Genomic DNA, 72,089 nt, shown 5'->3' with positions numbered 1-72,089 from the left:
AGACCCCTAATCCTGAATTTTTAGACAAATAGAACTAAACATGCATCTTGTGTTGGAACTAGATGGTGCTGACTTTTCATGTAAAGTCATCAGTGACGTTTCAAGGGTTTCATGCACCCTCGTTCACTACCAGTTGTAGGTGGTCAGTCACTTATTCTAATTTCATATGCACAGGAGAGGTGGAGGAAGGTCCGGGCAATTGCCCATACAGGCCCAACAAAAGTGTTTGTTTTCTGGTTTCGTCCTTGGGCACCAACCACTTGCATTGCACAAGATCATGCTTGTGAACACCTTAGATGTGGGGCTGCACAAAATGTCAAACACGCTCGTGCTCGACTTGAACTAGTTTGTCAAAGCTTGACTTGTTTACAAATGAGTTGAGGTCGAGTTCAAATGTATACTCGAAATGTTAGTAGAGTCGAGTTCGAGTTATAAGAACTGGACTTGACTACATAATAAATGTTGAATTAGAAGAAAATAGTTAAAGGAGTAGCAACCAAACGAGTTAATCAAGTTAAAAATGAGTTAAAATAAATGAGATATATTTAACAATACATATAAATGACTTTAATGAGTTAAACGAATTGAGTTCGAGCTCGAGCTCACTCGAAATGGCTCAGCTCTATTCTAACTCGATTCGTTTGCAGCCCTACTTAGACGAGGGAATGGTATTGGGAACAAAAGTCCCTTGCTCAAGGGACTCTCAAAAGGGAATGACATTGGGGATGCAATTATTTATAAAGCCATTTTGACCTATTCCAAATAGGTCTGGGCACTGGAACAGGCCACCGCCAGGTACCCAGAACGCAGCCCGACCTGGGCCCAGGTACTGTGCGAGTTAGAGAGTTGAAACCGGCAACCTCACTGTCAGCCGACGTCGCCGACTCACCGTTTGCTGTTTAACATCCACTGTTGAATCCAAACGGTGCATACTCTGCTGCTGCGAACCACCATGGTCCGCCATCATTTGCCACGCCTGAGTCATCCGCACTGTGCTTGCCTCCCTACCTCATGAACCCATCTCCAGTCTACAGTTCCTCCCATCAAGGACCGAGGTATCACTCTATGAATTTATTGCAATTTCCTTCACATTGACTATTCTCTTTGCTATGATCGTTGCCTTTTTTTCGATTTTGTTGTTTCGATTGTCTTTGCAATTTTTTTTGTTTCTTGATCTCTGTTCTGCAATTTGACAACTGATCTGTATTTGAATTTGTTTCTTTCAATGTACCTGATATGTATTTGATTTTGGTTATTTGAAAATGAGAAAATATAATTAAAACTTAGGGTGAATCAAATTTAATTAGCTTCTTAGTTACTGAATGATTTCATATACATAAAGTCATATGAATCTTGTTAGTCTTTTCTTCTGCTCAATAATTGAATGCCTATATTCATGCATCTGAATCATTTCATATGTTTGGGTTTCATTCAAATAGTAAGTTATGTCTTTTAGCGTTGGGAATGAAGAATATGGATGTCGCTTGACTACAGATATGAAGGAAAATGAATCTTTTTGATTTATTGAAAAAGAAGTTGAATCTAACAAACGGCCGTAACCCGAAAATCATGAACTCATGCCCGACTAATTTTGTTCATTTCTTTAAATTTGAAAATCTTAAAAATCCCTAAAAAAAAGACAAAAATGGCTAGGCCCGTTCTTTACCGCACCCGACTCGCGTCGTGTCAATAAATGGCATTTTTAGTCGAGTGCATCGGGTGCGGCTTCAAATTAGCCGCACAATGATATCATAGAGTATATCAAAAAGAATTCTTAATGATTATCGATACTCAAGCAATCCGGAAAATGTTAAATCATTAATATGCACATAGAGCTGGATTTGTGATGAACACAATTCATGTGAAATAGTTCAATCTAATTTATTTTACATATTAACGTTGTTCCCCTGCGTCTAGAGTCTGTACAGTCCTTTGCTTTTGCTGTATTTGCTTTGTTCATGTTGAGTCTTGGTGTAAGCTAGTTTATTCACCTATGTCGGAGTACCCTCCCAAAACGGCTCCCTAAGTGTGATATTGGGATTCCTTGTTTTGGATGGTCGGCATGGGAATTCTGTAAGTAGCTTCGGCTATCCTTGTAAGTAAAGTGTGATAGCTTACTTGCTTTCCCTCGTGATGTACTCTTCTCTCTGAAGTGAAATATATTGCGAGTTTTCTTTCCACACTCTTTGTGTAAATTTGTGTCCTTTGTTTTCGAGAAAGCGTTCAAGTGATCTGCGCCCACTTGAATGAGGCGAAGGCTTGCGGCTTACTGGCGAGAGTTTGCCGCGCCGCGCGGTCCGAAGGAGTCGGCCCGTGACAACTGGTATCAGAGCTTAGGCTCTATTCAAACTAGGGAAGCGATCGGAGAGTCGGTGTAGAGCGTCGTGCCGACTTGCTGCTGTTGAGGAGAACGCCATGGCATCACAGTACAATCTGCAAGGTGTCAAAGGCAAGGAACCGGCCCACCCAAAGGAGGCGAGCCCGGCCCATGACCAGGGAAACCTGGAAGAGATGGTGAATAGGCTGGTCGCAGATGTGGCCACCCATGAGGAAGCCCTCGGCTTTGCTGCCGAGACCTTTGAGGGATTCAAGGAGAAGATGAAGTTGATGCGGGAACAGATGGTCGAGTCAGTGGCCATGAACCGATCGCTCTCCGACTTGGTAAAGATCCTACAGGATGAAGTTGCTGGACTTCGGGCTTCAAATCAGAGATTACTACGCACGAACTCAGCTAGTAGTAGCCAAGAGAGGACCAGTAGGGTCGACGTTCAACGTCCGGCAAAGTATAGTGTTAGCCGGGATGCGAGGGCGATCGACAACTTTCTGTTCCAAGTGGACTACTACCTGGACCTGCAGAACATCGTAGAAGATCTGAAGATCAAGACCGTAGCAATGTTGTTAGAGGGGAATGCTGTGGCTTGGTGGAGGCGAAAAATGCTAGACATTGAGAATGGTGATTGCACGATTACTACCTTCGATGACTTCCGCAAACAATTGAAGGGGTACTTTATGCCCGTCGATGCCGAAAGGCATGCTTATAGGTTGGTTGCAAACCTAAAGCAAACTGGCGCCTTGAGGGATTACATCTGGGCTTATCAAAAGGTCATGTTGGATGTGCCTATGATGCCAGAAAAATACAAACTTCACTGGTTCATCATAGGGCTTCAATCTTGGGCCCAGACCGACGTGGAGAGATCGAACCCAGAGACCTTGGAGCAAGCATATGTGGCAGCCGAACGCTTAGCAGATACCCAACGCAAAAGCTACACTGATACGTTCAAGGCTGTGAAGAAGTCCGACCACGGCGGTAAGAGAGATGACCGACGAGACCATAACAAAAATGAATCGGTCTTCCAGAAACCAACCGAGAGAAAAACCTTCTTTCGCAAGGACTACACTGGGCCACCAGGGAAGTGACTTGCTGGGTCTGCGGAGGTAAGCACCAAGCGCACGTCTGTCCGAAGAGGGTGAGTCCTACCAGGCAGGCCAATGCCGCAAGGGCCACTGAAGACGAGACCGAGGAAGGGCAGACAGGAATGGGTGCCGCTCAGACGATCAATGTTGTACAAAGCCGCGCAGCGTCTAGCAGTTTGGTGAACAAGGAGCTGATGTACCTAGACGTCACTCTGAATGGAACGTCTACTGTTGCGATGGTAGACTCCGGGGCTACACATAACTTCGTCTCGAAAGAGAAGGCGGAGCGAGTGGGATTGAAGTCTGTGCCGCAGTAGAGGACCCTTAAAACGGTGAACTCTGAAGCCAGGCCCATCCTGGGAGAAGCGAAGAGTGTAACGGTTCAGATTCAAGGCTGGATGGGAGTCACTAACTTTTCCGTAGTACCTCTGGATGATTTCAAAGTGATTTTGGGAATTGAGTTCCTTCGAGGCCAGAATGCAATGATGTTGCCAAAAACCAACACATTGACGTTGATGGGTGCGGATCAGTCCCACACAGTGCACTGTCACTCCATCAGAAACAAGTCTCAGCCGATGTTGTCGGCCATGCAACTGAAGAAGGGCGTGCGTCATGGTGAACAAACATTCCTCGTGGCCGTGCATCTAGAAGAAGATGACCCTCAGCCGAGAGTCATTCCGCCAGGACTCCTCAGTCCTCAAGCAATTCGAGGGAGTGATGCCCCCCGAGCTGCCCAAGCGCCTACCCCCGAGGCGTGAAGTTGATCATGACATTGACTTGGTTCCCAGAGCCAAGCCACCAACTATGGTTCCCTACAGAATGGGACCGGCCGAATTGAAGGAGCTGCGAAGGCAGCTTGATGACATGCTTGAGTTAGGGATCATCCGCCCCTCTAAGGCACCATTCGGGGCTCCTGTATTGTTCCAAACGAAACATGATGGCTCTAAGCGACTCTGTGTGTATTACCGCGCCTTGAACAAGGTGACGGTGAAGAACAAGTATCTCTTGCCTCTCATTGCGGACTTGTTCGATCAGTTGGGCAAGGCGAGGATCTTCTCTAAGTTAGACCTTCGTTCTGGCTACTGGCAGGTCAGGATTGTGGAAGGTGATGAACCAAAGACCACTTGCGTCACCCGCTATAGAGCGTATGAGTTCCTAGTCATGTCATTCGGGTTGACGAATGCCCCTGCAACTTTCTCGACTCTAATGAACAAGATATTATACCTTTACCTTGACAAGTTTGTGGTGGTCTACCTTGATGACATTGTGGTCTTTAGCAGCGACCTTGAGGAGCACGTCAGTCATTTGAAGACGGTGTTCCAAGCACTCAAAGAAAATTATCTCTTCGTGAAGAAGGAGAAGTGTCACTTTGGACAGCGGGAGATCAGTTTTCTCGGCCACATTGTAGGGAATGGCCAGCTGCGAATGGATCCAGAGAAAGTGAAGGTTGTTCAAGAATGGAAGCCACCCTCAAATGTGCCTGAATTGCGGACCTTTCTTGGGTTAGCTAACTACTATCGGCGGTTCATCACGGGATACTCATTGATAGCGGCGCCCCTCACTGACCTACTTAAGAAGAATAGATTCTGGATTTGGACTCAGTCCGCCCAGGATGCCTTTGAAGGCCTGAAGCGTGCCCTTGTACAAGAGCTCGTCCTCAGGTTGCCAGATCACTCCAAGCCCTTTGAAGTACACACAGACGCCTCAGACTTTGCCATTGGTGGGGTATTAATGCAAGACGGTCATCCGATTGCCTATGAGAGTCAGAAGTTGAAGGACCCTAAAAAGAGGTACACAGTGCATGAACGGGAGATGACCGCCATTGTGCATTGCTTGCGCATATGGAGGCACTACCTACTGGGGGTAGAGTTCGTCGTTAAGACAGACAATGTGGCCACGAGTTACTTCAAGACTCAGAAGAAGTTAACTCCGAAGCAGGCTCGTTGGCAGGAATTCTTGGCAGAGTTTGATTTCGCTCTGGAGTACAAGGTTGGAAAGACCAACGTGGTAGCGGATGCATTGAGTAGAAAGGCAGAACTTGCAGCCTCTCGGGCGGGGACCTCCGAAGCACAGTTGGAGGGTGCGCTCCTCGAGCGGGTTCGTGAAGGGATGCGGCAAGACTCAGCGGCCCAACACTTGGTTGCCTTGGCTGAAGCGGGAAAGACTCGGAGATTTTGGCTGCGAGATGGATTGCTCCTCACCAAGGGCGGACGAGTTTTCGTGCTGAAGTGGGGCAATCTCCGAAGGGAGCTAACAAAGGAGTGCCATGATACGCTTTGGGCTGGCCATTCAGGCCAGGAGCGGACTCTGACCCTTCTTGAACGTAGCTACTATTGGCCTCAGATGCGTGATGATGTGGAGGCATATGTAAAGACTTGCCTCGTCTGCCAGCAGGACAAAGGGACTAATCAGAAGCCTGCCGGCCTGCTCGAGCCTATTCCTATTCCAGAACGTCCGTGGGAAAGCATCTCCATGGACTTCATTGTGAGTTTACCCCGAGTTGATGGCTACAGCTCTATCTTTGTTGTTGTGGATAGGTTTTCTAAGTATGCCACGTTCATCCCAACCACAAAGGAGAGTCCAACAGAGAAGATGGCGGAGATGTTTGTGAATAACATTGTTAAGCACTGGGGTGTGCCGAAGAGTATTTTGAGTGATCGCGATGCTCGCTTCACGGGCAAGTTTTGGCGTGAAGTGTTTCGGTTGCTAGGCTCAGACTTACTGTTTTCCACAAGCTTCCACCCTCAGACTGATGGCCAGACCGAACGCATCAATGTTTTGTTGGAACAGTACCTGCGTCACTTTGTCAGCGCCAACCAGAAGAACTGGGTAAAGCTGCTCGATGTGGCCCAATTTTGTTACAACTTGCAGAAGAGCGAGTCTTTAGGCCACAGCCCCTTCGAAGTAACCACCGGGCAGCAGCCGTTTATGCCTCACACAGTTGCAGCCCAAGAGAAGGGAAGACCCAGCTTCACCTACCAGTTTGTCAGAGACTGACAGGAACAGACGGAGATAGATAAGGCGTTCTTGCACAAGGCCGCCAAGAAGATGAAGAAGTGGGCTGACAAGAATCGGAGACCTGCTGAGTTTCGAGTGGGAGACCAAGTTCTTGTCAAGCTTTACCCAGACCGCTCGGGCATCTTCCATGGGAGACACCGAGCGTTGATCAGAAAGTATGAAGGGTCATTCACTGTGGTCAAAAGAATTGGGAAGCTGGCATACAAATTAGATCTGCCGCCAGACTTCAAGGTGCATTCAGTGTTTCACGTCTGCAACCTCAAGCCCTTCTATGCCGATACTGAAGACCCGGAGAGAAGCCAGCCCTGGAGAAAACCGATTTTGCAGCGTGCTCCCTCTACCCGGCCTGCCAGTGACCGTCAGTTGGACCAAATCCTTCGACACAAAGTGAACTATCTTGGTGAACCGAAGCGATACTTGGTCAAGTGGGTAGATGATGATCAGCCAACATGGGAGTATGCCTTCCGCTTCAAGCGAAGTCATCCAGAAGAAGTCCAGACATACCATGAAGCTGTTAGCGCCGAGGCCGGCGCTTGATTTGAAGGGGGGAGCCTGTTCCCCTACGTCTAGAGTTTGTACAGTCCTTTGCTTTTGCTGTATTTGCTTTGCTTATGTTGAGTCTTGGTGTAAGCTAGTTTGTTCACCTATGTCGGAGTACCCTCCCAAAACGGCTCCCTAAGTGTGATATTGGGATTCCTTGTTTTGTATGGTCGGCATGAGAATTCTGTAAGTGGCTTCAGCCATCCTTGTAAGTAAAGTGTGATAGCTTACTTGCTTTCCCTCGTGATGTACTCTTCTCTCTGAAGTGAAATATATTGTGAGTTTTCTTTCCACACTCTTTGTGCAAATTTGTGTCCTTTGTTTTCGAGAAAGCGTTCAAGTGATCTGCGCCCACTTGAACGAGGCGAAGGCTTGCGGCTTACTGGCAAGAGTTTGCCGTGCTGCGCAGTCCGAAGGAGTCGGCCCGTGACAAACATAGTCATGTGCTTAAATTAATATGTGTTACAGTTCTCATGATGTGAAGCAAAATTTGATAAAGAATGTTGATCCAATGCATGATTATCATGGTTTTTTTTTTTTTCAATATGTAGTGTTTAGCATTCTATTTATGTAATTTGTGAACTAACTATTGAAACTTTTTGCAGGTAATATCGTGGTGCAGAGTCGCAAATAAACTTATGATAACATGGAATGTTGATGCAAAACTCTTGAAATATAAACTTTTGGATATTAAATTTGTGGTTCTAAATCAGGGAAATGATTTGGTTTGTACATTTAGCTCTAACTCTACCTATGAATTGTGATGCCCATTATAACTTTCTTCTCTTCTGCTTTTGGGCTTCATATTGTTGCACTATTTTCTTCTCCTCCAACTCCTTTGTGCAGTCCTTATACATCAATAACAAAAAATTACTGAATTAGAAGTCATTTCTTCCATTCATGGTAGTCTGTGACTCTATTCTCCTTTATGGTCTTGTTTATGTCTATGCACTCCTTATACCTCAATAACAAAAAATTATTGAATTAAAAGTCATTTCTTCCATTAATGGTAGTTTGTGACTCTCTTCTCCTTTATGGTCTTGTTTATGTTATTATTTGTAACCAAGTGAAAGATGTTCAGAGTGTGTGATAATATTTAAGAGTATTGGTTGTAATTAAGAATATTGGTTTTAAATCTTCCTGTGTAAAGAAAAATGTTGTAGGCTTGTGATGGTCAAATTTAAAATTTGAATTGGTCATCATTTGGATTTGTTAATTGTTTGTCATTGAACTGATATGGTGTGGTGAGTCAGCTTAACTCATAGTTAGCTACTTAAATGTGATATGGTGAGAGTTGACAAACCATGTGATTATGTTGGAACCAGGCCAAGGGACGAGGGGCCAAATCCTAACCCGACCCGGCACAGCCCGGCCCTACCCAGTCCGTGTAACGGTTAAAAATGGGTTGGGCTGGGCCTCAAACATGGTTTACCTAGCCCAGCCCGGCCTGTTAATAGTCGGGCCGGCCCGGTCCAAGGTTGGGTTGTTAAAGGAGACCAAAATGGTGGGCCTGCCCAGTTCATCCTGATGCCCAGGCCTAGTTCCATTGGTAAAAAAGTTTCAGACTCTGCTGCATGTGTAAATGGTATAACTTTATGAGACTGAAAATCATCGGAAAGTGTTTAAAAACCTAAATGAGTTATCTAAGTAGAATTCCTTGCCTTGCATCACTTATCATCCACGATAAGTTATCCCTGAAGTAACCGTGCACCTGTATTTAAGTGAAAGGAACATTTGAGCAAAATTTTTCTTCCTTTTTTTTAAGGCTTACATAATTCAGATGCATATGTAGAGTTGGAAGTGACCAAAAACCTGATTTTACATGAAATGAATAAACACAACTAGGGGCCAGTGTTTGGAATCTCGTTAGTTGCTGTTATGCTCACGTGCATTACTTCTTTAGCCTGGAAATGGTACATCATAGGCCCTACTATATACTTAGACGAAAATGTTACTGATCACATTTTGTATATAACGCAGTCTCAATTCATTTCGTACAGCGATGCACATCCAAAGAGCATGTTACAATTGGTTGATGGATTCAATCTTTTTATGAGATAACCAAAAACTGCATTTGACACTTGCAAAACGCAATCAGTACTAAGGCCATTCATATATATATATATATGGTGACTGAATCCTCACTGTAAGTTTCAGTTAACATTTTGAGATGTCAAATGAACTGGCCTAAGCACATGGGGGAAGGTGGATCATCCTCCCTATGACAGAAGGTGGGAGAATGTGAGAGGGGGCGCTGCCGTCCGATGGCACAGAAGGGAATCCTCCTTCCCCCATCCTCCCCACCTTCTGTCGTGGGAGGAAGGGAATGGGGAAAATCCTCTCCACCCACACCCCCCTGACGGCGGAGAAGGGTAAGGAAGGCGGTGGGGAGAAACGTTTCGATAAAATAAAAATATAAGAAAAACTGCTTAAATGGAGACCATCCATCAAAAACATGGTTGACCTTCAATTGATGTTCCAAGATGTCAACTGAAAACTCATGGGAGTTGGTAAAAACCAAACTACTTGGGTAAAGAGAAAAAAATGAGGACTATTCAAATTAATTATTAAAGTGTTTTTTCTGCAATCTAACCTTTTATATATAATCTCTAAAGTCATTTGGTGAGAAGTATATATTAAGTTAGTCTTTTTTTTTATTTTAATAATGTTTTTTACATATCTTTTAATTCACTCATCCATCCAAACAAAAATGTCGATCTGATGAAGCACATGGATGGCCTTGTTTTATATATATATATATATATATATATATACCTGTGAAAGACTTTTGAATCAAGATAAAATCTGATTTCCAACAAGAAAAAACTATCGGACCATGTTTCACATGCATTATTTGCTATTTCTGTTTAATCGTTGGAAAAGAGAAGAAGACTAGGACTATCCCATTATGGGGTTAGTCCTCGTATTCTGTTTCTTCAGAGTCTTCATTTGTTTCTGGATATGGCCACCGATCCTCTTCTGCGTTTTCACGGTCTTCTTCAGTCTCTTCACTGTCTTCTTCATAAACATCTTTGGTTGCCCACTGTTGCTTCACTCTTCTGCTCGAGTTCATAGGTGTGGTGGATATTGGGACGGTTGGTGGCGTGGATGACGCCGATCTTTTTCTTTGGTTCATCTTAGCAGGTGGCATCCTTGAAGTTAGATTAGGCTTACTCCGCTTCACATCCTTCATGCTGCCACTCTTTGATGCATAAGCATCCTGATCACTGGCTTCATCCATCTCATTGTCCATGTCATGTGCTGCATGCTTCCCATTTTCTTCTGCATTATGTCCAGGATGTTCTCTTCTAAGATGCAGATTCAATTTGTACTCATGGATATAGGATTTCCCACAGCCTTCATAAGGGCATGCATAAGGACGGTCTGATGAAGCAGAACCATACACTGCAGCGGGAGGTTTTGGGGTACAATGTAGCTTTTCCATCTGCACGCTGTGTTTTGCTTCTGCTGTCATATTCTGAAGAACAGTGAGGAGATTCAGAATAGCAAGCAGATTCAGACAGGAAGCCCCCATCTTAGTGTCCTCTAGAAGGTGCTATTAGTGTAATTACTCTACTTGAACAGGTTATTGAAGCTAGCACAGTACATATTTTCAACCATGAAGCCACAAATAATAGGCATTCAATCAGAAAACTTTGTGTGTGCATCAGTCTGTTCGTGTGTGTGTCTAGGTGTACATGCCTGTGCTACCGTGCTTGCTTTTACAGCTTCCAGTAATTAATAGTTATACCTCCTTAACATACATAAAATAGACCTGCTGCATGGATCACACACCATTCTAGAGGTCCCTCTCTACAAAATGCATGTTGAATTTTTTATTTCAGGTATGACTTTCTAGCGTGTGTGCCTATGTCTCGTGTCAATTCATAGTTCAATAAATAAAAAATGACGGTTTGCAGTCACTTGGTTTGTCTAAACAGATGATAGCAGAATAACTTTTGCCACATGCATTTCTTTGAAATTAAAACTACTCAAAAACAAAAAAAGCCACTTTTCCTCTCTCGCCTAGACATTACCAAAAACATCAATACATGTTAAGATGATCCAATGGGAAATCCACTAACTTTACCTCAAGTCAACACCAGAAACCTGTGAAATTTTTTTCCAACTTAGATTGCTAAACAAACCAAGTTTCCTCAAGAAGCCTAGGCGCTGCTTATTAAGGCTGTGGCTCTCTTGATCCAATAAGCCAAGCACAACTATGGCCAATTCAGAATGACAAGCTTATGTTGGACCATTCGTAATCTTTCTGAAAAAGTTTGAATCCACTTTGCAGAATACACTAAGGATCTCGTATCATTTTAGGGAGGGGATGCTTCAAGTCCCTCGACCACATCCATTATGAAGGTTGAAAAAAGTATTTTACAGTATAAATATTAATGAAATTAAACGTTCTATACCAATTTTCTTACAGATACGCTGATAAGAATAGCTTTTAAAATTTTAAAATAAACAAATAAATGGAGATATATACTGAAGATACATAAAAGAAGGTGAAGTGGGGGAATATGTGGAGATTATCACGAGAAATACATTTCTGATGATATTTTCCATTTAAAAACAGCTTACGCTCTTTTGGCAATTAAAAAACTAAAAAATTCAAGTCATCTATATTTGTGAATCTGTGACAAGCCTATAGTAACTCTCCATAGACACGCATATACAGGCATCCCAAGTAAAATTCGTAACTATACATAGTGTGCCCCAGTTACCAGCAATAATGCACATCAGAAATTCATTTCCAAACAAGTACCAGAAACAGACTGCAAGGCTTTGGTAACTAACGTCCATACTGCTTAGCAAGTCTAACCTACAGACTATTATTTAACTTGTAACGAAACCTAGTGGGAAAGAATTTGAGTATTATCCACAAGCACCAGGATTGACACCAATAGAAAATAAATTAGTAACAATGTAAAACTATGTCAAACAACTAACAAGATATTAATAAGTTTATAGCACATGTTGTTGAACCTAACACCATGCTTACCTTCTCATGGTGTGATTTGATATGTGCTTTTAGTTTATACTCATGAGCATATCTCTTCCCACATTCTTTGTAGGGGCAGACATGATAGTTCTCATGTGAATGTGTCTTCATATGTGCCCTCAAGTTGAAATCCAAGGAGAAAGCCTGCACCATAGGCAAAATCATTAACCAATCAAGAAATAGAAGATTATGTTAGATAATACCACAAATAGAACCTAATTATTTAATTTTTTTCTCCCTCTACCCATATATGAAGGAATGAGAAATATTGAATGCACAAGTACATGAGAATTTCACTCAAGATTTTAAAATGATTTCATTTACAGACATATTTATTAGAACTTCGACCAATTTTTTGATAGTATAATCAATCAAAAACTAGAAGATTCCATTAAATAATACCATAAACATAGACAACAGATATATTTACTAGACTTTTGACCAACTTTTTTTACAAGATAAGCATAATCTTGCCATTGTATTTCAGACAGGTACATGGATACTGGAGTAGAATAATATGGGGAAGGGTATTTCACTAAGAAATAAAATCAAGGTGAATGGACTTCATATATTGAGCATGAGCACATCCAGGATACACGATACTTCAAGTGCTTGAGTTGGACAATCTGCAATTCAGCATGCAGGTATATTAATTAGATGCTGATGTTCCAAGACAAAAAGACAAATAGAAATTGAGCCATCAGCCTAAGCTACTAACACGCTGTTACCATGACACATATAGATAGCGGACCTAAACTAGATCCAACTTCAGCTGTACTTGTTTTGAACTTTGAAGAAAATGAAACTTTGTCATTCATTGTGCAGTTCCTGCAAGTGCAAGGGTATCTAGTATCAATGCTTCTTCTGGTTACTGGCAAGCTTGCTCCTGGGACATTTTCTGATATTTTTACTCTTGCGCATTTTAAGTTTCCTTTTTACATTTTTGTTCTAACAGTTGGCCAGTACTTCCAGCATGTATCTTGCTGGGAACATCTCTCTCTCTCTCTCTCTCTCTCTCTCTCTCTCTCTCTCTCTGGTTTCTGGGCAGTCACTAACAAGAGACAAATGTCACAATAACTAAGAACATGGAAGACACCACAAGCAGAAAGGAACACCAGGTGACTGGCCAGAACATCAAAGAGAAAGGAAAGGTGATCACCTTACCACAACCTTCATAAGTGCAGATGAAATGCCTCTCTCCAGTATGAATGAGGAAATGCCTTTTAAGCTTGGAACTGTCCAGAAATTTCTGTAGAAATATAAACCATCTTGAAAAATGCAAATACAAAAAATCAAAACTACACAATGCCTATTTTTATGCTAACACACGCTAGCCTACAACATGGGTAAACCAGCTAGTTTGTAGCATTATGAAAAGTGTTGCCTTGTCAATCCAAGAAAGATTTGAAATCTTCCTTGAACACTCTATAGTAAAGCCTTTGGACAAGGGTTTACCCTTCCACAACCTTCATAGTGACAAACATACTGCCTTTCCCCGTGGATGTGAGAATGTTTTCTCAATGCCCCAGCATCCACGAATGTCTTCCCACAACCTTCATAGCTGCAAAGGAAAAGAACCTCAGTAGTAGGTTCTGGTTCTGTTTCTGCTGGTTCTGTCTCCTTTTGCTTTTCTTTAAGTGCCCTTAATGTCTCCTCTATAGATCAAGAAAGAAAAATAAGAGGATAAGATTCAAAAAAGAAAAAGATGAGAAAGACGATGATGAAGAAGATGACAATGGAAAAGCAGGAAAAGGAAAAAAACAAAGAGGACAGTTATTCAAGAACATTTGTTTTCATGCACATATCATGTGGTTGGCTGTTAATGCACAAGTTCTTCAAGATTATAATACTGGTATTATAGTCATCAGCTACATGGGAAGCAGAAACAGCAAATGTCAGCTGTATACTGCTTATACAAAGAACAGATCATCAGTGCAACACCATGAAATAAACTAATGGAGCCTATTTAAATTGATGTACCATGGCACTGACCAGGTATGCCTCTAGGAAATAATCACTAAACTAACGTTTAATTATTAGATACACTTACCTTTTAAAAGAAAAGTGCTCATACGTCATACATTTGATAGAACTCGTTCAAGAGAGTGGAGTTGAGGCCTAATGTCACCAGAACTTTCATAATAAGGACCCTAGGGAACTTCAAAATGAAGAATTGAAGGAGAAATGCAGCACCTCAAAGATGCAAGTTTATGAGATAGCTTCCATAGATGATAATTCTTTCTGCTTCAACCATTTCCCCTACTACTTTTCTCTAATACTTGAGTACCATGAAATCACATGAACTTTAACTAATCAAGAACCACCTACACACATATATCAGTGGACTGATGCAAGGACAAGCACATTTTGCTAATATAATTAATTAATTATTATAACTGATTCGAACCCAAACACTGTGCTGCCCAAGTTCAACCTGGACCTAGCTCCATACTTGCCCATTTTTCATAATTAATATTGACAATTTGACCCTTTAGTTAAAAATAGTCCTCCATATAATGGCATACAATTTGTTGTATGGTCAACACTAATGGCATACAATTTGTGGTATGGTCAGCACTAATGGCGTCTTTTTGGTATAGTGAATACTAATGACATACAATTCTCATTAGTCCTGACCTTTAAAAAGAATCCTGACCTTTCCATCATTTTAGGTTAATGTCAGAGTCAGTCAGCACTAATGACATACAATTGCTATTTTGTTTTGTCTTTTCCTTTAAAAGTACTAATGACATACAATTGTCATTCGTCCTGACTTTTCCATAACATTTCCATCACTTTTCTTGAAAAAGTACTAACGGCATACAATTTGTTTGATGGAAAATGACATACAATTTGTGGTATGGTCAGCACTAATGGCATCTTTTTGGTATAGTGAATACTAATAACATACAATTCTCATTAGTCCTGACCTTTAAAAAAAATCCTGACCTTTCCATCATTTTGGGTTAATGTCAGAGTCAGCACTAATGACATTGACTCAGAGCATGAAAATGAAGCAGCAGTCTAAAGTTGGAGCTTTGCTTCCTTCTTAGGCAGGGAAAAGATTCAAACCTGCAAGCCTTGAATAATCACAACCTAAAAAAAAAAGGAAAGAAAGAAAAGAAAAGAAAAGTCCAAAACCCAAGCACCATCCAATGAAGGCAGCACCAACCGAGCGATCAAGGAAGAGAATACAAGGGATTATAAGCAACTGATAGAGGCTAAGGAGAGTGGCGATGCCATGGGGCCATGGGAAAAAATGAAGAGACTCTTAGAGTGACAGAGGCCAACAGAACTTACTCATATTTTTGTTAATACTGACTTAGCTCTTATACGATCACCCCAGTAGTTCATATAAGAGCTATTGCTGCTCCATTCCTATTCATTGTTGGTCCAAGGCTGTCTCAAGTCACATGAAGTATGCCTCCTTCTGGTGTGACAAGCACCATGCGCACACCTGCTTTGATTATCTGTGTGTGATCTAAGTCACAGTGGTACGTGGGCTAGCCCACATACCCGTACCGGTACCGCGACTGGGAAAGTTTGGATCGGTTCTAGGTCAGAACCGATCCAAACCACAAAAAAAACATTGTCTTGGTTTGTTTATGTTTTTTTTATGAGATTATATGTAGGAACTATGGAAAGAACATTGTCTTAATGATGTGATGATATCAATTTTGTTTTTTAGAATTAAAAACATATAATTATCGTCATACTGCCGTACCAAGATTGGCGAAAACGCCGTACCCATACCCGTACCTATGTGACATAGTGTGTGATTGACTGAGTCTAAGGCATTAGCCACAAATATCATTCTCGAGTTTTTATTAGCGATGTTTTCTTGGGTATTTTTTGGCAAAGCTGTTTTTTCGAGAAATCTCAATTTTTTAAAAAAATCAAAATGTTAGGTAAAAAGTAGAAGAAATGAAAAACTAATAAGAAGACAAAAAAACATCTAGTTAAAAATTAAAATGATAAAGATGACAAAGTAATAAGTATTGTATTGCATGTAGGAGGACACATTACATATCTAAAACAAGAGGAAAGAAAACAATGAAAGAAAAGTTGAAAAAAATAAAAACAGAAAAATGAATGAAAAATGAATGAAAAAATCGTGATAAAATCACAATAAATTGATTTTTATGTTTTTTCAAAATATACCCGATATTTTCCTTTTTTTCATTTCCTTCATTTTTTTTGTTAATCGCGATATTTTTGAAAATATCGTGATATTCGTAGCTATGGTTTAAGGTAAGTCTTTGTCACCTAACCTTGCTTGTGAAGCAGGGCCATCTTCAATTCTGGTGCAGCGAGTCCTGCTTAGGCTATGGTACCTCATATTTTGGTATTTGGCCATCCAGTTCCAAACAGTGAGAAACTCAGGCCTGGGCTTTCTGAGGTTCTTTATCCATCATATTGGAACCTCCACACCAGTTTTAAGGCCCAGCAAGATGTTGGACTGCTCCAAAAGCATTCTTGACTAGTTGGTAGGGACTTCCTCCATTGAAGTATTCATGGGTTGAAGTTGACTCTCAGCCACCTCAACCTCTCAGCCAACTCCAAAATTCTTACCTAAGCCAAGTGTTACCAAAAATTTGCAGCAGCCAAGCAAAGTTCAGGTTCTCTAGCTGACTGGGCTAGCCAAGCAAACACTATAAATGGCTGATGGTAGGGATCCACAACCACTAACAGCCCCCATCTGGTTTATGTATGTAACATTGGCTCTTTAAGGAGGTAGCGACACCCATGTCACAGCCACACTTGGTGCTGGTTTATGTCACACGGGTACTGTCCCATTAATGTCAGATAGGTACTGCTCAAATGGAGCAGTACCCACACTGAACCGGTATGATACCAATATGGCCGCTACGGCCAAGGCTGTACCAGGTATGGTCCACGTACCCAAGGCTAAACCGCTCCATTTTTGGACTCACCCAAACTTGACTGTCCAAGACTGTCCAAAGATTGTTTTTTCTTAGTTGGGTATTAATGTATATCCAACTATCCGTAGCTTGTTTCATATTATGTAAAGCATAAAAATTACAAATTTACACTGCATATGCCTAGCCTGAAGCTTCATATATTGTTATAATTTTGACTTCCTAGACAAAACTATAAGCTTGAATTTATAAATTTTGAATCATTAATGTGTTGTTCTGTTTGTCTAAAATCTTATTTTTTGTTATCTATGTATATATATAAGTGTGTGTGTGTGTGTGTGTGTGTGTGTGTGTGTGTTATATATAATGATGTCCCCATGGGCCTGTACCAAAGCTTTTTTAAAATGCTCCGTACCAGTACCCATACCAGCACCTATAACCATACCTATGTGACATAGGTGCTGGTGCTGGTGCCAATGCTGCTTCTACTTACCAAATTTATCGTCAATTATGACATGTGCAGTCAATCAACAATGTATATACATAAGATTCAATACATGCATGCATATACACATATTATATACAATAGTCACAAAAAAACGTTTTTGCATTTTAATTGATGATGTTTTTCTCAGGTATAATACTACGAGCTTGGATAACAAGGGAAGTATACGGGAAATTTTTTAAAATTTTAAAATATCCTAAAAATAAGGGAAAATTTAAAATAAGTGAGAAATTAATAACACAAACATCAAAAAATAGTAGACAAGCAACAAATAAAAATTAATAAATGAAAAAAAGTAGTTTGAAAATAAAAAAAAAAAGTGAAAACAATGCCTAATTGTTTTTTCTCATTTTGGTGTTCTTTTTTAAAAAAAAAAACTTTTTTACTTTTAAACGGATGACATACTTCTCGCATTTTATACGAATTTTCTTTCCAAAAAAATGTATTTTTTGTGCCTATATATATATATATATGTGTGTGTGTGTATGCATGTATTTGTACATTGTACATATGTATGTATATTAGTTACTAACAACCCATGCTGGGACAACCCAGACAACTGGGTCTGTCTCTCTCTTTATGTCAAGAAACACTTTTTTTTGGGGAAAAAAAGTGAAAAAAAATGTAATAAATAAATTAGCCATTTAAAAAATTAAAAAATGCTGTTTTTTTGAAAAAAATGTTAAAATGAAAAAGGGAAAGAAACATGTTTCTTTCACATTTTTTTCCTTTTCTCATTTTATTCATTTTTTTCATGTTTTTTTAATACCAAACTATTTTTTGTCATTTTCTAATTTCTACTTACTGCAAAGCTACTTATTTTTTGATGTTTGGGTTATTAGTTTCTCACATATTTTATTTTTTCATTTTTGGTTTTTATAATTTTAAAAATTTACATTTTTTTCCTATACTTTTCCCGGTTTTTTCAAACTCACCATATTATACCAAAGAAAAACCTCACCATTTAAAATGCGAGAAAGTTTTTTGTGACTACATTATACACATACATACAAAGAATTCACTAAATATGAGTCAAACAGGAAAGAAATCTCACCATCCATGTATTTGAGATGGACAGCTTTAATAAATAACATACATTTGACATGGATCAATTGGGCACAACTCTCTCTCTCTCTATTTGATATATATATATATATAAACTAAATTCTGACTAATGCAAGCATAACACACCTATATATCTCTTCATTAAATGCTAAAGAGAGTGCATTAAATGAAGAGAGAGGTAAAGAAAGCAATATGATGTGTCATTTTAGCAGTAGTTAAAATCTGTTTCCCATATATTATATACACACATGCAAACACATACGAGGAAATATTATGTATTATTTAGAGTGCAATGAACTCTAGCTAAACATCTCAGTCATAAATATTTTTTTTTACAAAATTAACCAGACAAATGTGATGTTTCATGTTTGGAAACCTAAGAACCAAAAAGAACATGCTTTTCCAATATGCAAATCTTATTCTATAATGATAGAAAAACAACATATTCCCAGCCTTCAAAATCATATTTATACATTAAAAAACAACATGATTATTCTCTTTATTCAATGGTTTGCAACCATGGAGGTTGCATCCATATGGTTCAGCTTCTTCCTTTTTTTTTTTTTTTTGTGTGTGTGTGTGTAAGACAGTATAACACACACACACACACACACAGAGAGAGAGAGAGATGGGGGGGCAAGGGAAGTAAAGTATGTGTTCCACTTTATGTGCCTTGTGCCATTGCTTAGAGGGAGGCAGGCTGTGGATCCCACAGGTGGATGAAAACAACTGCGCTCAGCTTTTCAAAATTACACATAGCACCCCCATCTGGCCCTACACCCACACTCCTTACATGCATCTATATGACATTGCAGCAGACGCTCCCCTACGGTGCTATCATGAGTTGTTTGGTGTGTTGCATCTATTTCCTTGCTCATTTCATGTTGATTAGTATTCTTGGGCAATAAATAAGAGTTCCTGATGTCCATTGAATTGGAAATTCATGTTCAAAGGAAAATGCATAAAATTCCTTCCTTTCTTCTTGTTTTTCTTGTGCATTCAGCATGATCTGTAGCAAGGGCGGTACCACCTTGTGTTACATAAAAGCACACAAAGCTCCATGTTTGTATGTCAACCTTTTCTTTACCATAGTCATTCCCCCTTAGTCCTTAAGGCATTTTTAAAAGAATAAAAGGTGAAAATTTTGAGATGAATATTTGAATACAAAATAAGTGGCAGGAAAAAGGTATAACTAGTCGGCACCAATATAATTATCAAGTTCAAGCTACAAATGAATGTACTGCACGGTTGAAATAGTTCACACGTTCAAGAAAATGCATTTTAAGGCCTGCTTAACCATGTTCTAGAACCATACTTTGGCTAGCCTATCAAGCATGCAGTAGACATATCCACATCATAAACTGATAAAAGGTCTACTTTTTCTTGAAAGGAAGTTTTGTAGCAAAATTCACACTTCGTATCCGGCCTTCTCAAACAACTAATGAGATCTAAAAATACAACATAACTGTGACCAAAAAGGAAGGAAAAATGAATGGTGCAGCTGGTTCAGAAAAATCCAGACAATTATGAAACAATACCGTTGACCCACTTCAACAGGTAACATTTCCCACCAGACAAGACAGTCTCTTGAGGTACCCTAGAACATAAAACACAAATTAGCAAATGAAACCAAAGCTTGTCCAAACAAAAAGGAAAACACAACTCATTTGCAATTTTAATAAGCCCTTAGAGATTGGAACCAATATTGAGAGTCCCATTGACACTACATTATTCTAAATAGAAAACCACATATGTGACTTGTCTTGGGACTAGCAAGAAGCCCCATATTCAACACATAGAAACAGGCAGACAGGCAAGAAAATGTATTGCATATCACATATCTTGCTGTTGCTGCATACTTTAAAAGCTTTAATTGTTATTAGAAAAAGAGCAAGAAAAAGGAAACTTGTATTGCCCATGATTAAGTACCCAGCATAGTAACAAATATCTCCAGGCTTTTGAAAATATCACGATACCCAGTTCAACGCTAGTTACTGATATTAGAAAGATCATAATATTTCAAAAAATAAAACATCACCAGAAACAAAAAATGTAGAACATTATCCTAAGATATTTACAAGATTTTCAGAAAAGTCCCTTTTGAAGTATTTCTAAGCAAGTGCATTTTTTGTTTCTTTTTTTTTATTTCAAAAATTTTCCACATGATTATTCATATTTTTGCAAGAAAGTTTCATCCAATCACCTTTCTACCAATCTTTCTACCATTTGGATATTTTTTATTTTTTAGAACATATGAAATTTGCATATTTTCCTGAGAAAAGAAATTCTTGATAAAAACTCCTGGGACAAGTTTCACTGAGAAATTACTGACATCAAATATTAGTGACTATGGTTTCAACTACTACTCTGAGAAATGGAATGCTACAGAACATGCTCACCACAATGGCATTAACTTCACACAGTACAACATGTCTATTCATATGTATGAGAGACAAAGAGACTGCAAGAGAAGGCTACTCGGCAATATGAATTCTCCATTGTATACTGTGTCATAGCCAAAGTATTTACTAACTCTTTTGGTCATGAAGCTCTCCATCTCTCTAATACTGTACTACACCTTAAACCGTAAATTTGAGCTAGATATCCCTACATAGACAACAATCAGAATTTTTTCAACAGCCAAACAGATGTTTAGCGCATTGCCACACATGACATTCTCAGTTTCTCAGGAATTAAAAAATAATAATAATAAATACAAACATTAACAGAAAAATTATGAATTCTGAGTTTCCACTGATTTTGTTACAAGAAAAAGTTTAAAATATATTGAACATATTTTTTATGAACAAAATAGAAAAACGAAGGGTATATTCACCCTTTTGAAATCAAGCATTCACGCATTTTCCTTTTTGTTGCTTTTCCTTATTTTCCCATTTTAGTGAAATATTTTGAAAAAGTAGCCATATATGTGGCAAATATAATGCTTTAAAGTACATAACCATGTGAATCGCAAATACAGGCTATGTAACTAAAAGCATTCCCACCTTATAAAAATAACCTGACAACACTACGGCCCTACTTTATTCAAGAGAAATGAAAAAGAAAGAAATATGAACCAAAAAAAAATGGGAAGGCGAGAAAGTGCTTTTGGACAGAAACTCTATCCCAATAAACCAAAACAAATGAGCCTCAGAATAAAAAAAAATTGAGAATAATATATTTTGTATGGCCTCAGTGCGCCAGTCTAGGTACTATTTCAAATTTTTGAGACCACGTGCATGTGCCTCCTTTTAACTATTCAAGATGCAATTGTGCACTTGCATAGCAGTTTACATTATAATGCTTAACCTTCATCCATCCAGCTTGAGCCCTTCTACTACGAAAGTGATTTTTTTAAGGGAATCCTTATATATTTTTCATTCATGCACAATTATCTGATTCCATTCTACGCACTATTGTTGGTTGGATCTTGCCTTTGTTCTATGTTGCTTCTAACACCATAATTCTCTCCTCAATTTATCGAGTTGGCTGCCGATAAGACATTTTGTTTAATCTTCATATAAGTCTCCATTGCACCTTATCTTCTGAGGATTTTTTTCAATATATCTCCATTATGCCCTGATTGGATTTTTTTAGCACGTTGCACCTTGTCTAGCAGATGTTGAAGGTTTGAAAGTAGATGCCTGTGTAACATGGACACTCTCACAGGGTTGCTTCATCCATACTCCATAGTAAACACAAGTTAAAGATACAGTTGCGACATGTCTCTGCAGGCCTCTTTTCAAAAAGAGGTTCACTGAGCTCCTTTTTTTTGTCATATTAATTTGTTTCATTAGTAGTTTTAGTTGGCAAATTAGCAAGTTTGTTGTATGCGTATATACAATCTACTAATATATATTTGCATACTTATGTGTCATATCGTCACACCTGCATCCAAGCAGCATAAGGACTGACCCATATCAGGTTTAATGAAGCTCTTATTCATCGGCATGACAGGAGTGGTAAAAATGATAACCTAAGGAGATATGAAGGGTCAACAATAGCAATGGAAGGAAGCTGTTCCTACCCTTGGAATATAAACTAAAAGATGTCTACCTGTCTGTTATATTCATACTTTTGAAACACTCAACTTTAGGAAAGCTAGGAGCACATATTGTTCATAGGCAAGGTAGGTGAGGATCCTCTCAGAGAACCAGCAATTTTCTCTATCCTTTTTCTCTTAAGTAAAAGTGATGTCCAGCATAATAGCAACAATGCAGAGGAAGCACATCCAGTGCCTCTAACCCTGTCTATGTTATGAGGGTCAATAACAGTAAAAAGCTTCCCACATTCTGTACCTCCACCAGTACAAACAAGTTGTTACAACAAACGATTTCCTTGGCCAATTAGATTATGCTTTATTCAGGACTCAATAGCTGATGCAAGAGAAGAAAAACTCGCCGACTAACATGCAAGAGATCAAAATCCTAGCCAAACTAGGAATAAGAAATACAGAAAATCCATTTTGTCATCGATCCTAATCAAGATCAATCAGCACACGCACGAAACATAAGAATCAGCATTCCGCAACAAGCAACCGAATACCAACTACGCAATCACAAGGGGTAAAAATCTCTAAGAAAAAAGCAATACAGAACAAAGTGATACATGAACCAGGGAAGTAGGAAGGTCGCCAACTGATCAATTGAACTTGCACACCATATAAAACGACGACGCTGTGGTCGTGCCAACAACATGAAAACTCATTCTTGCACGAATCTACTAATCAACAAAACCACCACAGAACAATTGGAAAAGGGGACGAAGAATACCATTCCTTGAACCATTTGACTGCGGGTTTGGCCGAACGGAGAGAGATAGGGCGCCTCTCCAGAGGGTACTGCCCTAATGGCTCCATCCCGACGCCTTTCTCTTTCTCTCTCCCTCCCTCCCCTCTTCTCTCTCTCTCTCTCCCTCTCTCTCGTTGAGTCCAAGTCGCGGTTCTCCTTTTCCGCAATCAATAAGAACCAGTTTTCGGGAGCTGCAGTTTACTAGGAAAGGTTTTCCCCCAGGTGGGAATAGAACATCTAAGAAAGCCGTAGGGAAAACTTTCCATGGGGAAATCTGGAGGGCTTTTCCCTGGGGAAATCTGGAGGGCAAGCCGCAAGGGTTTGACGTCAACGGGTCGGATTTATTGAATGACCACCGAACCCGATTGGTCGAGTTTGGTAAAATCCAATTACTAATAGTATTTTGGCCAGTTCAAATTTGAATCAGAATCTAATCCACGTAGATACTAAATCTTAAGTTAAATGGGGTCAAAACATCCAAGTCCAAATCCAATTAAATTCTTACTATGCCAGGTCCACATAAGAACCAAGTCCAAGCCCCTTCTATTCCCAACACAAAGTTTTCTTCTAATGCATAAACCGGATCTTGTTTGAAAGAAGAGCCATGGGAACTCTTGAATGAGCTATAATTACCTTATTTCATGCTTATCAAGGGTCAGTTGTATTTGACATGCGTCTAAAAATACTTCAAAAAAGTGTTATCATATTGGAGGTGGAATCAAGCGAGGGCCTGCAGGGGGCATGGCTCCTTTGATCTTTTGGAAATTAAAATTTTACTGTTAAGCATTATAAAAATTTTAATTTGATTTTAATAAAGATTTTAAGAAGTAAATAGTGGCTTTCATTAAAACTCCAACACTGCTGCCCCAAGGGACACAGCAAAATTGGTCAGTTTAGGTTCTTCTGAAATGGAAACAATGACAGTGCGACACTTTAGTTGACGGGTGTACTATAAGCTCATCCAAGACCACGTAACTCTAAGCCTTGGGGTAGGGGAATGAGGGAAGGGTTTTAACTGTAATTAACTGTAAGCCTTGGGGCAGGGGAAGGAGAACAGTTTCGGCCCTTTTTCAAGTGGCTTATGCTCACCTCATATGATGTATAGCCAATAAGCATTTAAGTTCTTTTTGTTCTAACACGTGTAAAGTATTGAAAACATTTTTTAGTTGAAAATGAAGATGGATATCAGCCATTACACTTTATCACAGAGCAAAATCGATACAACACAATATTGATATCGACAGGACTATTCTAAATAATACTTGAACACAACTTTTGGTTCATCCAAAAAAAAAATTGACATCCTTTCTCCTTTCAAAAAAATCTGATCTCATACTAATATTATTAAATATTCATTAACAATTTGAATTTATGAAGATAACGTTCACATTATTCTTTCTATATATATCTGATTGATCTCTTCCTTTCTAGGTTACCATATTTTGTGGATTCTCTGTTCTAACTTACCATCATTATGACTCTCTACTACTAACGTTGTTGTGCTTGCAGCCAAGGATTCGTAGATGTCCATCTAAAGATCCATATGCTAATAAGAATCGATGCCGCCCAATATGTGATCATTGTGGTTTGTTCGAGCACACCAAGTCATGTTGTTACTCTTAACATAGATATCTACCAAATCATCCAAAAGTAGGTACTACTTTCAACAGCACTAAAGGTGAAAAGACCAACAAGGTGGACGTTCAACTGCAAAAGCAAATTCTTTTCTTTCTTAGCTTACAAAAGATTAACTTAGTCAATTGGCATACTGGTCAAATGTTGAGGCTAAACTTGATGTTGCTAATCTTGCAAGTAGACCCTCACTCAACTGTCATTCCTTTCTTTACATTGGGTCATTAATACTGACACCTGGGTGTCGGGCCGAGTGCCCATCCGGTAAGCGGCCAACTCCGGCCCAAGCCTAGAAATTTTGCATCGGGCTAGCCCAATAAGTTATCGAGCAGGCCCCATAGGGCTGATAAGCCCGACTCAGCCTGGTAGCTTATATTTAATATTATTTTAATTTGTTATATATAATTATATACATAATATTATAATTAATTATATTTATATATTATTTTATATTAACAATATTATTTTTTAAAGTTAATTGGGTTGGGCCGATGCCCAGCCTTAAATACAGTGGCGTTAGATCATATGAGTCCCCCATTTGATTTACCTTCTTTTATGTCAAAACTCTATCCAAATCATTTATCATTAATCTTCCAAATGATCATCAGATGACCATCGCCCATGCAGGGACAGTCCAGCTCCAAACCAATATCATTTTTATCGAAGTTCTTCATATACCAGATTTCAAATATAATATATTACCTGTCCCAAAACTTACCCAATCATCTAATTGTGTTATCATTTTCCTCTCATCTTATTGTGTTTTTCAAGACATTTGTCGAAGAGGTCGGTTGGAGTCGGTAGCTTGAGCAGCGGGATATAACATCTTATTATTCCATCATTTTCACATGTTTTCTCTAATGTTCATGTTAATAAAAAAGCCCGTATGTGGTACATGAGATTTGGCCATTCATCATTTGATAAGACTGTTTCTTTGAATAAGGATATTGTTACTTGAAATTTCTTTCCGATGAATGCCATAGAGCTAAATTTACTTGCTTGCCTTTTCCTGTTAGTATAAGTAGAGCAAGTCAGCCTTTTGCTTTGATCCATTGTGATTTTTTTTTTTTGTTGGGAGAGGTGGGGAAGGGTAGTATGTCACGCCATTACACTCAAGGGATCATTATTTTCTTACCACAGTAGACGACTACACTCATTCTACATGGGTTTTCTTGATGTGGTTTAGATCTGAAACCTTCAATTGTTTGAAATGATTCTGTGCTATGGTGTCTAATCATTATTTGGTACTCATGTCATTGTTCAAAACGGTAATGGTGTTAAATTTATTGTGAAATCCATGCAAAAATTTGTTGGTTCTCTTGGAATTGATCACCAAACATTTTGTGTCAGATCCCTGATAAAGTGGGTGTGTCGAGGGAAAACACCAACATCTTCTTGAGGTGGATCGAGCACTTATTAAATTTCATTTGAACTTGCCAGTTCCATTTTGGGGGACGTGTATTGTTATATCAATAATATGAAGGCACCCAAAGACAAGTTTACTTGGAGAGCTCCTAAATGTATTTTGTTGGATATCTTCTTAATAAAAAAGGGTACCGAGTTTATGATCTTGAGTCCCAACAATTTTTTACAAGTGAGATATAGTATTTTAAGAAGATTGATTTCCTTTTCAACAGAAAATCATAATTTAGATTTTCAAAACTCATCGGTTTTACCAAATTCACAAGATGACTATATGGATGAGGAAATTGTTTCACCAATTGTGTCTGACGTCTCACATGAATCCCCTATGATGTCTTCCATACCATTTGTTCAACCTACTGAAACCAACCCAATCCAAATTCTCAAAAATAACCAGTTTTCACTTGCTCTAAGAAGATCCAGTCAAACTCAGCACCGACCATCATACCTAAGTGATTATGTGAAGCTCTCTAGTCTGTTTCATAAGGTACCTCCTCCATACGATCTTCTTCAGGTACCTAATATCTGATGCAAACTTACTTCATTATTCTAAAATTTCTAAATATCGTTTTGCCTTCCTAACCTCTCTTACGAGTGAAGTTGAATCTTGTACATACGTGGAAGCAACACCAGCATTAGTGAGATGCTATGGTTGAGGATATTTGTGCTCTTGAACAAAACAACACTCGGTCCATTGCTCTTTTGCCTCCCCACAAGCGTCCTATTGGATGACATTAGGTATACAATATAAAGATATGCACGTATGGGAGTATAGAATGGTATAAGCACATTTAGTTGCAAAAGAGTACACACTTGAGAGACTAGCACAACTAGTTGCAAAAGAGTAAACAAGTTGATAGACTTGATTATCACAAGACCTTTGCTCTGATTGCAAAACTAACCACAATGCACACTTTACTAGCTCTAGCTTCTATCATATTATGGTACTTATGTCAGATAGACATTAGTAGTGTCTTCATCTGTGGTCAACTCCATGAAGAAGTGTATATGGCATTACCATCGAGCCTTATCAGCGAGCATGAGCATCCTAGAGATAGAGTTTGTTGGATCCATAGATTGTTATGTGGATTCAAACAATCACCATGCAATTGGTTTTACAAGTTCATGACAGCTCTTAAAGACACTAGCTTTGTTCAATTGACTACTAAGTATACTCTATTCACACAACATAGGGAGTAGTTTGTTGCCATACCAGTACATGTTGATGATCTTATTATTGCATAACATGATGAATAGGACATTGTTGATGTCAAACAGTTTTTGCATTCTCGCTTTTATATTAAAAGTTTTGTAAAATCTTTAGTACTTCTTAGGAATATAAGTTGCTAGAACACTATCTAGAATCTTCTTGAGTCAAAGGAAACAGTAGAAATTTTTACTGATGTGGGCTTGTTGGGAGTCAAGCATGTTGATTTCCCTATGGATCAGAAGTTGCACCTTAGCCCATACAATGGTGACTTGCTAAAGGATCCAGCACAATATAGATGTCTAGTTTGACATCCAATTTACTTGACCATTACACGTCTAGATATTATGCATTCAGTTCACTTCTTTAGCTATGCAAGAACCAAGTCTTCCACATTATGTTGCATCACTTTGAGTAAGATATTTGAAAGCTTCACTAGGAAAGGGAATATTTCTTTCATCTTCAAAAAAAAATCTGTTGAAGGATTATAGAGATTAAGATTTGGCCAGATGTCCATCCTACTGGAAATCAGTTAGCAGATATGTTGTTTATCTTGAAAACTATACTATCTCATGGAGATCCAAGAAACGAACCACTATTGCTCAATCATCTGCCGAAGCTGAATATCAAGCAATAGCTACATGCTATATGTGAGATTATTTGGTTAATCCACTTATATTGTGATAATCAAGCAGCTTTACACATATTGACAAATCCAGTTTTTTTATTAAATCACTAAACATACAGAATGAGATCGTCATTTTGCCAGAGAGAAAATTCAACGTGGTGTTATTCAGCCTGAGCATGTGCCCACACATTTACAACTTGCTGATATCTTTACTAAGCCATTGGGAAGAGATGTGTTCCACCATATAGCCCAGTTGAGTGTTACAGATTTGCATATGCCAACTTGAGGGGGAGTATAAGATATTCATTAAGAACTTGAATTTATGAAGATAACGTTCACATTATTCTTTCCATATCTAACTGACCCCATTAGTATCTCTTATAACTTACCACCATTGTAACTCCCTAAATCCCATGATTGGTGGATCATGTATATAGAAAAATGAAATCTACTGCCTATAGTGGATATCCATTATTGTTTTCCTCTTAATTCAAATTTTATATATATATATATATATATAGATTAGGAGTCACATGAACATTAACAATGGTTTATAGCATAGCAATAATTTATGATGCTTTTAGCGATAAATTTTTAACTTTTAGTCATCTATCAACATCCAATTTCATGGTGGAGAGAGAGAGAGAGAGAGAGAGAGTTAGCATGGCTCTATATAATGCAAGGACCTATTCAATCTGTTAATATGAAAAACCAGTTTAAAAACATATATAAAAACAAACAATTGACGGGGGAGGTGAAAATATGACTCGCTCAACACATTCCCAATGTGCTTTGCCAAGGAAGGCCAGCACTGTCTAAAAGCCCCCTCGGGGCATTTCTGGTGTCAATGAGGGGTCCCTTTTTTTTTTTTCTTTAGCAGTCAACGGAGGTTGTCATCATTGATATCAATGGTAGTCCAAGGCCTATTGGAGTGACAACAATGGAACAGCACCCTTGATCCACTCCGCGTTTGCGGAGCAAGTTCACCAGCAGCGTCTCCAATTTGAGCGTGAAGATGCAATAGTAACACCGACTGAAAAGAAAGGAGCGGAAGAGAGAAGAGGAAGAGAAGAAACAGAAGCAGAGATGGTGTTATTCTCAGGTTTGCTTTTAGGAGACGCATGCTAGGGTAATCAAGTGATTAAACCCTAAGTTAGAGTTTAACTAAGCATTTATAGATTGCCTCCCAGGATTTCTGAATCCGAGCAATGGTTAAGCCAGAGAGATGTTCGGAGGTAAAGTAAATCTTTTAATTTTTGATGAAATCTCTTGATTTTATTAATAAAATCTTCATTTGTAAAATAGTTTAGCAAAATTATCTCGTAACTGCGGGATGTGGAGATAGGGCTCAAGGTCACTATCTAACATCTCCCACTTGGCTATAAGACTGCCAGTTTGGTTCCACTATGTATGGGTTTCTTCATTATTTAGTTATGTAGTTTTTCATAATTGGTTCATCCATTGTAATTTGAATTTTGTCTAACGTTTATAGCGAGATTTTCCATTCAGTGGTTTTTCATCTCAATCTTTTAAATATATCTTAACCTCATATGGATTACATATTTAGTAAACAAGCCTTTTGTTATTCCCTTTGTTAAGGGATCAGCTACCATATCAATGGTAGGCATGTAATCAACTAAGATTTCATTTTTCTCAATCATTTCATAAACATAATGACATTTTACCATTAATGTTTACTTTTTGAGCTTACAACTCTATTTTTCATAAGAGATATCATTGTCTGATTATCACAGTATAGTTGAATTGATTCATGATCAATATCTAATTTCAAGTCTTTCACGAACCGATTTAATCAGACATCAAAGGAGTTGCGACATTACATGTTACATACTCTACTTCTTATGTATGTTGCAACACATCCATGTTTCTTATAGGACCAAACTATCGCACTACTTCCAAAGAGAAAAATATATCAAGATGTGGACTTACTGTCATCTTTACAGCCAGCAAAATTTACATCGAAATAGCCAAGTTAGCTCATCGGCTTGGTAGGACAATTTCAATCCTTTCATTCCTTTAATATATTGAAAACTTCTTTTAACTGCTTTCCAGTGAGTCCAACCAGAATTCCTTTGATAACGGCTCACCAGACCGATAGAAAAGCTTATGTCTGGTCTTGTACAAAATACTAAATACATTAAGCTACTAACAGCATGAGCAAGAACATTTAATTCTTGTTGTCCTTTGTTGGGACAATCATTTCTATCTATATTTGCTCCTTTAGCAATGAGATTTCCAATAGGTTTGTAATCTTGCATGTGAAACTTCTTTAAGTTGTAATCAACATACTGTTCTTGACTCAGACGTAGAATTCTCGAGTCTCTATCTCGAGTGATCTTTATCCCTAGTATATAAAATGTTTTACGTATGTCTTTCATTTCGAAGTTCTCGTTCAACTAAATCTTTGTTTTAAGTATCATGTTGTTATCATTTTCAATCAACAAAATGTCATCGATATATAATGACTTGATACAAAAGAGACTCCTACTTCTCCAAACATATACATACTAGACTAGCTGATTTACTATGTATCCAAGCATTGTGATTGCTTTATGAAAGGTAAAATACCACTATCTAGATGACTGCTTCAAACCATACAGTGATTTATGCAACTTGTATACTTTGTCTTCATTTTCTTTGATGACATATCCATGTGGTTGAGTGATATATATGGTTTACTTTGACTCACCACTCAGAAAAGCAATTTTTACAACCATCTGATAAACATCCAAGTCATAGAAGGCTGCGATAGCTAGAACTATTTTGATTGATGCAAACTTTACTATCGACGAATAGGTTTTTAAATAATCAATTCCTTCCTTTTGAGAAAAACCTTTCACCACTAGCATTGCTTTAAACTTCTCAACTGATTTGTCATCTTCATATATTTTCTATAGCACCGATTTACACTCAATGTGTCTTCTATCATTAGGAAGATCTATTAGTTCCCAGACTTTATTTCTATGGATTTAATTTCCTCATCCATAGCATTTATCTAATCTGATGATTCATGTGAGCTTATCGCTTCATCATATGTCATATTGTTGGACATTTCATCAATATTTGTTAAATAGTGCAATTCCTCTACAAGATATACATAATAATCATTCAGATATGAAGGAGGAGCTCTAAGTCTTTCATGATCTGACAAAGTTCGAGATGATGAGGTACTTGATCAGTTGGTTTACTACCAAATTGTTCCTTAGTCAGTTTATTACCAGATTGTTCCTCAGATGATTCATGCAGTTGGTTCATTACCAAACTGTTTCTCAATTGGTTCATTGTCAAACTGATCTTCTAAATAAATCAGGTCATCCGGTAGATCGTTATGATCTCTCACTGCATCATTGTCTTTGTTATTGAGTTCTTTTAGGAACTCTACATGTTTACTTTCTATAAGTCTCATAGTCAAGTGATATAATTTGTAGCATTTGAATCTTTTTGGATATCCAATAAACTCACATTTTACCGATTTGTTATCTATTTTATCTATTTTTTGGATCTAGAATTTTCACATGTACTACAGATCTTCATTTCTTGAGATGCCTCAAATCTGGTTTTACACCAGTCCATCTTTCATAAGGAGTGGTTGGAACTGCTTTGTAAGGCATCTTATTGTGTACATAGTTGTTCACACAGCTCCACCCCAAAATACTTTGGGTAATTATGCACCTTCCAACATGGATATTACCATGTTCAAGAGGGTTTTATTACATGTCTCAAGAACACCATTTTGTTGTGATGTTTTAGGCATTGATTTTTGCCTATTAATTCTAAGATCTTTGCAGTATTCAAGGAATTCATTTGATGTATACTCACCACCTCGATCAGACCTTACAACCTTGATATATTTTTCAAGTTGTCTCTCAATTTCTGTTTTATATTCTTTGAATTCTTCAAGTGCTTCAGACTTATATTTAATCAGATAAATATAACCAAATCTTGAGAAGACGTCAATGAATGTTATGAAGTATAGCCACTATGTGTTTGGACCCTTAAAAGTCCACAAATAAATCAGTGGCTCAAATTACGTCAAGCGAAAATGATTTCTTTGTCATCTTTCCATATAAACAAGACTCGCCCACTTGCAATTACGAGATAATCATGTTGGAGCGACAACAAGTAGAATGGCGCTCTTAATCCACTCTGTGTCTACACAGCAGGTTCACTAGTTGTGTCTCCAATTTGCATGTGAAGAGGCAGCAGCAATGCCGACTGAAAAGAAAGGAGCAAAAGAGAGAAGAGAAAGAGAAGAAACAGAAGCAGAGATGGTGTATTCCTGTGTTTGCTTCTGGAAGGTGTAGGCTAGGGCAATCAAGCGATTAAACCCTAAGTTAGAGTTTAGCTGGGCATTTCTAGATCGCCTCCCAAGATTTCCTAAATCCCAGCAGCGGTTAGGCCAGAGAGATGTTTAGAGGTAAAGTAAATGTTTTAATTTTTAATGTAAATCTCTTGATTTTATTCAATAAAATATTCATTTGTAAAACGGTTTAATCTGTTTCTTTTTTTAACTTGAAATTTTTCAAAAAGAATTTGAAAAGAAGAGTGTATCATGCCCATTTGGGCAGCTCTTTGATTGGGTTTTGGAAACTATGAGCTTTTACTAAGTTGATTGGGCTTCTTTAAGTGATTAAACCCTAAGTTAGAGTTTAGTTGGGCATTTATAGATTACTTCCTAGGATTTCCCAAAGCCCAGCAGCAATTAGGCAAGAGAGATGTTAAGAAGTAAAGTAAATCTTTTAATTTTTTATGTAAATCTGTTGATTTTGTTCAATAAAATCTTCATGTGTAAAACAGCTTAATCTGGTTCTTTTTTTTTTTAACGTGAGATTTTTTAAAAAGAATTTGAAAAGAAGAGTGTATCACACCCATTTGGGTGGCTCTTTGATTGAGTTTTGGAAAATATCAGCTTTTACTAAGCTGAGTGGGTTTTTTTAAACTTGAGATTTTTTTAAAATTTTTGAAAAGAAGAATAGAGCATGTTCAAAATGGGCTACTCTTTGATTGCGTTTTGAAAATGCATCAGCTTAATTGACCTGATTTGGTTTGAAAAAATTGAGAGCTTTCAAATACCTTGAAAGAGAAGAGATAGAGCATGCCCAAAATGGACTGCTCCAATTCAAGTTTCTCTTCTTCCTATTTGAAGAAATTCCAGCTTTAATAAAGCTATTTTTTGGAAAATTTTTCAAAATTGTTTGAGAAAGAGCTGCACCTCAAAGATGCTACCTTTTAAGAACACACCAACTTTTAAATTGGTTTTGAAATTTGCTAAAATCATTTCAATGATTTTAAAATGCAGATAATTTCACCCCAAATGATCAACCCTTGAATTGCCTTGATTTACTGCTCCTTAACTAAAATTACTTAAAATAATTCTAAGGAAGAAGAGACAGACAGATAGATGCCCAAATGGGTTCTATCTAATTGCTTTGGTTTCATTTTTTAATGAAACCAATTTTGAAAAAAGAGAATCATTTTTAAATTCCTTTCATTGTTTTCTTAATTGGATTTTGACGCCACTAAAGAGAATTTTAATTTCTGCCTTAAAAATTCTTAGATTGAGTGACATGGCAAGCAAATTGAATTCTTTTTGAAATTTTGAAAATTCATTTGGACCTACCTAACCCACACGCATGGGCTAAGTGAGTTTAGATTCAGTCAAAAGTCCATCATGACTATGACTAAACTCCAATTTGGATGATTTTCATTCTAAAGTATAGATTTTATCTAATTCTAGTTTGAATTGTATTTTAAACACTTTCTGAAGAGTGTACACCAAATTGATTGATTTATGTAATTCAATTGCTCAGTAAATCTAGTTCTTTTTACTAATTGAGTCAGAACATGCGATCACATACTCTGAATTACACAAATTGATTTGAGATAACCTTGAACTAAGGTTTTTAAGATCGATACAAACATTTTATTCCATAATTCCAATATTAGGGAAATTAGCTAACTTAAAATTTTTGACTTCGCTTGGATAGGTTTTTAAATCCAAATTGTGAATTGAATTTTGAATTATGGACTTGCTTATTGGCTTTGATATGGATTGATTTTAGAGCTCTATTTTAGCTCTAATTAAATTTGAATTTAAAATCTTGTTTCAAATTTAAGAGAACATTTGGTTTGCAATTCAAAGCTCTAAGTAGGTTTGAAGTTGTGATTGTGATGGACTCCTGGGCATTGGTCTAGGATTAGATTGGATAGGCATTGAAGTGCATTTCTTCGAATTTTGCCTAAAATGTTTTGCAAAATTTTGAAAATTGCCAATGAAATTTAAATGGAAAAATTTGGGGTGTCAACACTAGGTTTCTGAGGACGCTAAACAGAATAATAAATTTTCTAGGGAAGGTACCATGGCGAAGGAAACAAGGTAAAAGGGTGAAACATCCTTAGAACTAAACCCATTCAAGGGGAAGAGTCTCTCTAAGGAAGGACATCCCATCAAGCATTGCATTTGAACCTAGCTGAAGGCAAATGGAAGCAACTATGGCAAAGTCCAAGGGAAGGGATTCCAATTGAATTTGACACAGAGGATGAGGTCATGGAGGACGCGACAAAAGAAATAGTTTAGGTGGCCCCCTAGCTCGAGGCCTTCAATCACTCAGGGAGATATCAAAAAACCACTATGCAGACCCCTCCAAGGATACGAGATTAGTAAGGGATGCAACATGTCATGAACTACGTTCCTTGTTGTTTTTTGAAAATCTGTCTCTTTCCTTTGTTTTCGATTCAATGTTATGTGATAGCAAATTTCATCAGTTGAGGCATAGCCTCGAAGATTTTGTGATATAATTCAATTTTAGTACTTGGAGAACATTGTTCGAACTATTATGTGTTTGGAGACCTAATATTGTGATTGTGTGTCCTCTTTATGCAGATATATTTTGGTTTTTTGTGCAATGTACTATCAAAAGCTCCAATGTTTCTTTTGTGTAGGTATAATCTACCAACTTACCTACTACAAAGACTTTAAGTGATTGTTAACTATATTGAATTACCATGTGTTCTCTTAAGTGACTTTAATATTGTGAAGGGTAGGGAAGACAATACAGGGAGGAGGCCTCTTGTGGCATCATGTACAACCCATAATTGTTTCCTCTTCAACTATCGTCTTGGGAAGCTCTAAGATCACAATCGAAGGTTCACTTGGTCAACTAATAGGCAAAGGGAGGGGCTGGTTTGTTTTGTGTAGATTGGATTAGTTTTTTATCAGTCAAGCCTAGAGGGAAACTTTTGGAGACAATAGTAAATTGATAGTGCTTCTGCATACAACCTCATATCACTTCCCTCTAGTGCTCTGAGTGCAACTTCTTGTAGGACTATGGGGGGGTTTCAATATGTTTAAATACTGCAAATGCTAGAGCATTAAGCAGGGTTATAAGGAACTTATTGCTACTGCTTGGAACTGTAGTTGTTCGGGTTGTCCCATTATTCAATTCATTTCCAAACTAGAAGCAACCAAAGGTGCCTTGTCAAGGTGGAGAAAGAACCATTTGGGGCCAGTGGAGACCAGACTAGCTAGCCTTAGATAAGAAGTTGACAGATGGTAAGAAAGGCAAGACTCGTGGCATTGTGTTGACGCTAGCAGTGAGAGGCTGCTTATAAATGAATTGCAAAATACACTCCAAGATGAGAAGGCTGTTGGAGACAAAGGACAAGAGTAAAATAGCTTAAATAAAGGGATCATAATACAGCTTTCGTTCAAGATGTAGCCATAGATCGTAAAGCTCAGAACTTCATTTCAGAGGTAGAGGTAAATGGAGCCCTAATAAAGGACTAAGAAGAAATTCTAATGCAGAGTGGTTCATGGTTCTTTCAAATTTTGTTGGGTGAAGTCGAGGGCGACAGAAGCCCTTTTACAAGCATAGTTGAGGCTTCTACGGTGATTGAGGTGGAGAATGATGCTCTCTCTATCCATGTCTCTGATGATGAGGTTTGTCAAGTAGTCTTTGGGTGTGGATGGATTTTTGGCATCCTTTTATCAGCAGCATTGGGAGATTGTGTGCCAAAACTTATCTACGGCCATTAAGGACTTCTTTTGCAGTGGAAGACTTGTGTGAAAAATCAACAAGACAGTTCCCACCCTTATTCCAAAAGGGGAGGCAGTAAAAACTTTCAATGAGTATTCTCATCCCTCTATGTAATTGCCTTTTTAAGTTCATTACGAAAATCATGGTGGAAGGCATTCTCAAGCATATTATCTCGTTAGAGCAAGCTGCTTTCCTGACCGACAGGTCTACCTACGACAACGTGATTTTTGCCCATGAGTTTGTCCATAACATGCAATCATCTAACAAAGTAGTTGTTTGCCTAGAAATTGACTTTTCCAAGATTTATGACATAGTTAATTGAAATTTCTTGAGCAAACCGTTTCATCACCATTGACAAAATCATCACTTGTATGACCACTACTTCAGCTTCAGTCATGGACGATGGCAGGATTGGTACATTCTTTGATCTCTAGAGAGGCTTAAGGCAAGGTGTACCACCGTCTTCCTATTTATTTATTATTGTCATGGAGATTATCTCGAGGGGTTTAGGTTCTTAGAGGTGGCAGGAGCCCAGGCATGCTCTCCTTCGCAGATGATGTACTGCTCCTTACCCATGCAAAAACTCACTCAATCCAAGAAATCGCTAATTTTTTGGATGTTTTGTACTCCCATGCAGGCTTCAAGGTCAAACACAATAAGTCCATAAGAAACCCCTTCCATATCAAAGATGAAATCGTGAGTAGCTTAATGAGGATTCTAAAATAGGACTTTGGTAACATTCTAGTGAGTTATTTGGGCTCCCTTTGTTTACAGGAAACAACTCACTTAGTGGCTGTGATGACCTGTTAAACAAACTCCACAAAAAACTTGCTGGATGCAAACATCGGCCTTTATCCTATTGAGAGAGAGTGTGTCCAATTAAACATGTTCTTACTTTTCTTATCAAGAATGGACAGCAGTCTTGAAGCTTCCTTCCATAGTTGAACAAAGAATTAGTGCCCTAATGATGGGCTTCCTTTGGGGGTCTCTTGATGATGCGAAAGAAAGTAAGGCCGTTCAACGAGTGACTTGAACTTGCTCGATAAACTTGACTCAAATTTGACTCGTTCATTAAATGAGTCGAGTTTGAGTTAAGAAATGAACTCAACAACCTAAACGAGTTGAGCTCGAGTTAAGTGAGCTCAGCTGGGTTAACTCGGTTAAGCTCAAGAAAGAAAATATGTAAAATATGTCTCATAAAATTATCAAAAAAAAAGTAGATTGCTCAAATGGACATACACGTGACTGGTGTGTGAGAGGTTCCATGTTCAAGTCTATATGCTGCCTCTTCCTTTAAAAAAATAATTTTTTTAATGAAATGTTTAGCTTGGCCAGTCTTCGAGCTTAATCAAGCTCGAATCAAGCCGAGTTTGAAGGTGAGTCCAGCTCGAGCTAATGAAATTGAACTCGAGTCAAGCTCAAGCTGAGTTCGAGTTTCTTTCAAGACATGCAAACCAAGTTCGAGCTGGCTCAACTCGGCTCGAAATCGTTCATGAACAGCCCTAAAAGAAAGGTACCTGATTTCTTGGAAGACAATGTTAACCCCTTGATGAAGGAGGCTTGGGTATCATGCGCCCTCATGCTATGAATGTTGTCTCGGGAGCACTCTATGCACTCCATTTTTGTAAAGGGAAGCATGAATGGGCAAAATTCCTCCATTACAAGTACTTTCGAACCACTCTCTTTGGACAAAAAAGAAGGTGATCAATGCTTTGTGGTTCATGAAAAGCCTGAAATCTGGTTGGGAAGTCATTCAGAAAGATGTAGGATGGAATAGGAGAGAAGGCCTTGTCGAGTTCTGGACAACAAGGTGGACTAACTACTGCCTTCATAACCTTCTCATGCGGAGGAGTTTTGCACATTTAGTCACCTATTCAACCTTTCAGTCCAAAGGACGGCAACCATGGAAGGAAGAAGTAAGGGCATGATCCATAATTTTCTCACAAGAGTCCAAGTTGATCTCTCTTTTATTAGCGAGAAAAAGGACCAGCTTCTCTATAGAGGTAATCCAGTTTTACCTTGCAAAGTAGGGGAATTATGGGAGGACATGAGAGAAAGGTATCCAATTGAAGGGTGACACCGCTGGATTTGACACAAGGATTGCATTTCCCAGGCTTAATGGTTTTGCTATATAGCCAGTTATCGAACGCTTCAAACTCAAGACCAATTAAAGGCCAAAGGTCTTCATGTAGCAAACAGGTGTTACCTTTGCTATAAGCATGAAGAAGATCATTCTTTTTACTTGCCATATTGCTTCAAAGGTTTGAAAATTCATTTCCAACAAACTCAGCAAGAAGAGGGTCGCCCATCAAAATTTTACCACTAAGCTACAATGGTGGTTTAACTATCTTTAAGCAGGGTTAGATTATGCGTTGTTCGCAAATGTGCTTTCATACAGTGATCTGGAAACTTTGGTCCACGAGGAATATGAGACTTCATGAAGGTGGCCCTGCTTGTCTTGATGATTTGGCAGATAAGGTGTGGGTGAGTTGTGTAGGTTGTTTCTTTTCTAGTATCAAAGAACTTAAAGAGCATAAGAAGCTTTTTTGGTGGATTGGCACAAGATGTTTTGTGGATGTGTACCCTAGAGTGCAAGTGAGGGATCTTTGTATACAGCATGGAAGGTCGGCAAATGTGGCAGCATTTGTTTTAATAGTAGGTTTGTCCTAGGTCCTGAAGTTAAGGCTGAATGTTTCGTTATAAATCATGTGTTGCAACCATTCATGAATACAGCTTGTATGAACTTCTTTCTTGTACCAGACAACATGACTTAGCTAAGTCGACTGGTTCATTTTCTTGAAAGCAGGACTAACCGTCATATCGTCTTAGCAAATGTTAAAGATATCTGTAGCAGGCCTGTTGTTCTCCAAATCAACCCCTCCATAGAAACTTTTGCTATGTTGTTCAATATTGTGCATGCCACTTAGGTTACTGGTTTTTTGTTCGAAGCGGGTTACATACGCCACTGACGTGCATGAAATTTTCATGCACCAATGTAGTCATGACCAAGACTTTCTTGGTTAATGGAAAAAGAGAATTTTTGTAGAGACAAAAAAAAAATTAAGGTTTTGACATTCAAAAAAACTTAAATTGAATGATTGTGTCTGTCTGTATATGCGGCAAAGAAAAATCAGAGAAGCATCTTTGTTTTTTTTTCTTTTGTCATGCTCATGTCGTTTCCGCATACTCCTATTGGCATCTCATACCCATGTTATTGTCTCATAGTCATTATCTTATACATTTGTCATTTTCTCACACCATGTTATTATCTCATACCTCTTATCATTATCTCATACCACCCTCTATCATTATCTCATATATTATGGGTATGAGATAATGACATGGTATGAAATAATGACAGATATATGAGATAACAACAGTGGTATTGGATAACGATAGGGTTATAAGATAATGAGTTTAAGAAAATGACAGGGTATCAGATAATGACAAAGATATGAAATAACGATAGTGTTAAGAATGTTGGTTGTGCACGTACAATTTTATTATTGAAGTAAATATGCATAATGACAGTATGATTCACCCTATGCTTGTTGCGTGCATAGGAGTGGCATAAAGAACTTGGTTTCTTTTTGTTTTCTTATGTATAGCAATTTTTGTCATTGTTCTTATTTAATAAAAGGAGAGGCCTATCCTCCATCATGGTTGCTTTCAGAATTATTCACCCTGGAATATACAAGTGATGTCCTTTACCTTGTGCGAATATATATATATATATCTATATGCCAGACTTGGTAGAAATTTTCTAGACTCTATACCATATGAAAACTTTCTTCTTACAAAAGCTATATTTTTACGCCATCCATTTACCATAAGGGGTATGACACCCTTGGAGCTTCAGACCCTTTTGATGGGATGCCCCATGTTATTCACAAAAATAAATAAATAAATAACAATCGCGCATCGGGAGGCACCTCCCCAATCCCTCAAGGCACCCCGGGAGGGGTCCTCCGTGGTGCCGGCGTAGCGTTGCCTGCCCCAGCAGGGCACCACCAGCGCCGCCGTGGAGAGGAGGCCGCAACCTCCCTGCCCAAAAAAAAATTACAACGCCCTGCCGGGCCAACCCCGATAGCATTGAGGGATGCGACCGCCTCTCTAATAAAAAGAAGTTGCCCGACAGCAAATGCTTTTGAGGAGGGGGAAGGCCGTCACCTCCATTCCAGCGACCCGCAGCTTCCTCCCACTCGCTGGTGGAATACTATGCAGCAGCTCACTGGCAAGTGGTAAGGAGCGAGAGGCCAGAATTGGGAGGCAACCGCCTTCCCCATCGGTGATCGCCTCTTATGGCTTCTAATACCAAAAAAAAAAAAAAAACAGAAAAAAAAAAAGAGAACGTAAAAGGAGAGAACAGGGCAGCCAACGTCCATGCTAGATGGCCTTTTTCATAGTTTGTGAAGCTAACAACTGTCACAAATGGTGTTTTTTATAGCAAAAAATTGTGACCAATTCAATGGTGTCATATAATGTATCATTTACAACAGTTTTTAGTATCATAAAATATAAAAAAACGATTCCATCAGAAAATAGTCTTAGCCAGCTTATCTCAATATATATATATCATCCGGCCAACATCTATGTTTTGTTGGTTTTTTTATATTATAATACTAAAAACTGCTGTAAATAGTGCATTTTGTGACACCATTTGATTTATCAGAATTTGTTGTCATAAAATATATTATGTAAATATAATATAACTTTAATTGATATTTGGGGCATATTTTATTGTAAAAAATTGTGACCAGTCAATATATATATATATATATATCCAAATATAGTAACAGAAATCCCACGATCCTTATTCACAGAGGCCAATAGAATGCTTTGGATTTTTTGTGCGAGCACCACCCACGAATTTTCATGAGGTGGCCGTGGGTAGAGTGAATCCCCCTAGGCGGTTGAGATTCTCTCTCTTCTCTCTGTCCTCGTGTCAGTCTATTTCAAGAGAAAGTGTGATTTGACTTGAGCATCGTGTCTTCTGGAAAGCGAGCCTACTCAATTTACTGGAGACTTCCATCAAGGGAGGAGAGGGAGAGAGAGAGAGATTGGTCCTTCGAAGTGCGAAGCAAATGGCTCTGAGCAGGTGTGGCTTGAAGCTCTTAAACGGTTCTCATGGCAACCTCTCCAGGACAGGTATCTCTTTCTGACGTCTCATCTCTTATTTTGTGAACCTTACCACAAACAAAGGCAGCAAAGGAAAACTGTATACGTTATTCTTTTTACTTTCTGAAATTAATTTATGCTTTTGATAGACATAAAATTTCGTTTCTGGCATTTGATGAATCCGATCTGTATTTCTTCTTTTTAGAGTGCAATATCTGAAATCGTCCTGCTCTGGTAGTTGGTTTTAACTTTCTCTTTCTATGCTTGACCATATCTTTCCTAATACCATCCTTAGCATTGTAGATCCATTTCCAGTCCTGTTGGATTATATTCTCATAATAATTGCTCCTTCCTCAACTTTTGCTTTGCCTTATCTACCAATTGCCCTTGCATTTGGACTCCCATCGGCCTGTAAATGGAATACTAACCAAATCTTTGCACACCTCCATAAATGGTTCACTTGACCTATCCAAAACCAAGGAGGCATTATTAAAAGTGATCTCCTTCCATGCACTGTCATCCTTTCTGTGGACCTGATTCCATCCTCTTATGGATCTGCTCTATTTGGTTCACTTTCGTACTCCTTTTAAATCCTATTGTCGGCATAATTGGATCTCCTTTCCTCCTTGCCGCTGAGAGAGAATGCTTCTGAATTCCACTTTGTAACTGCATTGCCTCCTTCCATCCTTGTCAGTATACAAACTGTTAGTGCTATAGACCCTCTCATGCACCAATTTCTGATTATCGAAAACAGCCATATCCCTCTCCAGCCAATAAGAATTCTCCAGGATGCTATGTTCCTGCTCCATAATAGCTTCTCCTTTATCCACTCTCTCAAACTCAAGAGTCCTCCATCGGCATAGAGAATCTGTTGGAGTAGACGACTCTTCTTCATTGGTTGTGATGTGAAAACCATCTTTGACTTGAGTATTTTTCATTCATTGAATGCCTGTTTCAGCAGGTCTATATGAGGGCACCTAGTTGGAATTATTATTGGCATTGATCTTCACATGTGATCCATCTTGATGTCACGCTGATCTGCATACTGAACGAAAGAACATGATGTTCTCGTAAACAACCTTTGAGTCAAATTGGTTTTCTATAATCACAAGAACCACATTGTGAGGCTTGGAGCTTCATGGCACTTCAATAAAAATTTGAGCATAGCTCGATCCATAGGTCTATTGAAGCCTGATCATGCTGGAGTCTTTTTAGTCGCCTCAAGTTTCCGGACATCCCTGGCCTCCATTGATCTACTATCAACACTCTACCCACTAGTTTCCAAGCACTTTGGTTGAGCACAGACACCATATTTTCATTTGGATCGAAGCAGGGGTGAAGCCAGAAATTTTTTTTAATACGGGCTGAAATATCATTTTTCAAAAATTTTATATATTTTGAGTTGGGGCCAGACAAACTAACTTTTGCCAAGGGACTGCATATACGTTTTATATTTACAAATATAAAAATAAAATCCACATGCCTGAAACTTATTGATATCCTTATAGCTACTTTCTGGGATGAAAAACATTTGTATTTCATCCACATCTATCGACCATCTCCTCTACTTCGAAGTACTCTTTCTGGCGCCCACACATCTGGCCTTGACCTGGAGGTATATGGCCTTCAATACCCAGTTCCCATTATGGATCTTTAGATGTTGAGTCGGACTGAGCACACATTTTCAGTACCACCAATTTGAAATTAGAAATATTAGTGTTTGCTTCCATAAAAAGATTGTCTCAATATGAAGTTGTAGTCGGAAGACTACTAGGAATTTCCAAGAATTTATTTTTAGCGAGCTCCTTGTGATTTTAACTCAAAGTTATATATATATGGTTAGAACTGGACCAATGCTTGGCATGGTTCGACCTGGAACAACTCTTATGCAACAAATGTTCTTTGTATACCATATGACATGGATATAACAAAGAACTGAATTCCTCCTCTTCAAGCCCTTTCTGGTGGTTGGAGCTTCATTTCTATGCTCATACAGCGAGAATCATTTCGTTATGTCGCTTATATTTAAGGCTATTCTTTCTTGGATATTGTTGTATAATGTTATGTGAATGTGATGTAGTCAAGTATCTATAATAGCTGCCAATTTGACTTTGTTTGACAATAAATTTAACTGTCCATGTTTGTATCCACGTTTTAATTGTCTCTGATTTCTACACTATTGAATTGTTATATAATAAGCTGTAGTCATGGAGAGCTTTTTGTCTTCCAGTGTCCAAGGCATTGCACTCGACGAGTGTGAAGAGAATGGGAGGCGGGCATGGCCATGATTCAGAACCATTCTATATGCACGCGAAGCACATGTACAACCTCGACAGGATGAAGCACCAGAAGCTGAAGATGTCACTCGGTGTCTGGACTTGTTTCGCCATTGGGGCAACTGTTCCCATCTTTGTTGTCATATTCCAACAAAAGAAAACTGCTTCTGCATGAACCATTTTTGTCGGGCATTAGATTTCTGTCTGGATTCGCATAGTCAGGTACCCTCCGATGGAAAAATGTGTTTGATTCGAGGGTTGGTTTAAGTTACGGTGCTCAATAATGCCATCTAATTTCATATATGTAAGGAAGTTTTTCAAATATTTGCCTTAATCTGGGTCAATTTGTCTTCCTCCTGTGCTCCTAATCAAACTCAAGGGCCATGCAAAAGCAAACCCAGACGTGGTGAAGATGTATCTCTGAGTCAGCTATGGGCAAGAAATGTCTTTACTCACTTTAGGCCAGGGGTGGAGTCAACATTTTTGGCCAAAAGGCACTAGTAATTAAATTTTTAATATAATAGCTGTTATCCATACATGGCCCACACCTACCTCCGCCCCTGTTTTAGGTTACAAAGAAATTAAAAAATATATTGATGTTTAATAGACAAATTCTCATTTTTCACTGGCAAAGAGGGCTTTCGGGAGATTAGCATCTCGTGTTGAAGGTAAAACCAAAACCAAGTGGTAACTCACCTCTTGTCCGAGTGGTTGGAGTTTTCTACCACCCGGCAAAAAGTCGAGTGATTAGGGTAAAGGCCTGCTTTCGGTGTCTCGAAGTACCGTCCTCACAATGCTTCAACTTTCAGGTTGATAGCCCTTCTTTTGTAGCATAAAAGATTGACACCACGAGAATTTGAAACGAGCACCAGCTGCCTATTGGCCTCACCCCGACCGATATGCCAATCCCCTTAGGGATAACTGGGCCTCTTTTAACTTGTGCCCAACTCCTTATCTAGGTGGATGGACATTGTAATAAGGACAGCAGGAATAAACATGTCTAACTTCCAAACAGAATAATTTACAAATACGGGTTTATAACTGCTCTTTTGATCTGACATATGACTATGTTATAAGCCACAAGGATGGAGATTAAACCACTAATGACAAAAGCGTACAATGCCTCAAGGATAAGGGCAGACTATTTCCGACCACTCAGAATAATCCCAACCTACTGCAGCATCAAGAAACAAAGAAAAACAAAAGACAGCCAACAATAACGAGATGTAGTATGCCCTAGACCACTGAGGAGACTATTATTAACGCTTCCTCCTTTGATTGGACCAGGAAGCAATATGCTGTTAATTCGAATGAGTCACCGTTGACTCAGAAAGATGACTGGACCTACAATTGACATAGTTCAACACTGTAGTTTTAACCATGCAGCCAATGATGTTCAGATTTTGCAGCTTGAATCAATTAGTTCCTGCCGCTGGCTGCCCCTCCTCATAGAACGGCAAGACATCCATCCGTTCCTCAAGACATTCCTCTTTCGTCAGCAGGAGAGTATGCACCAGTCAGGCTTTAAGGAAAAGATGCCATGAAACAGAGATACTCATGTAAATACAAGGCTTCGGACTACCCCACCCACCTAACAAAGGGTTGCCGGCATCTGAATGTCCATCTCTTGTTCGGGTTTACCTTGAAAGGCTCTGATATTTAAATCATTATTATCCACAAACGCAACAAATTGGCTCCGAAAAAGAAATAAGTTGTCTTGGGAAACGAGAGGAATTTACATATTTTTAAGGTTTACTATCCTTCTGTTGTTGAGAATCGCAGTAGCAGGAGGAGGCAGGCGTGGGCTGCCATCAAAATATTATAGGGTGAATCGCTTCACCGTGGTGAAAACACACAAGTTTTGATTTAAACACAATGTGAAAATCTCAGTAGACCTTTCGCTATTAACCGTAATAAAATTTATATTTACGCTTGAAAGTTTCCGAAAACATAACATGTGAGCAGGAGGCAGGTGTTGGCTGCCATCAAAATATTATAGGATGAATCGCTTCATTAGGGTTTGCTTTAAATATGCTGCGGTGAAAACACCCAAGTTTTGATTTAAATTGGCTCCGCAGCATTTTGACCATTAACCATATGAAAAAAATTATATTTACGCTTGAAAGTTTTCGAAAACATAACATGTGAGCAGGAGGCAGGTGTGGGCTGCCATCAAAATATTATAGGATGAATCGCTTCAACAGGTTTTGCTTTAAATATGATGTGGTGAAAACACTCAAGTTTTGATCTAAACACAATGAGAAAATATCCGCAGCACTTTTGCCATTAACCATATTAAAATTTATATTTACGCTTGAAAGTTTTCGAAAATATGACCTGCCTTTGAACTGTTGAAACCTCAGACGTCACCGCACTTTGTTCGCAGATCCTGTCGAGCCTTGCAATGCAAATGCAGTTAGAATAGGTTATTTTGTGCGTGTGTGTGTGTGCGCGCGCTCCTGCATCTACATGTTTGGATGTGTATTTTACACTCTTTTTGCGATATCTCATCATTCCAACTGGGACAAGAACAAGAATCAGGGAAATAGATCATACACTGGACATACCGTTCCACCTCGGAAGCAGTCTCTGAAACTAACTGCATCCTCTCATTCACGATCACTGGACAAGAGAACCACAAAAGACACTTTGAAAATATTGAACTTCATATCTTTCAACTCAAGCCTTTTTCACGGAAGATTGAGTGGTCAATCAACAACCAGGAAGAGAGTGGGCAGAAGAAAGAGGAGAGAAGCTTGTAGTTGATTCACTATGATGCAATAGACACGGATGCCTACTTGAAGACCCCACATAGAGTGGAGATGCAAGATGGTATGGAGATGCATTGTGGGAGCAAGGAAGATAAGAGGAACCATGAACTTGAGAACCATGGGTTGAACCAGCAGAGGAAAACAAATAAGGTAGACCTAAAGAATGAGGAGAACGTAGAGGAGAAGCACGGGATCTTTGAAATGCTACTGTTTGCAGATCTGTGGAACTTAAGTGGCTGCTCATAGCTGGAGAGTTACTGTAATACCTAAATGTACGTTGAATGGCGGGAGTAGTCGCAAGAGATTGACTCCAAGAACAGACAGGAGAATGATATGAAGCTTGAGCTATTCGTATAGCAGGTGCTGCTGCTAGATGAGAATGGGAAGATGATAATACAGCAGAGGAAGATGGAGAATGATATGAAGACTGAGCTATTCGTATGGCAGGTGATGCTGCTAGATACGAACGGGAAGATGATAATACAGCAGAGGAAGAGGGGGATGCTGAAACAGATACTGGTGGTGAAAGCAACGGTGTGCACTCCGATGCCGGAGGACTGCTCATATTTGTTCTTGCATCATGCTTGCAGACAGGGCAGAAAGTCCTCCAGATTGTAAGCCATGAATCCACGCATACTGCATGAAACTCTGTAGAGTGCCAAAAATCACAAACAAGCAAATCCGAATCAATACAAGACATCAGCAGAAAAGGAGTTTTTCTAGAGCAGACATAACTATACAGATGCAGCAATTATCTATGCGGAAAAGCAATGCAGAAAGCAGAACATACTGTGACGACAAGGTAGTACTCTTAGTTTTTCCCCAGGAGCGTAGTCCTCAAGGCAAATAGCACATGTGCATGATGTACAGCTATCTTCAGTTGTTGAAGTAAATATTATGCTCGGCATTGCTTTCACCAGGTGACTGCTCATTCCGTGGAACTCACGAACATGAGGGAACTGAGGACGCTGTCTTCTTATCCGATGCCTTTGCACAAAGAAACACATTGCAAGCACTGCTGATATTGCAAGTAGACATATGAAAGAGATTGCCATGATGGACCATGCTGAATTTTCAAATGTTGGAACTATCCACAAGTTCATGTCAATCACACCAGCATACTTCTTCAGTTCTTCACCTGATGCCTTGGAAACAAAAACTGCATGGATTTTTATACCTACAGAGTTTCCAGCCACTGCATTTCACATCCAAAACTTAGAATTGGTCACATGCTGCAGAAATAATTTAAATGGTTATATGATAACAAGTGCTCATAACCATATTAAGCCTTCGGTCTAGAGAACTTCGTGTATACACACCTTTCTCTGATCCAATAAAATAGTAGGTTACTTAAAGTCCAATAAAAAAATCTCACTAGGACCGCACAACTACTGGGCATAAAAGAATAGAAAGAACTTCAAAATACCAGCTAGACCAAGTAGGTTGTGTAAAATGCTAATTTAAAGATTCATGTGAAGACAGCAGATTCTCCTCAACACTCTGTCCAGTGATAGTGGGTCCAGCAGAACAAGATCAACTGTTGATATAACTAAAATGTACAAAACATCTAATATCAATCTCCAAGAAAAACGTTCCTAAAACCTATATATTTAAAAGTTAACATCCAGCTTAATTTTGTCTTTCACCAGCATGAGTATTGTTGAATTAGAAGATTTTATGTTTCTAAGTGGCTCTTTGTAATATTAAAGAGTTATAAGATCTCTTTAATATTTCCTTTATTTCTGTTTGATGTAATCTGTAAATCTCCTTTCTACCCTAATCTCTTTATAATGGAGATTAGGGTTAGTGAATGATTAAGGTTTTTCTTTCTCCAATTATGGCTGCTACTCTCTCTCTCTCTCCACATCTCACGACAAGGCTCCAAACCTCACGGCTACAACATGGTAACAGAGCCATCGTGACTGGCGACGTGAAGAAAGTGGTGGCGACGTGAAGAAAACAGTGGTTGGGGCGTGAATCAGGCTGGCGACGTGAAGAAAAACTGCCATCGGCTTCTCCTCCTCAAGCTATCTCTTCCACCGCCTTCTTCTCCATCTCCCTCTTCTGTCTCCTACTCCTGCTACACACGTTCAGTTCCAGTTGACTGCCTTTCAGCAACTGAACCGCGTGGAGGAGTCTATTCACGCTATGAAATCTGCATGAATAGACTCCAGCTATGGATGTCTAAATAAATTTTTTTATCGCAGCTGGGTGGGAGACTGCGGTATTTTATGTTGAATGTTCTTTTTCCTGTCGTTATTCATGATTAGTGGCAAATAATCTGTGGTACAACAGCGTTAGATGCATAAATAGATAAGTTGTTGGTTGCTAAAGACAGTGCAAGCAGTGGAATTTTTTTTCCTTGCCGTTGGATTGCTGGATTTTCTCTGTCGTGGGGCTGTTGGACAGCAGTCTTCTATTTTTATTGCTGGTGCTGTCAGCCTTCTATTTGTGTTGCTGGAGTTTATCTGTCGTGGGAGTGTTGGACAGCAGTCTATCGTGGGATTTTCTCTATTGTTAGGTTGTTGTTTTCTGCCGTAGGGTTGCTGTCAACAGTTGGACAGCAATCTGTTATCGTGGAGTGTTCAGACGCTGTTTGGGAAAAGTGTTTTTGCATCTAACGTTGCCGTGTGGTGTTGGACATATGTTATTGACTTATTGCTGATCAGTCGCAGTCTTCATTGATATATATATATATATATATATATATATATATATATATATATATATATATCATAAAACTGATTTTTCTCATGAGATTAAAAGCGGAGGAAATCTATTTTCCTATGGGTCTACTGTAAAGTTAGATGGATCCAACTACGAGATTTGGTCTCGTGTGTTTATGATGTGTGTGATTGGACATCGGAAGGAGCATGTTATCGAAGAAGATGAGCTTGTGGAAAAGAGTGGAAAATATATTTCGTGGAAGGAAGATAACAATATTGTCATGTCTTGATCATGAATAGCATGCAACCACATATTACTTCTACTATTGCATTCTATACCTCTGCCAAACACATGTGGGATTTTCTGAAACAAACCTACTCGAATGACAAGAATGTTAGCAAGATATTGCAGGTTGAGGAGGAATTACTTAATTTGCAACAGGGTGACCTGAGTCTGGCTTAGTATTTCGCTTCTCTCAAGTCAATTTATGAACGACTTAAAGCATTACGTCCTCCTTGTCCAATATGCCAGAAGACCAATGGTGAACAGTCCATGGTTGCAAAGTTTTTGCAGGGTCACTCTTCTGAATATGCAGTAGTAAAGGCACAGATGTTGACTGGAGCAGAGATCCCTGACCTGGCTGAAGCCTACAACAGACTCAGTCGTCTTGCTGTTACTTTCTCTCCGCCCTCTAGTGATATCCATGCCTCTGCCTTAGCAGCATCAGGAGGTCGTGGACGCAATTCATTTAGGGGGAGAGGCATGGGCTGTGGGTCAGGAGGAGGTCGGGGGAGAATTCAGTGCATCTATTGTGGGAAAATAGGGCATTTGGAAGACAGATGTTGGGATAAACATGGTCATCCTATCGCGGCACCGCCCTTAGGAAGAAATGTTGCATTTAAGCTGGGAAAGAACTCGTTACAGTCTCCTATTAGATCTACCCAAGCAGCGTCATCAGTGGTAGATGGGTCATTATCTTCTTCTCACCCTGAGACAGTGACTGTGAGCATCAACAAGTCAGAGTATGAGGATTTCCTGGCACACAGATCTATCCAGCCATCGGCCTCTACAGTCATAATAGACAGTGCTATGTCCGTTGATACTGTCCCACATGATACAGGTACTACTTGGATAATTGATTCAGGATCATCGAGACACTTTTGTAGTAGACCTTCTATGATTACTGTCATGCACTCATTACCTCAGATACGTCATGTAAGACTTGCAAATGGTCGATCGTCACCTATTATGGGTTATGGAGATATCAAGATCTCTCAGTCTATGACTATTCCTAATGTGTTATATGCTCCTAAGTTTCCCACAAATCTGTTATCGGTTGGACAATTGATTAATGATTTACATTGTCGTGTTACATTTGACTCTGGTGTATGTTCATTTCAGGACTTGCAAACTGAGAAGACGATTGGTGGAGACTATGAGAAAGGGGGCATCTACTTTCTGTCGAATCCAGTGGGTATTGCAGCATTGTCGATCACCTCATTGTCCTCCTCCTTCCAGTGGCATCTGTCAACTAGGCAAACACACCCGTAGCAGTTATTCATCGAGTCTGATTCCGTCCAATTGTGGACTATTTGATCTTCTTCATGTTGATGTGTGGGGTCCTAGCAAAGTTGCTAGTAGGTCAAGATTTCGTTATTTCCTTGTCATTGTTGATGATTATTCTCGAGTCACTTGGGTCTTCCTTTTGAAAGAAAGGTCTGAAGTTGTATGTACTCTCAAAAACCTTATTATTGAAATAAAGACCCAATTTGGTATTCTTGTTAAAAGCATTCGCACTGATAACGCTCTTGAGTTCAAGGCATCTACCTTAATGAAGTTTTACTCTGATAATAGCATTTCTCCTCAGTTTATTTGTCCCCAAACCTCCCAACAAAATGGAGTAGCTAATCGAAAACATCGCCAACTTTTAAATGTGGCTCATTCCCTAATGCTTCATAATAATTTACTTGCATACTTTTGGGGAGATGTCATCCTCACTACCTTATTTGACCAATCGTTTACCATCCTCCTCCACTGACAACAAGGTTCCCATTAAACTTGTGCATCCACAACGACCCTTGTTTCCCGTTGCTCCCAAAGTATTTGGTTGCACATGCTTTGTTCACATACTTGGACCCACACGTAAAAAATTTGGTGCCCAAGCCATTAAGTGCATCTTTATAGGCTACTCCAGAAACCATAAAGACTACAAATGCTTTGACCCTTTAACTCAAAAGGAGTATATCAGTGCGGATGTCACGTTCTTTGAGTCTAAACCTTATTATAGCTCCACTTCTATCTCTACTGAGATGCCACAGTCACCAGACCCACTACCTATTCCTCCTATTCCTTTGGAGTCATTCCCTTTTGAATCTCCTTCTAAAGACTCACCGGCTGTAGTGTCCAAGTTTCGTGATCCTCCGCTGGTCTACACACGTCGACAGGACCCCTCTCATGATCCTTCGCCAACCGCTTCTCAGGAGGTAAGTTCATCTGAAGTGAGTACCCTTAGTCCGTCTAATCCCTGTCAAGACTTATGGTTGAGTTTCACGATCTTCTTCTAAAATACTTTGCTAAACATAAGTCAGAACATTATATATATGTATATCTGGATCCGGTTTGACATAATGAAATCCAAATTAATTTTATGTATCTGATATAAAATCCAACAAGTAGCTGGATAAAAGTAAGACCTGAAATGATTGTCAGTTTGAGTAGTTAGGCTTTTTTTTTCTGTCCAGTTAGTCAGTCGGACAGTCGAATCCAAATTATTGATTATTTGGTCAGGGCTGGACCGGCTTACCTGATGCTTACAGCATAATCTCAGGAAATTGGTGAAATATTATAAACCTTTCAGCAATTCATTCTCATCCACGTCATTGGAGAGAAATTGATGATCCATGACACCAAATAGCCACCATGTGTTCACATGAGAGAGAGCTCCATTTTCAGCCTCAAAACGCTACATTCTTTTCTTTTCATTTTTTCCAAGACAGTTATATCCTATTAGATATGGAAGTTATCTTTTATGGTAAATATAAGGTTGTGAAAAGTTGTCCCTTACTTAAATCTTTTGCTTACCAGGTTGGTCAACTCGTGAATACTAGTGAGGATTATGAACAACTAGTTGAATGAGTTGCTGGACAGAACCAGATAGAAACAAATCGTAAAGCTTAGCATAAAGGATTGACTGCTGTTACGAATATGGAAGGACACAGTGATTACAAAAATGTTTTTCTTTCTCCATTAGTAACATATCAGCTACTTTATCCTATTATCTACACTTCCCAATTAGTAAAAGATCATATTTTGTCCTTTCAGCTATAGTGCACATAATACTAAAAACAAGACATAGTGATGTTCAGATTTATCAAAATTTTAAACTTTTCCACCGTTATTGCTGCAAAGAGCACTAAAATTCATTCCAGCACTATTTTTGCAATATAAAACCAGGATTACTTGCCATAAAATATGGACCAGTATATAATTGTATGGAGCGCCCCCTGCATCACTTCACTTATTGGAAAACAGAAAACAAAAGGAACAGTGCCTAAGCAAGCTGCAAATCAGATAGGCAGTTCTTTTATTTCCAAGCCCACAAAGTGAAATAAATTGGAAGATACGGACCGTGACAAAAGGATCTCAACACAGATAACTGCCACATCATAGCAAAAATAAAACATATATGAAATAATAGTATTACATAATAAAGGGCATAATGCCACTTTAGAAATAACAGCATAATGGTATCACATCACAGAAAAAAAATATTAACTATAATAGTATAACAAAAATAAAGGTCATTATGCCACTTCAGAAATAAGAAGCTACAGAAAATTAGTGAGTTTCATTTTATGTGTGTTTTCACAAATCATAACCGTAAAAATGAGATCTACATGTCCAAAAAATTAGGATTCAATCATTCAACATATAGTAAATAATTTTCTGATGTATGGATAGATCTTATCAAAAATCAATGGTTCAAATTTTTGTAATACCGTAATGACGAAGGATGCAGAGGAGACCAGCCAACACTAGCCATACATAAGTAGTTTTTTAAGGAACAACTTTCAAAATAGAAAAAAGTTAAACTTACGAAAGATAAAATTTTTTGAAATTGGGCCTATAATGCAGACATCCTTATCCTCTAAGTATCAAAATAATCTTTACCATGTGAGTGATCACTTTCACAACCTGAACTTTCCTGCCAATATTCAGAATAAGAAGCAAGTTTCTTGAGCACATGAATCAAGGTAGATGACATCATGGAATAGGAACAGTGACTTACTTGAGACTAAAGCACCACTATCTTCGTCATCATAGACGATAGCAGCCTTGAATCCAGCATCCTGTGCATTTCTAACTTTGTCTTCAAATGTGCATCCCCCTCTGATAATTAAAGCAATGGGGGATCTTCCACCTTCTGCAGATACATTATCCTTCAATGGAATGCAAGCATTAAGAGGTTCAGCTATATACAGCATTCCACAATCTCCTGATCCCACAACTGCTGGAGCTGGAAAATTTGCATATAATTAGCTTAATTCAGACTTCCAGACTAGCAAGCTAGAATAGGGAAAACCAGATGGATATATTTCGTTTTTGTTGTTACTGTATGTGTCCTGCCAACATTTTCAGTACATTGTCAACAATAAAATTCACAGTGACCTATGGAATCTGTTTGAAGAACTTTTAGGAGATAAACAAGGCCAGCGCCACGAGCATGACAAGTGACAATGAGTAAAGGTTTTTATCTCTGTCTGCATAAGAGGAAACATTGTTTCCTAATTTTATGTGCAACTTTCTGCTGCTATAGGACTTGAAAACACAATGAGTGATTCATTTCTTTTTTATGGTCCTCCACCAAGAAGACAGTCGAAGACAGACAAACGCCAGGTGAATCACAGTTTCCTGATAAGCAGAGATATCATATAAGCTGCATATAACAGCCATAACAACAGAAAGAGAAGTTATACATTTCCTGGACATGGTGGCCGCAAACTGTTTTATGCTAACCTGCAACAAATGACCCTTTTGACTGTTCCCTTGACAAAAGTAGATCTACAATTTTAGGATAGGCCATGATGTTCACCAAGGCAAATCATAAAATGAATTCAGCAATGCTTCATTTTAAAATTGTTTCTTGAGGAAATGAGGGAAGGTGACAGGTTCCCGAAAACAGGGCAAACAACCAAGTGCATTTGAAACAATTTCAAGTGTCTCTCCATTTTTGACAATCATAAGTCTTTTTATTAATGATATTTGAGGATGAAAAGAAAACAGAATTTCTAGTTGATTTAAACCTCAACAATCTAAACAGAAATAAAATTCTAACTTTAACTGTTTCCCAAATAAAAGAGTCAATGCTTGTGTTCAGCTTTGCCTTTGGAGCCAATCAATTCATTGATGGTTTCCTCCATGTTTATCGGCCAGCTAGACAGTGTTCAGCTGGTTTGGCCCTTCTCCAACTGCTTTTCTTATAATCAACTGTACAGATGGATGTGTAATGCCCATAACTACATGTTGCAAATAATGTATAGATCGAATTTTATAAGGGTTTTAACATGAACAGACCTAACTTTCTTGGCTCACAAAATCTGATGTAGATATAAGATTTTTTGTTTTCCTATTCCGACATTGTCAAACACTACCAAAGGTTGGGCAGTAGAATCTAATCTCCATATGTGTGTGTGGAGGGAGGGAGAGAGAAAGAGAGAGATCATTATTATTCTGATCTAACTATTTGGAGGGAGGGAGAGAGAAAGAGAGAGATCATTATTATTATGATCTAACTATTTTCATGTTAAAAGATGATCAGCATCCTCACTTACACAAAAATTGAGCCTACTTTTTATATTTACCACCTAAATGAAAAAATTAACAGTGGTGTACCACATTCACACATTTTATTTTCAGGTAAGCAAGGGATAGCCAAAAAACAGGGCAAAAAAACTTTTTTGAGGAAATGACTTTTTTTCTTATGAAAGCTTAGCTTGTGAGAGTGTCTCCATGATTGTTTTTTTATTTTTTCCCTGCTTCAAGGCTAAGAATCAAACTATGGTCAACTCTAGCATAGTTATCGAGGCAACTGCACCTTATTCCTGGAAACTAGTAGTAGTGAATAAGAATAGCTCAATAGACACAGTAATTCTTTCTACAGGAGATGAACATCTGCATTCTGCTATATTAGAAAAATAAACCTGAAGGAGGTTATGCCTGAGCTAGAATTAGAAAAAAAAAATCTAGTAATCTCTATTCTTTATTCACAATCTCTTTCAGAGCAATATTTAGCATTACGCTATTTTAGTTTCAACGAGTTTAGCATTACTTTTTACATACACCTATACCATTTCTTATCTTAACCTTCTAGTTGTTCATGATTGCATTCCTTTTATCCTAGGACCATCTCCACCATTCTCTATGCATGCATACACTATCTTTACTACTTGCAGCAACTTACAAAATAAAAAAATAGTACACCTTTCATATATTGCACACGAAGACTAAGAGCATGTTATCCAGCAGAAATAAGTCTGCTGACTCAAAATACAGCCTAAAACTTGAAAGCCATACTAAATCTTACTGAAGCTCGCTTCAACGTCATCGAAGGACAAGGAAACATTCTTCCCGTTCAACACCACGTTCGCTGTTGCTGTTTTCAAGACCAAAGAAAAAGCAATGCACAGGAGAGGGAAATATATGTATTTCCCGTTATGCCGTCCAGAAGAACCCAATTCCATTCTGACAGTTACCGACAAGGAGATCCAGTTTGGCCACTCCCCGACCTGCTTAAGCTTCCAAATTAACCAAAAGTAGCTCATGTTGCTAATCAATGGAACTTGCAAGCAAATGAAAACAAGACAAACACGAAGCAGTAGACACTACCGATGATTCAAATTCAAGTTCTCTCCACTTGAGCAATACTTTTGATGGTTACTTTTCTGAACAAAAAGGATCTCTCTCTCTCTCTCTCTCTCTCTCTCTCTCTCTCTCTCTCTCTCCACACATGGAAAAAAACAATTTGATTTTTTCTTTTCACAATTACTGATTCACTTGGGAAAAAGCGCACAACTTAATCACCAGGTGCCTTAAGTCGCGCAAGGAACAATTATTGAAACGAAAAAAAAAAAACAAAAGAGGAAGAATTTGAAGATCGTGTGAGAGGAAAGCACCTAAGGTAGATGGAACCAATAAGGAGGAGATATTCGGGCAAGCTAAGCATAAGCGAGAGCTTCATCTCTCAACGAGGATGGCGACGTCAGCTCCCATAAGACACTGTCGTCCAGACCCTCAAACGCGAACCAATGGAATCAAAGATCTAAGGAGGCGGTGTGTGCTCGCATGTCGGCGTCGAGGAAGAAGACGCCGAATGAACTTTTCATTTAAGATACTATATAATGTTCAATAGTTGTAGTACAGGCCTGACTTTTTCCAATTTTCAGATATGGCCCTTACGTTTTTCTGATAATATGTCTGATATGTAAATGAAGTTTTTAGAAGAGAAGCACCAATTGATCACTGTCTCAACTTTATCATCAATATAATTTGTACATGACAAATTTGTAAAAGTTAATTGAGAACCGCTTTTTTTTTCTTTTTGAAATTTCACCACTGAGTGAACATCAGTATTTATATTTGTAAATGCTCATATTAAACATATATTAAGAATATATAGAAATATATATCCGTGATATAAAGAAGCGTTAGCTGCATCTAATGTTCTTTCACAACAACTAAAGGGATTACTTTTTGTTTGGATTTAATCGCAGGTGAAATAACATAATAAATGACATGTTCTAATAATAACATGTTTTGTTTTTCTATAACAAACTTGCATGTGGCCAATTTTTATAAAATTGAAGTAATTGACAGCAACGTAATTTATTTTCAGCAAAATGAAAAGCAATTTTGAATAATGTGGTCAAAAGCATAAGCTTTCACCTATCTGAGGCCATCATTTGTGGCTGACTACATCAGGTTATATGTATGGTTCCTAACAAGGGAAGATGTATTAAGTATTGAAAATGATCAAAATTAGTCAAATGGAAGACCCTTTTCCTTTAAAGGCAAAAGTAAAACCTAAAAAATAAAATTATAAAGATAACCCTCATGTAAAAGTTGGAAACATGACATCTCATGATAGCAACATAAGTAGACATCAAAATGGAGGCTAGTACTGGCAAATTGGGAATGCTGAAGCCCGATTCTGATATTATGTTTAAAATGTAGGACCTTAAATAAAAAGCTTTCTCTAACATCTTTTTCTTCAACATTTTTTACGGCGGGAGATTTTTAGCTTTTAGAATATTTCTTGCCTTTATTCTTCTGACCCGGAAAGCATCCTCAACCTCTTCCTGTGTGGGAAGGGCTGTATTCCAGACCCAATTAAAGTCTTCAAAAGTGTTTCAGAAAAATATCCAAATAAGTTCACAGATAAAATTAAGTATTATTCAAAAAAATGTTCTCAAATAAATTCAAGAGCTAAATCCGTGAAGCTATATTCACCAATTCAGGCTGCATATTACTTTATTAAAAGATTTAGGGGTGTTTGAAGACATCCCAAAACCAGGATTTGCATCTAAAACCAGGTTTCAAAGGTGTTTGGGTGTTATCAAAACTGGGTTTAAGAAAAACCAGTTTGGGTCTCCCTTAGGTTTTTCAAGCACCAAGCTTTGGATGTGTCAATCAAATAAAAAAAAAAACAAGGTTTTTTTTTTAACTCATTAAAAAAACCAAGTTTAAAGAAAAATGGATTAGTTGTGGATGTCATCCAAACGCCCCCTTAAGTTGTGTTTGGATGATACCTTAAAATTAAGGTAAAACATAGTTTTGTGTCCAGAATTAAGTTTTTTGAGTATGTGGGTTCCATAAAAACTGCAAGCCTGATTTTGTTAAATGAAGTGAAAAACCTGATACCAATATACCCTCTTCCTTCTCCGTTCATAAAAACCAGGTTTTGAGTTTGTCCCATAAACAAATGAACTAAGTTCTTAAAATTCACTAAAAGAACTTGGTTTTTTTTTTTTTAAACCAAGCTTCCTTGAAACTGAGCTAGATAAGGGTGTCATCCAAACACCTCCTTAAAAATTATCACATAAAACTCTGGAATCAGTTACATGATCAACCTGCAAATCAACCAATTAATTTGTCGTTTATCTTTCCAATATCTATGTTTTAAATATTTTAATTTTTCTGGTATTTTTAATTTCAAAATTTTCTTAATTAAACCTTTTACTTTCGAAGAGATTAGACGTGATTTTTTCTTTCCGTCTTTCAATATTGCACAAAAATTATGCCTGGATCATCAGGCCTTTGAGGCGGACGAGGTCAAAAAGGAAAAAGAAAATTAAAGAGAACAAGTTTATATTTTCACATATATAGCCTGTTGTGTTGTCTACAAAATTTTTTTTTAAGTATAATTAAATTTTCATTTTTTTTAAATTCCCAGGTCAAGCCTCTTATATGCCCCTAGCTCCCATTTGCCTTCACCCCTGAACTGCATTCGTTAGTGTTGGCTGTCCAGACAACGGCTGCTTGGGGGTTAGGCCCCCATCCTTTTATTTCAACAAAATAAGAGGTATATACAACCAAAATTGGTCCAGTAGGACCTCATCATCTATGATTGGATTCTTTAAGTGGATCCCACATGTCATCTGTGGGATTCCATTTGGTATACATGTCATTGTCCGGAATGGACATCAAAAGGTTGGTGGCTTCAGCGAGAGGCCATCTCCTGCAAAAAACAATCCTATTGAGAAGACTGTTGAACATAGAGTTAGTGTCAGTGTTGCGCCTGCCTGTTAGGGTACTGCGGAATTGCTGCTTCCAATCGCCACTATTGGCCAGTATATAGATACGCCCTTGATTATCTTCTAGGTTAACCAGGTACCCGATGCATTCCCTAAGTATCTCGGTCTCCCACCATTCAGAAATGTTGCCAAACCAGCAAGCTAGACCATGGCGAAACCGGCCCGCTGTGTCTCTAATGAGGCCTGCGACCCCTTTTCTACCAGCCATAAACAGGGAGGTAATGCTGATTTCCACCCATGTATCTGCTTGGTTTGCTCCATTGCTCCATAAGATCCCTGTGCATAACCAGTTTTGAGTTTTAACTCGTTGCGAAATAGTCCACTGATACGTCCACCAATGATCGCAGCAGTGTGACCAGAAAATTTTGGCCACATTGCCTATAGGAATATCTCCTCTATGCTTAAACTGGTTGCGCGTTTTTCAAATGAACCAAATCCCCAAATGGAAGCTATCTTTCCAGCATTTATCCAAGGTTTTGTCTTTGAAGCCTTGCTTGTGCCACCTTATGAGTCCTTGCTTTAAGAATTGAGGGCTCCAATGCCATGGAGGCACAGCCTAAGTACACCACCCAGGCGGCCCTAGGGAGTCGTCTTCCTTTCCACACTAGCATATTATCGATGGACTCATTGCCTTTCTTACGTATTCGTTGCCATATGTCGCGCCTGGTGATCTCCCCTTTATTATCATTCCTCCATGTAAGAACATCCAGCTGTTCCACCTGAATCGTAGGCAAAGAGGCAAGAATATTAAGACCGGTAAGGAAGCCTCTTATGTACTCCCTGTTCGTCTCAATGATCTCTTTAACTGAGTACGGGATACAGTCTTGGATGAGATGAAGGTGAGATATGGGAATCTTGTCTATCAGTCGATCAACCCCCCAATGATCTGTCCAGAATTTTGCCAAGGCACCATTCCCTATTTTCCAAACGACTTGCTCTTTCACCTTGCTCCATGACCGCAACGCCATACGCCAAGCTCTGGACACCCTTTTTCCCCTCAAACTACTGTCGAGCAGTCCCTTGCGCTCACAGTATCGCCCTTTGACAAGGGTAGCCCAAGGGGAGGCCTGCTGCGACACTCGATAAACTAAAAAAGCCATGTTGGCCATATTAGTTTCCTTGATATCTCTGAGGCCAACGCCTCCCTCTAACTTAAGGAGAGAGAGAGTTGACCAATTCATGCGATGGTAATTCTTACGGTCTGCCATATCTCCCCACAGAAAATCAGCTGCCATCTTGTTCAATTGTTTGCAAGTTGCCGCAGGAAGATTAGCAACTAGGCTCCAATAGCTAGGCATTGCGGAGAGAACATGTTTGATTAAACACAGACGGCCTGCAAACGAGAGACATTTTTGTTTCCAAAGTGCAAGCTTTTAGGAGGACCGAAGGATTAGCTGCCTGCATTGCACCTCTGTCAAGGCATTCGTCTGAAGGGGAATACCAAGATAGGTGGTGGGGAGGGCCCCTTGACGCCAGCCCATTTCGTGCTCAATGCGATTTAACACTTGACTGTCCATATTGAATGGGAGGATTGTACTTTTGGCAGTATTCATAACCAGGCTAGAGCAGGAGGCGAACTCCTCTAGACACACTTTCAAATGGCGTAAGTTTTGTAACCTCCCATCCATGAAGAAAATAATATCGTCCGCATAAAGCGTGGAAGAAGGGGAGGTAAGTCCAGCCCCCATAGGCGGGATTTTTATTTGCCAGCTATTGCTTTGCGCTTGGATGCTACGAGTGAGCATCTCCATGACTGAGATAAACAGGTAAGGGGAGAGGGGGTCGCCTTGCCTAAGACCTCTCTTATGTTCAAACCACCCCCCTTTCTTGCCATTGATGAGAAGTGCCGATTTGACTGAGGTGACAATAGTCATGACTTTTTGAATCCATAATTCATGAAAGCCTAGGTGGCAGAGGGCAGCCTTCAGGAAGTCCCAGTTGACTCTGTTATAAGCCTTGTTTAAATCAATCTTTACACAAGCCGCTTGCTTCTTACTATTTTGGAAAACATGAACAATTTCCTGACTGAGAAGAAAGTTGTCTTGGATGCATCTTCCCTGTAGGAAGGCACTTTGATTATTAGATATGATCCTGTTGAGGATGGGCCGCATGCACTGGACCATGATCCTGGTAATAAATTTCAGCGTGCTAGTACAGAGGGATATAGGGCGAAATTTGTCCAACTGCTTAGCTCCTTGCTCCTTGGGCAGCAAGATGATGTGAGTCCTGTTAATGGATTTAACCAGCTTGCCGGAATGAAAAAACCCACTGATAGCCGCAGAAACGGCCTCCTTCACAGTATTCCGATTGGACTGGAAGAAATTATTACCAAACCCATCTGGGCCCGGCGCGGAATCCTTATCTACCTCCATTACTGCTCACTAAATTTCTTCTGTAGTGATAGGTTTCAATAGGTCAGCATTCTCCTCTAGAGACACAGTAGGGCCTGGGGCGAGAGAATGCGGTAGGCACCCATCACCCTGAACATTCGCTAAAAATCGACAAAGAAGTTCGTGCAAGCTGAGAATATGTCAGGCATGTCTGTTACGAGCTGACCCCCATGGGAGATAATGTCGATCTTGTTCCTCCTTTGCCTCCCATTGGCGATTCCTTGAAAGAATTTGGTGTTGAGGTCTCCATCCTTGATCCATTTGATTCTAGATTTTTGGCGCCAAAGGCGTTCTTCTAGGTGCAGGAGCACCGAAAGTTGTCGCTTGAGGTTGCACTCTTCCTCTATCGCCTGAAGGTGGCCACTTTCAATCTGGGACTGTAGGTATTTAAGTTTAGATTTGATATCCACAATATGGGGGGATAGATCATTGGCTCCACCTTTGCACCACATCTTTAACTTGTCCTTGGTGGCCTCTAGTTTGTAAATGAGTTTAATCATTGCGCAGCCTCTAATGTCCACTGTCTATGCAGATTCAACTTGGTTTTTGTACCTTGCCATGTCCATCCAGTATTGAAAATGCCGAAATGGGGTACGTCCCCAAGTTGAGTACCTACGCTTTGAGATGCAGAGCAGAATGGGGTTGTGGTCAGATATTGTCCTAGGGAGCACTTCCAGTTGCAGTAACAATTCTGGATCGTCCACCCATTCCTTGGAAACATAACATCTGTCGATCTTGGACATCACATTATCTTTGCCCACCTGGTTATTAGTCCAAGTGAATTTAGTATCTTGGCAAGAAACTTCAGTTAACGCCGACAAGGTGACAAAGTTGGATAAGGCAATGCAGGCGTAGAGTGGCGGGGCCCTCCCAGTTTTTTCATTGCTGTTTAGCACTGCGTTAAAGTCGCCCATACATATAACAGCCTCACTGCACCGGTTCAAAGTATCAAGAAGGATGGGGAACAGGGTCTTCCTTATTCTAAAATCAGTGTGTAGATAAACCCCAAGAACAACAAAAGTTTGGCCTGTTGAGGGGATATAAAACTGGGCGACAATCCAATGAGGATGAGCATACCAGTTTTGGAGAGTCACTACCGTCGGATCCCAGAGGCCAATGATGCGCGCCCAGGGTCCCAAAAAATGGATGTTGGAGATTTGACAATAGTCTGGAATCTTGAACTGAAACATCTGAAGTTGTTCCGCGTTAAGCTTGGAATCAATAGCAAAAGCAATGGAAGACTTCGTAGACCTAAGAGTACTTAAGAACTCATGTTGGGCTGGAGTAGAGGCCAGCCCGCGGACGTTCCAAGTTAGGATCTTTATGGGCAAGGAGTTTCATGCCCCATCTTTACTTCTCCAACCATTGTAATGGTAGAGAAGTCATCAGCCTTGTCCCCTGCCATCCCCTCAGGGAGACGCTGGGCTTCCTCGAAACCCATTTCCATGTCCTCTAAGGAAGGACCCTCCTGTTGGCCCTGGTCTAACCCTGCCATAGTTAGGTTCTCATCTTCTTTAGTCCTCCTTTCAACCGACTCATAATTGTCACTCACGTTGGGAGGACTGGTTCGCTTCTTGGCTCCAACAACTTCCATATGCTTGAGTGTTCTTTTCTTGGCCTTGTCAGCCAATTGGCCATTGATGGGAGATTTCATGGATTTAGAATGACTCCTTGTATCAGGTGAAGCCTGAGAGGGTCCCTGTATGCTTTTGCTTTCCAATTGCATTGGGTTTTGTTGAGGACCTGTCGCGCCCTTACTTCTACTCTGTATGTCTTGTGTGCCTGAATGATTACCATCCGTTTCGTTGTTAGCAGCAACTAACTTGCTTGATTCTTGCCCATGATTGTCTTCAGGGGTTGTTCCCCTCTTTTCAGAGCGACGTAAATTCCTTTCCTCAACCTCTGTCCCCTCCACCATATTTGAGAGAGCTTCAAACTTGTTGTGTTCTGGGTGAGAGTCTGGCTTTCCTTTAAAGGATTGGGATCTTCTCTTGGGAGTTCTAACTTGTTGCCAGACATTAAGGGTGCTCTTGTCCCCTTCCTTGGGAGCCTCTGTCATCACGCAGGAGCCATCAAAGTGGGTTGTGGATCTACATTTATGACAGTACTTGACCTTAGTTTTGTATTCAATAGATTGAACAAAAGTTTTACCACCTGTTACTTCTAGTTCAATTTCTGGTGTTGGCCTAAACCCAAGCGGGATATCAATTTTTACGCGGGCAAAACCAAAACGGTGGAGGTGCCTAGTATATTCATCAACTTCCACGAATGTACCACCTATTAAATCAGCAATATCTGTGAAAACCCAAGGATTCCACCATTCCACTGGTAGTTCAGGCAAGCGAATCCAAATTCGGACACGATTGGAACTCTCAATCCACATAGGCATTCCAAGATGCCATTGGTTACCAATAAGTAGTCTTCCTCCCACAAACAATCGACCAGGCGACAATATGAATTTCAAATTAGCTTCAGAAGTTGTGCGGAGAAGGAACATACCTTTCCCAACGGAGGTGAACTTAAGGTCTATGATACCAGGCCATAAGCTGCGCAGGCTCGCAAAGATGAAGCTATAGTCGAGCCGACCTTTCCCAGCCCCTCCCGCTAGAGTGGCTATGGCGCTGAAGCGGAACGGCTGGCATATGACTTCATATGATTGTTGAGAGATAACCAGGTGTTTCTTCCCTGCCACCTCTTTCTTCTCCAGCGGGGGCATGTTCATCTCTGTCTGAAGGCTATCTCCATCCACAATAGCCGCCCATGATTTCCCCATTTTCGGACTGTAAGGAGAAGGCAGATCCTTACCTCCAGCAGCACCATCTTCACTACCACCCAAAATCATGGGTTCTCCGCTTTCAGCTGATTCTCCCATCGGGAGCGTCTGCTGGGCCAGAGGCCCGCTGCAGCCGGCAACTCCACCTTCCAACGTTTCAGGGTCACCTCTGCCCTGTCTTTGCCTTGAGCCCCCAATGGAGGATATCACCCATTCACCCTTAGAAAGTTTATCCGACATATTTACCTTTGCTCCTTGCAATCCTCCAGCAGCACCATCTGCAGTACCACCCTCATCCATGGGTTCTCCGCTTACATCTGGTTCTCCCATCCTCGGGGGCGTCTGCTGGGCCAAAGGCCCACTGCGGCCAACAACTCCCCTCTCCAACGTATCAAGGTCGCCTCTGCCCTAGGAGAGAGAAAGAGCTCCCTCAATCCAAAATCTTATATAATTATAACTATAGCAAAGAAAATGCTTATAAACACCCTCTACATATCTCAATAGCCGTGTATTGAAAACCCCACACCAAGCATCAATGCTGCCTTAACCTCAAAAGTAAGGGCAATGAAGGGAGGAGCGAAGAGCTTATGTTCTTACTCGAGCAATAGAATAATCTTTTCAGTTTGCTCCAATCTCAATAACTTGAAGTCATGTTAGTAAGTCTATGGTTGGACCTCCAAACTGGCTAGTTGTCTTTCTAACTCTTCTTTTATAAAAAAAAAAAACATTTAACTGAATTTGGCATTTTCAAGTGTTGTATATGCACATGACTTGAACAATTGATCCGCAGACTTTTTGCTGTTTGTATAAAGAAACTGAAAGAGAGATTTGATACGCTCACCACTTTTATTTTTATAAAAAGTGTCTCACGAAAAATGTTACAATTACTTTTAATTTTATAAAATAACTTTGTCCTTGAAAAAAACTTACTGTACGTTTATAACAAGTGAGTTCAATGTGTCTCGATTCTCCATCGTACTTCAGTTTCTAAAAATCTGACTTCGCTCGTAAACTGAAAAAAAAAGTCCATAATAATTTTAAAAATCTTTGACTTAAAAACCTCATTGTTCACACGCCATCTGATCTGATGAGAACATCATGACGACACACAAGTAATCTCAAGATGCTAATTGTACATTCTTCCTTCCATCATAACGAAGCAATAGACGGTTCACCATTTACTAAACTTATAGAAGAAATCAAATATATCAACCAGAGGCAAAATCGATCATCAAGAGAAAATTAGACCATATCCTCGAGAGGGTTGGCACATCAGTCAGACAGGGCTGATAGGTAGTCAGTTCTCATTTCGAATCCCAGATCATTAAACTACAAAAAGAGCGGAAGAGGACACTGACATATAACTTGAAGCATGGTGGGAGTGACACTCATAAAAACTGACCTAAAGAAATAATTCTCTTGCTCACTTAGAAAAGAAATTTAGACAAAAAATTAAAGTATTTTATGGGGAAGTAAAACTTTCATTAAAGTGGAACAAATAAAACACTTATTTTATTAAAGAAATTATCCTAGAATTGAGAAGGAAGTTTTCTACAAAATATGTCCGATGCAAACTATTGATAGTAGGGCTCCCACCATTTGTTGTCGCCAAGCAGAGGCTTGCTCTTTGGAAGACCTTTAAGAAAAAAGGCTTTAGTTGGCAACCAAAGTGAAAAGCACTTAACTGACGGAACCTAAGAGTATATGAACTTCATTAGCATTCGAATCCAACTTTGCTTTTGGCATGTTGCAGTCACTATCTCTACTTGATAGTTTGACATACACACAGAAATCGGTAGCTATACTTTTGAATTGAGAAGCACTAGAAGCAAAAAGAAACATATGCATTAAAAAAAACTATGAAGTTCATATGGGATCAACATCCGACAAGTAGAACAAATTAACTATGAAGTATCTAAATTTTATGGAATCTATATTATTCTCATTTCTTGTTTCATCATCTTGTCTCCTTTGTAACCTCCACAAACAATAAAAAAATTTGTCAATTGATTGTAACAAGTCAGTATCCTGATTATATATGGTAAAGTACATAAAATGGTCGATTGCTTGACTGATTATTGGCAAGTGAGTATTCTTTTAGATACATGAGTTGTTTCAGGTTTCCATTCTCTTGTTCCACTATTAAAAGTCGCTTCTCAAATTCTTTGAATTTATCTTCTACAATTTCTGCCCTTTTGTAGGATTTAGTAGCTTCTCATTCATAGGCAAATCGTTTACAAGTTGGATCAAATACATCAGTGGAACCTGGTCCCACTCCATATGTACACATAGGTCCACTAGGCTCTTGTCTCATATGCTCTAGGTAAATGTCATTTCAGCCTACATTGTCTTGAGAACTTAGACGTAGGATGCTTGCGGCTGCTTCAAGTGATCAGGTATGCAATTACACACAAACAAGTATAAACAAGTTAAACTAAGTTAATGAAAAAAATACGATCAAATATTCGTATAAAGCAGAATAATACGTACAACCCTTCACGCACTATGATTATCTATCGGATGGCCCTGTTTGGTCAAGCGTATTTGCATGGAGACCTCACTACAGGTGGGCTACGCTCCATTATGTGTTTCCTTCTAATGTTTTGAAAACAAAATCAATAAACTAAGACACATGTGCAACTAAAAAGTAAAAGTTATTATACATGGATTGAACTAGATATATATTGCCAATTCTTCATGAATTTTTGTCATACTTTTTTATCTTGTTGTGTGTGGAAACATCAATTTAGCCCCATGTACCTTGTTTTGTTTGACTTTGCCAACAAGTTAGTATATCACATTCAAAAGTGTGATGTGTTGGTCACAAAAAGTTAAATTAAAACATGTACCTGTCACTCTGGTGCATCCATCTCTTTAAGCAAGCTTGCCATTGTTGTAGGTCAACCTTATTTACATTTTTTTTTCATTCTATTGCAAATTCAATTTTGTCAATACCCACAACTTCATGGGTTTATCCAAACTTAAATTTTGCCTAAATGATGAGTTTACAACACAACAATAAACAAATAATAGATATAAAGCAAATATACGTATACTTGATCCCACACGTTGTCCACATATGTAGATGGCATGCCTGGCCACGAATCCTAGTTGATGGGAGCCATATTACTGTTGCATGTCAATGTGCTACAAAAGTTAGAAAATGGCGCATTATCATCAATGGCTTGACCAAATTCACTGCATTGCACCTCTATCTTCTTTCCATCTTTCAACTTGGCCACTTTTAAGCATTTGCTTCATCCCCGTGCTATGCACTTTTTTTTTACATATTCTTGTTAAAAATGTAAAACAATATTCTCTCCCTCTTCGAGTCAATACCCACTTTTTATAAACTTTCATATATGTGCATTATGATAATATGTACATGTATAGGTGCATTTCTCTCTCTCTCTTTCTCTCTCTGTTTAAGATTTTCTTTTCTCTCTTCGTTTGAGTTAATACTTCATTTTTATAAGCTTTCATATACATACATGTACATATAAAATACGTATAAAGATATGTATCTCCCCCTCTTTTTAGATCTTTTATTTAGTGACCTTTAAAATCTCTTCCTCTTTCTCTCCAAGGGAATATTTCATCTTTTCCATTCTTTTAGATATTTTTTCTAAAGATCTAAGGTTTTAGCTTCTCATTTGCCAACTTCACTATGACCTCACTCAAGTAATGACCCAATATTGGAATCATGCTTGATGGTCTACAACTTCATCCCACTTTCAAAAATTTTTTTCTTGTCCTAAAAGTACTTATAAAAATTATAAGAATGAGAAACTTAAATGTATGTAATGGTAGGAATACTTTTAGAATATTATGGTAGGAATTAATGACTTCCTTTTAACTTAACATCACTTATGATTACAAGCACGTCTCTAAAATAACTTAAGCAAGATGAGATGAAAATATTTTTAGAATATTATGGTAGGAATGAATGATTTTCTTTTAATCATATAGGATCAATGCATTCATACATTCACATTAACTTAACATCACTTATGATTACAAGCATGTCTCTAAAATAACTTAAGCAAGATGAGATGAAACTTTAATTAGGTAGTAACCAAATTAGAGAAAACCTCAAACCTACTTAAAGTTTTGAAAGAACACTAAAGTGATCTTCAAAAGTTCCCAAATGATATTTGTAAAGATTTTTCAATTCAAAATTTCCTAAATCAAAATCTTTTACACTCTCAAATAATTCTTCAAAACTTTCTCAAAATCTTGAAACATTAAATCTTTAACATTTTCTCAAACATTACACTACATTTAGAATAAAAAGATGTTTAAGCCAAAACAAAATGCATGAAGAATAAACATAGCTTTTGGATTGATTACCCTCGGTAAAGACGTCAGGAATGGTCAATCCTCATACCAATGGGCGAGTCCCTTTCTTTCTCATTTCAAAACAAATTTTTGTTTTGAGCATTTCAAAAACCAAAATTTTTTAGGGATGCGAACAATAGGCAACTGGGTTTCTTTGAAACCCAGTTTTATGAAAACCTGGTTTTTATCTAGGTTTTGAAGAGGTGGTTTGTATTTTTCACTCAAAACTGAGTTTTGGGTGTGATGGGTGGCCAAAAACATTTGATGAGGTTGCTAAAGGTATTGCACATGGGTGATGGGCAGTGGAAGGTATGGGTGGGCGTTGATGCTTTTGGTCAGTGTTATTAGATGCACACATATTACCGAGTGATGTGTGTGCATCGTGCAGATCACGCCAATTTATGCACCGCAAAATTAGTTGATGCATCATTGGCTTGTGAGTGTGCATCAAGCCTATGATGGACATGCATCAAGCAAAAGCACGGTTGGTGCCTAATGCATGCGCATTAGGCACAAAGGACTTTCTTGATGTTGTTGATGTTTTTTTATTATTCATGTTTTATTAATTTTTCAATTTCTCTCTTTATTACCTTTTAATCTTTTTTCTTTTTTTCTTTATACTTGAGCATAAGTCTCTCCTCACCATTTTCTCCAATTCCCCATTCTCTCACTTAAACAGCCCTCAACTGACAGCCCATCAGTCCCTCATTGCTTCAGATTCCACTGCCTGCTGGCCCTAGAGTTACCATCGCCGGTGTCGCCATTGCCATCATGAGAAGCCACCATCACTACTGTGAGAAGCTACCATCTTCATGAGGGATGTTTCCTTCTAGCTGCAACTGCAACATTCTTTTGTTGCTGCTCCTATGTAACACCCTAGAAGTTTAGTCCCGTATCGAAGATTGTGAGGGATCTTCAATGGCTTATAAAGGGAGGCCATTAATGAGATGATTGTCTTGGTTCCTAACTTGTTTAGAATTTGAGCCGAAATTGCTAGGGGGCGGGTTGGGATCTGCTGCACCAAGGGCCCAAGCCCATGAGTGGATCGGGTTGTTATAGCGGTATTCAGAGCCATCTCAACACTCGGACCTGGGGTTCCACACACGCAAACGCGTGTGCCTTAAGGGGGGTGGATTGTAACACCCCAGAAGTTTAGTCTCATATCGAAGATTGTGAGAGATTTTCAAGGGCTTATAAAGGGAGACCATTAATGAGATGATTATCCTGGTTCCTAGCCTTTTTAGGATTGGAACCGAAACTGCTAGGGGTCGGGTTGGAATCTGCCACACCAGGGACCTGAGCCCAGGAGTGGGTCAAGTTGTTATATCATATCTTCTGCTCAAGTTGTTATATCATATCTTCTGCTCCTTCACTTTCACGAGAAATGCAAGAGAAGCTTTAGCGTCGCCATGAGGGTGCTTCTCTATTATGGTTGCTCCCATGACAGTAGGAGGTGAACTTTCTTGTGCCTTGTTCAATTCTTCTAATTTTACTTATGTAGGCTTATGCTTGTATAATATATGCAGAACATTAAAAACACTTGAAAAACAATTGCAAAATGTTTTTCGTCTTTATATTTGCATAGGAATCCTTTCCTTTTCTCAACTTTATGTAGATTTTGTCGATGTGGGTGATTATGTAATTGAACTACACATAGAATATTTGTTTAGGACAGGCCGATTTGGGATTGCTTCATAAGAATTTTTATCTTGCACATAGAATATGTTGTTTAAGACACATTGATTTGAGAATTATTCTACATTAGTTCTCTACTTGCATGCTCTTTTCATTGTTGTTTTTCACTTTTGACATTATTTTTGTGGATATTATATATTTGATAGTTTTTGTCCTGATGCTTATGCATCATTTCGCATCACTATGCTACACATTGCATCAACCCACTTAACAACATTAGGGTTGCTAATGGCAGAAAGGGGTTGACAACTTTACACTATAGATGATGATGGCTTCAGCAGAATTGAGAGATAGCTTCAACAGATTTGAGGCTGGCGTGTAGTCAGTACGCTTTACCCATACAACTACAAAGTCTATGAACAAAGGCAAAAGTAGGGTATTTTGTTCATTTACTGTAATGCCCCAAGTGTTAGTTCTGTATCGAAGATTATGAGGAATCTTCAAGGGTTTATAAAGGGGGTCATTGATGAGAAGATTGTTCTGGTTCCTAGCCTTTTCTAGGTTTGAACCGAAGCTGCTAGGGGATGGGTTTGGATCCGTCAAATCAGGGGCCCAAGCCGGGGAGTGGGTCGGGTTGTTATAGTGGTATCAGAGCCGGTTCAACACTCGGACCTATGGTCCCATACACGCGGATGCGTGTGCCTTAAGGGAGTGGATTGTAATGCCCCAAGTGTTAGTCCTGTATCGAAGATTGTGAGGAATCTTCAAGGGTTTATAAAGGGGGTCATTGATAAGAAGATTGTCCTAGTTCCTAGCCTTTTCTGAGTTGGAACCGAAACTGCTAGGGGACGGGTTGGGATCCGTCAAACCAGGGGCCCGAGCTGAGGAGTGGGTCGGGTTGTTATATTTATGATACCTTGATGTGATTTGCCCCTAACATTATTGAACACATGCTATGATTTATATGGATGGGTGTTTGCTGAGGTGTGCATCTTGAGTTTTCAAAGAAAGGGTTTTGAGAAAATGCCCATTTGTTGTTGCTTCCTATTCCAGGTAATGTCTCTCACTCCCTTCGTAACACTTCCTCCATACATTTTTCAGTTTGCATGTTCTTTGTCATGATCATAGCAGATTCTATAGTATGAAAATATAACAGATTGAGTATACCGATCATGTGTTTGCATAAATATAGTTCTTACTATCTATGCAATCTTCCAAAGAACTTCCTATAATGTTGAACTAGTAAGGACACCCCTTATGTCATGGTATAAGTGGATTATGGAAGAAAGAGCTTTGAGCACAAATGTGAAGGCTTCTATGTTCTTTTGAAGAAACATTACCATAGAGGCAAATCTTGCAAACTATAATTCTCCAAATACATGTACCGTGGGGAGAGAAACATAAGCAAACAGAAGTTGCCACTCTTCCATAATAAGTTCCGACTTGTATTCTCTCTCCAATTCATATTTATGTTTCTACTCAGTAGCTTCCTCTCTAGCAATAACTTTCTCTTTAGTCACCTTTCTTAAAGTCTTTTCAATAGCTGAAGAATGGCAGAAAGGAGGCAAAATTAGTACATAAGAATAGTGTAGTATATAGACGTATTACTACAATAAAGGGGGGTTTGTGTGTTTATAAACTATAAGGATCCCTTTTAGTATAAATCATATGTTCCCAAGCAAACTCTACAACCATGGTGAACCAAATTTCAAGCTACAATCAGGTTCATGTAGAGTTCCCCTCAACCTAAGTGTTAACGTTATTGCCTTAACTAATCCATATTCAATATACAAGTACCACAAAAATTGAATTGTATATGAGAAGCATTCAAAAGGGAGGTTGAGAAGCCAAATGTGGGGAAGACAATATGCCTTACTAATAATATTTAGTGAAAGAAAAGAACATATAGGAACATTCTTTCTCATGCATTCTTTAGTTGACAGATGGACTTTCATTAATGAACTTCATACACTAATGGCAGAGATGTAACTCTTAGCAGGTAACATGTAACATACAACAACCAAAACTGATGATATGCAGCATAGGTTAGCCACAGTGTTATACCAAGTTATCGACAATCCACTGCACAAATGAATATAATAATGCACCAACAGTATTCAAAATTTAAAGTTGTAACTTTCAT

The 72,089-nt window shown here is 38.8% G+C and overlaps 4 protein-coding genes across 6 annotated transcripts; 1 reads left to right on the top strand and 3 right to left on the bottom strand.

Moving 5' to 3' along the window:
• Positions 1-9,736: 9,736 nt before the first annotated feature.
• On the bottom strand, positions 9,737-23,381 carry LOC116267126 (zinc finger transcription factor YY1). Of its 2 annotated transcripts, none has more exons than XM_031648710.2 (6): positions 23,206-23,381; positions 19,972-20,030; positions 13,562-13,638; positions 13,143-13,232; positions 11,984-12,127; positions 9,737-10,450 (listed from the first exon to the last, which is right to left on the bottom strand). In XM_031648710.2, the coding sequence occupies exons 1-6, from the start codon at positions 23,289-23,291 to the stop codon at positions 9,887-9,889; spliced, it is 1,020 nt and encodes a 339-aa protein (XP_031504570.1). In that variant the 5' UTR covers positions 23,292-23,381; the 3' UTR covers positions 9,737-9,886. The 2 variants fall into 2 exon arrangements, with proteins under 2 accessions (XP_031504570.1, XP_031504569.1); XM_031648709.2 differs by having other exon boundaries at positions 13,439-13,638; positions 23,206-23,380.
• Positions 23,382-41,253: 17,872 nt separating this feature from the next.
• Positions 41,254-43,748, top strand: LOC116267124 (uncharacterized). The gene is made up of 2 exons (XM_031648707.2): positions 41,254-41,317; positions 43,518-43,748. Exons 1-2 carry the CDS (start codon positions 41,254-41,256, stop codon positions 43,736-43,738), a joined length of 285 nt encoding a protein of 94 aa, XP_031504567.1. The 3' UTR covers positions 43,739-43,748.
• Positions 43,749-46,035: 2,287 nt separating this feature from the next.
• LOC116267123 (receptor homology region, transmembrane domain- and RING domain-containing protein 5-like) lies at positions 46,036-56,350 on the bottom strand. 2 transcript variants are annotated; one of them, XM_031648706.2, is made up of 5 exons: positions 56,174-56,350; positions 55,585-55,795; positions 53,290-53,517; positions 47,125-47,529; positions 46,036-46,982 (listed from the first exon to the last, which is right to left on the bottom strand). In XM_031648706.2, the coding sequence occupies exons 2-5, from the start codon at positions 55,739-55,741 to the stop codon at positions 46,276-46,278; spliced, it is 1,497 nt and encodes a 498-aa protein (XP_031504566.1). In that variant the 5' UTR covers positions 55,742-55,795; positions 56,174-56,350; the 3' UTR covers positions 46,036-46,275. The 2 variants fall into 2 exon arrangements, with proteins under 2 accessions (XP_031504566.1, XP_031504564.1); XM_031648704.2 differs by having other exon boundaries at positions 55,585-55,786.
• A 4,951-nt stretch (positions 56,351-61,301) lies between these two features.
• LOC116266729 (uncharacterized) lies at positions 61,302-61,700 on the bottom strand. Its single transcript, XM_031648038.1, has one exon. It carries the CDS (start codon positions 61,698-61,700, stop codon positions 61,302-61,304), a length of 399 nt encoding a protein of 132 aa, XP_031503898.1.
• Positions 61,701-72,089: the final 10,389 nt, after the last annotated feature.

The sequence above is a fragment of the Nymphaea colorata genome, chromosome 13 (assembly GCF_008831285.2).
Source record: "Nymphaea colorata isolate Beijing-Zhang1983 chromosome 13, ASM883128v2, whole genome shotgun sequence".
Lineage (NCBI taxonomy): Eukaryota > Viridiplantae > Streptophyta > Magnoliopsida > Nymphaeales > Nymphaeaceae > Nymphaea > Nymphaea colorata.
Note: the sequence above shows the minus strand (reverse complement) of the source record. Positions and strands in the feature narration are given on the sequence as shown.

Bases quoted from the DNA above. Each gene is read 5' to 3' on its own strand.
- LOC116267126 (XM_031648709.2), bottom strand. From the start codon at position 23,291: ATGGAGCCATTAGGGCAGTACCCTCTGGAGAGGCGCCCTATCTCTCTC. The intron at 20,031-23,205 runs GTATTCTTCGTC...TTTATGTTCTAG, and splicing joins GTCAAATGGTTCAAGGAATG to GGTACCTCAAGAGACTGTCT. The intron at 12,128-13,142 runs GTGATCACCTTT...CCTATGGTGCAG, and splicing joins CTTATGAAGGTTGTGGTAAG to GCTTTCTCCTTGGATTTCAA.
- LOC116267124 (XM_031648707.2), top strand. From the start codon at position 41,254: ATGGCTCTGAGCAGGTGTGGCTTGAAGCTCTTAAACGGTTCTCATGGC. The intron at 41,318-43,517 runs GTATCTCTTTCT...TTTGTCTTCCAG, and splicing joins TGGCAACCTCTCCAGGACAG to TGTCCAAGGCATTGCACTCG.
- LOC116267123 (XM_031648706.2), bottom strand. From the start codon at position 55,741: ATGGAATTGGGTTCTTCTGGACGGCATAACGGGAAATACATATATTTC. The intron at 47,530-53,289 runs GTAAGTCACTGT...TGTGAAATGCAG, and splicing joins TAGTGGTGCTTTAGTCTCAA to TGGCTGGAAACTCTGTAGGT. The intron at 46,983-47,124 runs GTATGTTCTGCT...GGCACTCTACAG, and splicing joins AGTACTACCTTGTCGTCACA to AGTTTCATGCAGTATGCGTG.
- LOC116266729 (XM_031648038.1), bottom strand. From the start codon at position 61,700: ATGATTAAACTCATTTACAAACTAGAGGCCACCAAGGACAAGTTAAAG.